The sequence below is a fragment of the Lottia gigantea genome, assembly GCF_000327385.1.
Source record: "Lottia gigantea unplaced genomic scaffold LOTGIsca_35, whole genome shotgun sequence".
NCBI lineage: Eukaryota > Metazoa > Mollusca > Gastropoda > Lottiidae > Lottia > Lottia gigantea.
Window position 1 is genome coordinate 2,443,902 of NW_008709190.1, and position 56,565 is coordinate 2,500,466.

Here is a 56,565-nt window from a genome sequence, read left to right on the forward strand (position 1 = left end):
GTTTCCCTATACCCACGCACCACCTTTTTTGTAGTCAATATTGTAACAGAAATTATGTAGCTGATAGGATGGGGAGGATGTTGGTCAGATCATGAATTGGTCACAAAGTAAATAAGCCATATGATAATTTGGTCACAAAAACTGCTCGCTTAGTCAATTTGTCACACGATAAAATGGTCAAAGCAAATTGGTCACAAAGTAAATTAGCCACAGAATAAATTGGTCACAATGCAAATTCCTCACACTAAGGGTTATCGCACCCCTTGAAAAACAGGATTAAAATCACCAGCTGGACAGCCAGCACTGGTGATGCAACTGGGCTATTCAGCATGGCTGGAAACTATGCTTTAGGATAAAATACTCTTATTTGTTGTAACTGGTACCCGATAAAATCCACTCCATAGGAACACGGATTAAGGCGTATGTTTTTTAGTGGTATAATAACATGTAATTATTCCAATTAGCGTAAAAAGTTTTGATATGCCACTTATCACGCATTATCCCAAAACCGTCAAGTACTTAAGTACATGTTTTGCCAATATGTTGTTTTGAATTTCGGGTTTTGTTTTGTGGTTCGGATCGTTAGTACTAGGTTTATTTAGGCTTTCACATTTGCTGTAGATCAATACAATTTCTAATTATAACATATATAATATACATTTATAAATGAACCACTTTTAATCCATTTTCGAGAGAACAAGTTATTTAATCCATATTCAATTCATAAAAACCATAATCAGGGTTATGGGATAATTGATTAGTGCATAACAATATAATATAATTACATAACAATTTGTTGTGCTGATTCCAGATCAGCAATATACTCTCGTAGATTGCAGGGAATGAATGAATGGAATATCCATGTTGAGGTAGTCTTGGTAAATTTCGGCCTTTTCTTTTGATTCTATCATCTTAAAAAATGCCATTTTTTCTACTGTTGATGAGTCGTCTCCATTCCCTTTGATGGTCGACTTTGACTTATTGACAATTCTTTGTGGATTGTTAATTTGGGGTGTTGTGGGTTTCGTGATGTTGCTAGTAATTTTTACTAGATCGCTGGAATATCGTTGAAAGCTTCTTTAATGTTGTTATCCTGTATTGCATCCAGCTCCGTAATAATTTTCTCTTGGTTTGTTTTGATAGATTCTAGTTGTCCCGACCCGGTTTGTTCCATCTGTTCTGTCTACCGGCCTTGGATCCTTCCTGGGAGTATATATATATCTATATTTGTCTATCTGACAAAGTTAATTATCTAATTTCTCAATCCGAACGTACTAGACTATAAAACATTAATGGTGCAATACGTTATACTATATCTGATGATCTGCATATCAAGATCTGTAAGGTTAATAAACCTGTCTCCATCTCATCAATTATTTTTTATTAGATAGTAACATTAGAACCCATATTGTTAAATCGTTGTCTAGGCGGTTGCTCGTTCATCTATGGGTAAAGTGTACAATACCGGTGTAGGTATAAAAAACAATTTCAGCTAATTCATCCAACCAGATTCTCAAACATCTAGCTCGAACTACCTCGATTACTACATACTCTACTATAACAGCTTCTGCTGGTAGCGGGCGTTAACTTGTTATCTACCATCCAAATAATCTTGTTTACCCTGGCAGCAGTGTTTGTCAAAAGGGTTGGTATTACGCATCAGGAGACCGAAGCTCCATGTACGTAGAACGACTTTAGGTCAATCAGTTGCATAACTAGAATGTTAAAAGTTCCTAGACGTTGTATGTTCTAAACGACTGCTCGATATATTAAGTTATATGGACGGGAATTCTGAATGGAGCGTGGCCGATACACATGCTATTTCTAGAATTTCCAATTGTGAACCCTTTTGACAGTGCTAATGATTATTTGATGGTAAACAGCTAAAGTATCGAATGTAATTGCAAATAATTGGGTATCATCTTCATCGTGACAGATCTTCTTGAGTATGTATAATCTACCATTGATCTCCGTCGTGGTGTCTCTGTCAAGTCAAAACTATTTTAGATTTTTCCATAATTTGTCATGATGTGACCTGCAAGATAAGCAACCATTATTATTTTTTTCTATCATTTGGTCTTCTCGTGCTTGTTTCTTAATCCCAATTGCAAGCATCTCAAACCTTTGAGATCCCAGCACTACCGTGTTGTATCTTTACATCATTTATTTGTGGTTTTTTAAGACAAGAAGGTATTTATTTTAAATTTTAAATAGATTAGTCATTGTTTGGTTTTAATATTTTGTTTGTTTTTAATACCACCATGTGGTGGATTAACTGTGATATTAAGTTAGTGCTTTTTGTGGTCATTAACTGACTTTCCTGTTATATGGTTTTATCGTCTTCTTTTCTTCTTTGATAATGTTTTTTTGTTATATATTGTTTACTGTTTTAGTTTTGTTTTCATGACATGATGTTTAAACCGGGTTCTGGAGCTATATAGCCCGTTTGGTGGTGATGCTCCTAAATGCATCTCATTTCATTTTCATTCAATCCCTATTGCAGAATGGTCGTCTAAATCTCAAATTATTTAATCACCACTGACCATACCTAGTCACAATTGGTTTTGTCCAGTCATCGTTAAATGATTTGAAAGATGCTTTACGTTTTGCTAATCGGGCTAATGAAGCATGCAACATGTTAGATTTTTTAGGACAGTTTTAAATCTATGCATATAAAAAGCTCAAGAGGTTGACGTAATATTTTGAAAGACTGCTCGATATATTTTGTAATATGGGCGGAAGGGAATTGTGGCCGATATATTTAGAAGCCGATTTTTAATCCTTCAGATCTTTGACAGCTCTCATGATTAATGTTCGTGAAAAGCTAATTTTATTGCACTTAATAGTGTATCGTCTTAGCGTGATAGGTCTTCGTGATTACCTATAATCTGCCATTGATATTCGTCATGGCATCTCTGTCAAGTCAATCTATTTTAGATTTCTCCATAATCTGACCTGCAAAATAAGCAACCATTGTTATTTTTTGCTCTTCCCTGTGCTTTCATTACTTTTACAATGGTATACTTTTTCTTGATCTCTGTTGTAGCATGGTCGTCTAAATCTTATAATCTGCAAGCACCATTGACCACAACCTCTCAATTCGTTTTGTCCAGTCCACTTGAAATGAAATGCAAAGCAGCATTGTGTGCCACTTATATGCTCCTAGTCGGACTAAAGAAGCTGGCGACATAAGAGATTTTACGACATTTATTTTCCGGCTTCACATGTGTCATGTTTATTCTGAATGGTACAGATGATTTTTCTCAGCTGTTCTAGAACAATGGCATCATAATCTGAAATTTGTCTTAATTTAGTTAACATAATAGGCGGACCTCTTCCTTTTCCCTTGCTTGTTATTAATCCTTGCGAAGTGTCGTCAACTATACCAGGGTAAAAAAAGCCAAATCAAGTACACCCTGTGAATATCTTCCACGCAAAAATTGTGGAGACGAAATGAAAGTTCTTGGGTACCAGTTAAGATTAAGACTGGCGTTACATATAAAGATATGCATGTGCTACTGCAATCATTTTTTAGGGTATTTCAGCGAAGTAGGACTGATTGGTTTTTGTTTGGTACAACTGTATTATGTAATAATAAATTTACATTCATGTTTACTGTACACCTATTGATATTATAAATATAATATAATATTTACACCATTTCGTCAATATCAAAACCGATTTCACGAATGACTCTATTTTATGTGATATATTTAATACTTTCTACGTGTTGGACAATTAAAAAAATGTATTTACTCAGCACGAATTTCGTTTACTTTGAAATGCTTGGTTTGAATCATGTTCTTGTTTGCTATGTACAGTGTGATAATGGGATAACAATCGTTGGATAAACACTGATTAACAACATGTTTTTTTTTGGTTCTGTTTTAATATTTCTAAACATGATATAAGGTGTCAAAAATCAAGATTTTATCAAATCATGTGAAATTTTTACTTTTGATATCCATTAGGTGAAAAAACAGATTTTTTATTGGATTTAAGAATTTTCACATGCTCGAACCTCAAAAAGAAAATCTCGATCTCCTTTACTAAGAATTTGTACAGTCTAGTACCAGAGGAAAAGAATTAAATCTAAATATCAATTTTTCCAGTGGATACAATTCAGCTCTCGGCCACTTTTCAGATTGAAATCTGACATCCAGTTTCAACTTTTATACAAGAAAAACGTACTGCAACGCTTTAGTTAGTCGACACTTCCTCGACATGAGTTGTTATTTCAACATTAACTGTGATAGGGAATTTAAACCAACAACAGGGATTATTCACGAAAGCATCAACCTTGGTCTTTGTAATACTGTGGTAATCGCCAAACAAAATGCAAACAACCGTGTCATCTCGATGCCATTATGTGAAACAATTTAGGATGAATGGAAAATTCAATAACATTCTACATATTATACTTCGTTTACATTGTCTTTTTTGAAAAGCAATTTCAATTTTTGATTCACACAATTTCTCAATTTTGTTTCCGTTTTGTTTTCAATCCGAACTGACTTAAAATGGGTTTACGACAATGATCCCATCTCTGCTGGTTTTCTGAACACGATTGATATATTGATGTTGACCAAAATTGCAAAAGTAATAACACTGTGTAAATGTCAATCAAAAGTGTTGCTTTTCAGCAATATGTGGTTAGCTATGACATACTTGTAGTGACAGGGCTTAAATCAATGGTGAACATTTCTTTCCTCTATATATTTATCAATGATCAGTGATTAGTTTCGTGCTAATTAATACAATAGAAATGACACTGATGTTAACAAGGGTCAGCGTATGGTGTTATAAACTGTGTCTACACGTTTAACAGTTTAGACATTGAAACTTTCCGGTACTGTGGTTTAAACCACATTTCTTTCATTTGCCTTAGTGATAACCGCACTATTGTTGTGTCTCCGAGGTTTCATTGTTAAAACTTTGAATTCTCAGCTTTGATTTTTCTATCGATTTTCTAGTGTTTATAGTTAGATTATAGGAACTTATTTTGTTTAAAGTTGAGATTTATGTACAAGGTAAGCGATACATTTCTGAACTTCTGTATTTTCATTTAATTCGATTCTGTAGTAACAGTTACAAGAATTTTAAGACTCGTTATTTTCTTTACATAGCAATGATAACCTTTAATACTGGGCCTCATCTTTCAACACATGTTTCTTCCATTTCTTCACCCGTTTAACCAATGAACATACATTCGTCCCATAGATATCACGGTCAAGGTGAAGTGCTCTTGGGCCTAGTGGACCTCTTACCTAAATGCTCGTATACTCTTAAGTTGATTAGCCAAAGTCTTCCATTCATTTCACTTAGAAGGATATAATAATTGAAAACGGGTCAAGTTTTTGCTAAGAAATGGGCTAATCTCTTATCACAATGTATATCTAAACACTATTATTAATATGAAAATATAATCTTAAAGATTTTCCGTCACAGATTTAATATGAATCGATGACTACTATTTTTTTTATATGTAAAACATTATGCTTAGCACATGTTCTCACATTTTTTTGTCTACTTTACAAAGTCATTATTATTATAAAAACGTGTTTATATCACACTTAAGAAAATGTTTATTGAATTGACGTTTCGATTTTAGACGGGAGGTTATGTGATTAAAGCCAACTGTTTTACTCTTTATTTGATTTCTATTTTTTGTCCCTTGCGTCAGTCACATATACATCCAACGATATACTGATCGTCAAATTCGATCGATCGAATCATTGAAATCGGGATTCTGGCTGGGGATTTTTAGGCTTACAATGCTTTTGCAAAGCAGCACCCTGCATCAATTTGTTCCCGATTGTGGTAATAGTTTATGGTTTACATGGCCTCCTCCTATGACTGTCCTGTACTGTAGAGACTAGGTTTTGTGGTCTCATTCTTGTTATATGTAAAGATAGTATTGTTGGAGTTTTCATCCCCGTTCCCCCTGTTGTAGGGGATGGCATGAAAGAAGCATCTAGTCGTGTGGATGGGCATTCAATAAACAATGGTTTTTTTATCGAAATAGAGAAGTAAATGTGGCAGTCTTGGAAAACTTTCCATTAATGCTTGACATTGCCTGTCTCCTTTATCTCAATCAGATGCAAAAAAGTAGAACGTAAAATTTATGTCATGTCAATTCATCCACTTTGGAATATGAACAATTTCCCATTTTTTCATTATTAGTGCTGGGTATCGCCAATCATGCCATCATAGATACGTATCGCGATTCAAGGTTCACGATACGATACATATTGCGTTATTGGGTAATGGGATAGAAATTAATATTTTATCTTCAAAGTTTCTATATATTTCATTTCAGAACTTTATGATATAACTGTGATTTTTGGTAACATAGTGGTTAGCGTCCACTGAGTTATAAAAAGCTTCAGTGAAAAAAAAAAAATGTTATATCATAAACCAACTTAAAAAAAATCACCACATATTTATGGAATAAAAAGTATCTCCAAGTAACGATACGATACATGTATCGTGGCATGTCGTATCACGATACATCGATTCACCGATATATCGTGCCAGGACTTGTTATTATCACTCGAATACATGAACATTTTTCCCGCTTTATCACTCTTTCAGCTTGTTGTATTGCTGAGTACTTTCAGTTGACATGGGCGTACAAAACAAGACTATTCTGATCTTAATAGACTTTGTAGAAACAAACAAAATAGAAACTATAACTTCATATTGAGAAGAAAAACTAAGACAGATACAATGCTCCTGTGTAAGAAAATGACTGTATAATCTATAGAAAAGTCCACCCGCCTTTAGAAAATTTTATCAAATCCAGACTGCGTGGAATTAAAATTGATTATATTTTTTAATATTTATTTTTAAATGATATCTACGTTCTAGATCGAACGTGATTAATTTTGTAGTCTACAATAGGTACGGAACGAGGTCGGTAATATTCTTTTTCAAGAGAAATTAAAATATAAGCTCTATACATACAAAGGGTTAAATCTGCCTGGGAATAATTTAAATGCCGATCTGGAAACTAGAATCTCTTTTCATAATTACCTTGTACAGAAACTGGACGTTGGAATTTATCCTGAAATCTGGTTTGGGTATATGAAATTTAGTTTTACCACTGGTTGAAGGGGGAGAATGCACCAGCTTCACATAATTTAATCTGTTTCCCTTTGTACACAGGGGATGTCTTTGCAATGTCTTGGTAGAATTATTTTAGTTTTCCATAAAATAAAAGTAGTGGTCCTTGTTTTATGAACTGAGCTAAAAAAAAAACATAGCTTTTGAAGAATTCTCCAGAATTTTTCACCATACGATATTTAACCATGCTTTAAGACTATTATAAAAATTTGGAAATATACTTGGTAAAGTAATTTTGAAAATACGTATAAGTCGTACATGTTGGTGACTGTGTAATTCAACCTTTGTATTTTTTTTTTATTTTTATAAATTTCAGATATGACATCAAGATGTGGTATTATCTTGGTTAGGTGAAGGAGAATGTCTTCCATTTTCAAACATGGCGTCGTTAATGAAGAGGGTAAGTCTTGTCCCTTTGAAATTTTTTCTTTTGGAAAATTTTAAAATCAAATGCATAGATTTGAATAAGGACAGTGATCACTGAACGGATGGCAATAGGTTGTCATATATCTTATTTTTGTTACTGATATAGGTGATAGGAAGTATAAAAGGAAGACCATCTCCAAGTAAACCAGTGAAACCAACGCCAACCCCAACACCGGAAGTACCATGTAAAGACACCAAAGGACCACCTTCTCCTGATCTCTCATCTTTACGCCCTGACGAACTTCAGATTCTAAACGAAGTTTTCAGACGACAAACTGAATTCGAACAAAATGAAATTAAAAGAATCGAGTAAGTATGTTATAAAGATGATGGTTTATTTTGTAGTGTAGTTGATTTGAGTTGAAAACAGCAGTCTCGTATGTCCCAATAAGCTTTTCTGACGATGGATCATATATCCGTAACATGTGTCGACCACATCATCAATGGTTCTAAAAAGTGATTGCTTATTTTTATGCTTCTTTTTAGAACCTATTTGTCCTTTCGACCACGTAAAAACTAGCAAATCCGGTAAATTCCAATTGACATCATATTGTAAAGATAAAAATGTCTCCAAAGAACATAGGCCAATTTGTAAACTAACTTTGAAAGCACTAAAAAAGAAACAAAAATAAATATCGTTAAAATATGACAGTTTAAAGGAACCTCAAGAGATTTTGCCTTAAAAGAAGGAAATATGTTAAAAACTGAAGTTCCTGTTTTATTTTAAAACTCAACACAATGACAGGGAGTTGAAATAATGGAAGAATACGAAGAGAAAATAATCAATATTATATATGAAATATTATGACGTACATTGAAAACATCTGTTTCTTCTCAAACTTGATAATTATTTGACTGATTTAAACATATAATTTATTGTGAGTTTAAAATTAATGGTGTATGTTTTTTCTCAATGGATAGATTTTCTTCTACACTCTGTCCCCTCTGTCAAAGTCTTCTGCAGCTCGTTTGTAGCATTGATTTTTGATTTGTATAAGTCAATGTTCATAATGTGCCCATCGCAAAAGAAAAAAAAACTCACTGACATGCCCATAATAATCTCAGTCGACATCTTCAAGCCACTTTCATTGACAGTTTTATAACACCCACTATCACGATGAGCATGTGTTCCACATCATTTTTCAACATAATCTACATATTCTCTAGAGCTCTTTGTTTTATTGACAGTTGACATTTTACTAACGTATACGTGTATCAGATTTGGACAAATCTGGAAATCCCAAGGTATATAATGAAACGACTGGAGTTAACTTATGAACTTACAGTCTATTAGTGGTGTAATATTGTTGTATTAATTATTTATGTACTCATTACTTAAAAGTAATTTCCTTTGACCAATTCCAGTTGAAAAATTCTATTGACTTGACTATATTGACAAGAAATTGGTTTTATTTTAACAAAAACAAAAACAGACTGATTTGACAAAGATTTATATGATATACGTAAAGATTAGGTTAAAATTGTATGATTTAGGTAAAGATTTTTATGTTTATACAAAGATCGACATGATTTCGGTTATGATAGTTTGAACAAAGATTGGTATGATTTAGACCAAGATCGGTATGATTTTGATCAAATTGTTATAATGTACGCAAAGATCGGTATGATTTTGACCAAGATTGTTATGATGTACATAAAGAATGGTATCATTTAGACAAGATCAAGAAATTGGTTTTATTTTAACAAAAACTTAAGGCATTTTTTGACTGATTTGACAAAGATTGATATGATTTACGTAAAGAATGGTTTGATTTAGACCAAGATTGTTATGATGTACATAAAGAATGATATGATTTAGACAAGATCATTATGATTTGGATTAAGATTATTTTTAACAAAGATTTGTGTATTTTGACAAGATCGTCATGATTTGGATTAAGATGTTTTTTAATTAAGATTGATATAGACATAAATTGATATATTTGGACAAAGATGAGTATGATTGAGACAAAGATCAGTATGATTTAGACAAAGATCAGTATGATTGAGACAAAGATCAGTATGATTGAGACAGTATGATTGATCAGTATGATTTAGACAAAGATCGGTATAATTTTGAACCAGATTGGTACAATTTGACATTGAATGGTATGTTTAGACAAAGATCGATATGATTTTAACAAAAATGGTATGATTTAGATCAAGATCTGTATGATTTTATATTTATTCACCAATCACCTTCATTACAGAAGAATCAGAGTAGAACTTGAAAAGTATGAAGATATGATTCGCAATCAATCGGAGATGAAAAAGAAAGTCAAACATGTAGATTTACGGCTATGTAGATTATGTTATAAAACTAAATTTGCTGATGGTATAGGTCGAATTTGTTATGATTGCCATAAGCGAGTTTGTGGTCGATGTGGTTCCTTTACAAGACCACGATGGAACACGAAGAAAAATAAGGTAGGCTTTAGTGGTATGACTTTCCATTTATTACGGAAACGTTCTGAACAGCAACATTGACCACATCCTTTGGTCATATTGGCCATATTCTGATTTTCATTTGACCACATTAGCAACAAGGATTCGGGGATTCCAGAACAAAAATTGTCCAGGTATAGAATCTGAGACAGTTCAATCAAAACTGCGAAATTTCTAAACCGTAAGTTTTGAAATTAGTTTTAAGTGAACGTTTTGTTTCAGAACAAAAAATAGTTAAGTGTAGAATCTGAGACAATTCAATGGAAACTTAATGAGAAATTTCTAAACTCAGCTACTGAACGATATTTGAAATTATTTCAGAGTGTACGGGGCAAATGGAGATGTAATATGTGTCAATTGAAAAGAGAAACATTGTGTAAAACTGGACAATGGTATGGAGGTGCCCATACACCAACTGGACAAGTCATGATGAAGAAAATCAGTTTTTACGGAACAGAAACGGAATCTGATGTTAGTGTAAGTCGGTTGTTGTTCCTATCCTGCATGTCAACCATTACTAACGAATTAACCTCTGAGAATTTTTCCAAATAACCTCTGTTTGCATTTTTGTTGGATTGTGAATGCTTGGCATAATGAAATTCATCGTTTTACGTCCAGGGCGAAGAGTGGCATGATACAAAATTTAAGTTGAGGATTTTGACACGTTTTGACCTCTATTACCATTTTCACCATTGAAATGAAATACTTTCCGAGATTCCTAAAATCTTTTATTCCTCGAGTTATTGTAAATGTCGTTTAAGTGCCTTGGTGGTAATCAGATCACAAATTGTACTACAATTGGCCAATAATGTATCTACTTTAAAGACAATGTAAGCCATCAACATATTCCCAATAGTTCCAATAAAACTTAATCACTTTCTTCGCACGCAAACGGCTAGAGGGGAAATACGAGGTGATTGTATTTATAGTAAATAGCCACATATAACAAAATTTCACCTCTGTGAGACATTTAAAATTGAAGGGTTAGGGAAAAGGTTATGAATATATCAAGGCAAAACTGGCATATTCTTTGATAAGTCTACATCGTTCACATTAATACATATTGGCCATAACTTTGGTTTAAATTTCATCTTCAAAATGACCCAGGATGACTATTAGACTTAACATTGATTTTGACTTGTGATTAAATGTCAGGGTTTTGTCATGTAATGATATAGAATAATAGTCTACAGTGTCACGAATCGGGTATTTGTCACATAGTTTATGGTTATAGAATCGAACTTCTGCTACATGAATATTACCTGTTTTGGCCAAAAAAACAAACCTATTATGTAAAATTGCCAGTACAACGTAAAAATGCTAGCGTAAGTACACCAATGTCGTCTTTTGCAATTGCTTTTTGTTATTAAGTTAAAGTATCAAGATTCGTGACTGTTATTCGACCATTAACTTTCTAATTCGTCTTACTTGCATGTTGAAATTGGTTTAAAGGCGACGTAATTTTAGTGATATTATATGACGCCGACTATATCATTTCAAGTCCATCTTATAATCTACCATTTCAACTAGTCTTTATCTGTCTTTTGGCCCCAGGACACTGGATTAATCAGAAATTTTGAGATAGAATAAAGAAATTAAACCTAGGATAAAAATAAACCTAATCTATATTATCAAGGAGCTGTTCTGAACAGACAATTATTTTATGTCTTTGAAATCTAAATTTAGATATTTTGAGGATAGCTTGTTCCAAATTTGGAAAATGTAAATGACATGTAGCTCATTATAGAACATCTATTGATGGAGTTTTTACTTAATATAAAGCAATTTATTTCATCGTACTCGGTGTGTTCTTTGTGAAGACCTTACAAATGCTGGAATGATCAATTCTCAAAGGCGTAGAGATAAATAGATGTAAGATATATATTGTCAAAATATTAGCCACTTGTATCCCCCCCTCTCCCACCTCAACTACCCCCATCCTCATTTTTCATCAAACTGCCCACCGATGCCAAATATACGACCCCATATGATACAAATAGCAATAATTGGTATAGGGATTCATTGTCCTTTTCAGAAGTAAATTCTAACTCGCGTTTCTTTCCATCAGATATGGAGAAGAATATGAACTCAAATTTTCACAAATTTCTGTCTAGAGCCAAATATGAACGACTGTAACATTTTGTGATATTAATAATGATTTTTGAATTATGAAAAGATTACATGTTAAATATCACGTTATGGCTAGACTATCATAATTGTCATTTACACCTCACATCGTTAATCTTGTCTTTATTTATTAACAGAGTTACAAGCTAGCATCACTGGAAAATGACAATGATAGAATCCCACTAGGCAATCTCACTGATTCGGAATTAATCCGCAGTATGGATAGTTCTCGAAATGCCAATCAGTTGTCTCCTAAAAGAGCACGTCGTTGTAGTCTTCCGGTGTCGTCCACATTGCCGGATGAAGATGAAGATGAGTTTGAAGACAATGAAGTTGAACTTCAAAGAGAAAGGCTATTATTCCGTCAAAAAAGACAACAACGAAAATGGCGGCGACGGTATTTACCGGACGTCTGTCAAAGTGAAGAAAGTACTGTCGAAATGACCTCCGACACAATGTTCTCTTCCGGTTTAAGCTCTGAAGATCGGAAGAGACCGAAATTAAAAAGTCGCTATAGATCATTACCTAAATTACAACTGACAACCAAACAACATTCTAAGTCGAAAGTGTCTTCAGATTCAATGACAGACGACAGCAGTGCCTTGTCATTTGTAGGAAAAGACAGTAGTCTATCTGATTGTGCTAATTCACCGTCGCTGTATTCTAAAATGAAGAGACAAGATGCTGTGTATTGTAGTAGTTCATCAAGTCTAGCAGATGTAAACGGAAATACTTCAAGTCCACTTCCACCCCGCCATTCTGAATCCAAGATGGCCGCCTTTAGAGCTGTTCAAAGTTGTTGTTATAATCTAGCATGTAAAGAAGAATTATTATCCAGACGTGTAACTCTTTCTCAATGTGAAAATATAGAAATATGTCAAAATAGTGCTTTCTCAGGTAGCCTTTAACATTAGTTTTTACTATCACTTTGTCTGTCGCCATAGGCTCTTATCTGTAAATAGATATTTCAGATTGTGTTCTTACTTAATCGTATAGTTACACTGATTTTATAGTAAGGCTGATTACTGTTTCGTGTCACACTGGTTCGCATAGTCGTCTGTTACTTATTGTCTGAACAAAGCAAATTTTTTTTTGAATTTTTTCTATATCTTTTAAGAGAATTGGAATGTCAGACTCAAAATTGTTTTCTGTAAAAAAACAAAAGACATCATTGTGTGCTCATGTTTATATTTTCATCAACGCTAAGACATTCAGTACAGTACTATTTTGAGGCTGCAATTCCGATTCTCATATAAATAATGAACAAAATTCACAAAACTTTTCTTTGCTTAGACAATAGTTAATGGAATTTTCATTAAGATATAGAATCTACGTGATTTATCAGTCAATAAGAACTTTGAAAAAATTCATGACATCCTTCGTCAATTTCAGTGCAGGCAACAACCAAGACATTATGATTGTCCATAATTATTCCCAGTTCTAAATTACGCAGAAATTTAACAATGCCACATACTCACGAAGAAGCACATATATACACACATGTGGATATGCAGGCCTAGTCAGTAACAATGGATCTCTTATCTTCCAGGCGTTGTTTCAACTGCTGCTGGCAATCCCCATGAAGTTATTCTACATAAAGATACCTCAGATCCTAGTCGTAGAAGTAAGTTCTTCTTCCTACATCTAGTGCGAGATTAAGGGAAAATTTTCAAAACGGCTGTTCATTTTAATGTGATTATAAAGTTGAATTCCTGAAGGCTATGAATAACATAGAACATACATGATATGTATTAATGATCAATTGTCTTTGGTATCTTCGACCTTAAATATATCGGCTTCAAACTCTAAAAGTCGGTGTGCGATTGTGTTGTCAACTTAACACCTCTTTGGCATGGTCACGTAGTAGAATTGATTTTGGTACTCTTGTCATCTTATTACTAAATTACTGAAATTGATTTTATTATCCAATCAGATTACTGTATTCCTAAACTTCGGGGATTTTTCAGCGAAAGGTCTGGGAATGAGAATAGTCGGTGGACAAGAAAGTGAGAATGGTGAAATGGGAGCCTATGTTACAATGGTTATTAAAGGTGGACCAGCCGATGTTCAAGGAGGAATCAAAGAAGGTAAACAAATAACCTGATATCAAGATGGGCAAAGCATTTCGGAATCTCATCGGATTCGCAGCTGTATGAACCTCAAGCAGATTGAAAAATATCAAGAGTTTGAATGAGGTCAGCTAAAACATATCCAGCTATTGATCAGTGTCTCCAAGAGGTCGCCATATCCTTACAGTCGTTGACAATCCAGTTGCTGTCAGATTCTGGTAGTCGCAAGGTGCAGCTGATCGCCCTATTGTATCAGGGGTATCGCATCCACTTTGACCTATACAAGTTTGTAAAGATTTTGTTTTTTATGCAATATCATATAATCACACTATTTTGAAATAGTGTATTTCTATTAACTTGATTTTGTCTCTGATATCCGACCTATAACCAGTATCATATTAGTAGTAGGTTAGTTTGAGTAGGGGTTTTTTTGGAATAACACAAACGATGAAAATATCTTTTATTCTTTGTATAACAATTAATATACGGTATCTTGAATTACTTCTTAACAATTGTCGCTATTTCTGCTTGCTTCAGAATACAAATTATCTTTGAAAGAAATAGTTCACAAAAAAGTTATGAATTGGAAAAGAAAAATATTACAAATCTCAACAGAGTCATTCAAAGACAAATGTCTTGCCAATCACGATATTAAATTATGTTCTGAGACACGCATCTAGCCGGGAGCAACATGTGTATCGTTTTCTAATTCCATTCAAATTATGCCTCTAAGATACACGCTTTCATATATTTTGATTATTTTAGGTGATCAGATTTTAGAAGTCGATGGCCAGTCTTTGGTCGGCGTCACCTTTGAAGAGGCACGAGCCATAACTGATAAAACAGGCAATGTTGTGCAACTAGTTGTTATTCATCAAGTTCCAAGGTATACACTAGATTGTATTTTTTAGATATTCATAATGTTTCATATATTTTGGTTGAAGAAGTATCCAATGAAGTCGATTATACTCAGTCCTCTTTGGGGTGATGGCCGTTCGTCGATTCTATTCTTGGAATCCTTACAGCAAGATGCTACCTCTGTAAGCAGAAGGATTTTTTCACTTGTCGTCCTTTATCTGCATTATTGAGTTATATGAGGTGGCATCAGTGTTTGTTCTTCTGTGCCTATATGAACAACAATGGTATGCCTAAAGAAGTCAATATTGAAAAGGGCTAGATATATAATATTGAACTGCGACAATTGTCAATTATATTTTGGTCATTTAAAATCATTTTCTATTGTATAGTATAAACGCAGAAGCTGAACAGACCAGAGTGTTGAAAACAGGTAATTACACATAATCTTCTTACGTTAAGCCTGTTCTTACAGGCACTAATCTGTCCATAAATCAAAGAGTAATCAGTGATCTTTTGATAGCAGATTTCTCAGTACAATTTAACCACAAAGACTGAAAGAAACAGTAATTGTGGATCTCAGCCTTATAATCAAAGACTCTGACAAGGCTAACGATTCTCATTTTTACCCACATAAGAAAGTCATATTATTCTGATCAAGATTCAAGCTAAAAGAAAACCGGTAATTAAAATTAGTATATCAATGGACCAATTAGGCTTTATTAATTCCACAGTTCCAGTGTCTTAAATCTGCTGAGAACTATGGGAAAACACTGAATATAAGATTAAAGAATCAAGCTCGGACTTTTCTTGGTGATCATTAAAAGGCTCCAATTGAATCAATGTAGATTTTTCCACGAAGCTAAACCTAGAAGTGAAATATAAGTTGTGTGATGTTTACATCATTGATACCAAATGTTTTATTTGCGGGATTTGTTGCTATATGATACCGTACAAAATAACACTAGTATTAAAATACGGAACTATCTTATTGCAAAATGACATGATTATAACCTGAAACCGACCTTGCTTGCTTGCTTGCTTGCTACGATAGTACTTTAATATAGTACACATTATTGACTTCTTTTATTCTTGGTTTCCGTGACAACATAAAGGTCCGTTTGATTTATTTCTTTCTCAATTTGTGAAAACAATTCTCATATCATCATCAACTTAGATCATAAAATAACACCGCAAATGTCATTGAAATCTTGTTTAAGTACTCTTTATGTAGTTGGATTCGAAATTTTTGCTCCTAGAAATGTAAATGTCAGATCATTAATATAATGTCTCGTTATTACCAACGGAATTGTTATTTCCTTTCCTAAAAATGAATTTTTATTAATAACGCAAAATGAATCGTTGTTACCAATGTAAATATGAATTGTTATTACCAATGCATGAATCGTTCCTAGCAACGTAAAAATGAATGGTTAATGCTACCGTATTGTTATTTCCTGTGTAAAAATGAATTGTTTTTGCCAACGTAAAGGTAACAACGTTATTGCCACCGTATCGTTATTTCTTACGTAAAAATGAATTGTTATTTCCAACGTAAAGGTAACAACGTTATTGCCACTGTATCATTATTTTCTACGTATATATGAATTGTTATTGCCATCGTCAAAATGAATTGTTATTTATGATTATTGTGAAAAAAGATTATCATATGAATCAAAATTGGTTGCGTTTATTAGATCGTGAACTTGTTAAACTGTCAATATAAAGACTTCCAGAATCTTTACATTAACAATTATGTTTTGTAGGCAATTGTCAGGTATGCCACCCCATCCCGGTGATTATCAACTCCGCATCAATTGAAGTAAAAGTCGAAATGTTTTATGTTTCTGTTTCAGGCGTATCGTTTGCTCTTCCCAACCTTCCTGTCAGCAAACCCAGAAGACGAATGTTACCACCGACACCCGTAAGTCGATATTTCTTTGTTACGTTAAATAATTATGGGATTATTTTCTTTTAGAAACGGAAAACTAGTATTAATCTTGCCAAAAAAGTATTATTATTGTACTTTTCGGAAATTGAATGATAGATATATCATGTCAACTTAAATAAAACACTGTACTTTATATGGCGAGATAAAGTACAATGATTCATATAACTTGACAAAATGATTATTATTGCACTTTAAAGAAATGATCATAAAGTACAACAAATCAATAAATATCGGAAAATCTAATAGCTTTAAGCCACAATTTCTTATAACCTATCGACATATAAAGACAAGCAGGTGCTAATTCTGCTTAGGCTCGTCATTTTATGAAATATAAGAAACAAAATGCTAAGAGGAGATTGCACAGAAGCTGCTTTATACTTGAACTGTGAAAACACAATAATAATCAATGGACATTGTTAAACCAATTTTCACGAGACGAATACGAAGAACTATTGTCTGCCGGTTGACGTTACCTATTCGTGCGAATAGATAACCATAATTATGGTGACGATAAAGCCAAGCTTAAAATGTGGTAAATGATCGGCTAACTTGAAGACAGTTTTAAGTCCTGATTTTCTGTACCTGATTTAGCTACTGAAAGCCTTCCATAAACATACAGGAAAGGGGATAACTGCCAGCAATCGAGAATTTTAATAAGATTCCTGCACATTTTAGAAAGTTTTTTGATTCAGCCCCTTTGAGATAAATTGAATAGATGGGATTAATAAACTAAGGTGAAAGGCATAATAAAGGTTTTACCAAGCATGAAAAGATAAAAAAGATGAGTGATTAATTTTCTATATGATAAAGGATTGAAAATTAAATCTTTCAAAAATCAATAAACTCATTTCCTTCATTAGGTACCAACTGCCTTGCGGGCATTCTATTATCTTAATCACAGTGGCTCTTAATACTATGTCATTTTACAAAGGTCCTTTCGCTTAGAAAATTAGTAAGTGAATTAGATGTGTTGGAAGTTAAAGAACACAATTAAAAAGGTCAGAGAGTCAAAGACAATAATCCGAAACTTGTTATTGGCTTTGATACCACTTCATGACACGTTGGGGATATTCGCACGAATTGGTGTTCATGTTTTCTGCCCCTGGTTAGGCTATTGAAGAATAACGCCAGATTACGTACATTTTGCAATACCTTAATAGTAGTCTAAACTCAAGAAGGACTTGGACAAAAAAATGACGTATCTGTATACTAAAGACTTTTTAACAATTCGTGTTACTTTGAAGCTGATGTATATATCTTCTTTAAAGGTTACAAATTAGTAAAAGATTAAATCTAATGCGCTACTTCAAATTACCTAATCTGAAAACGACTGTTTTTCTGTAATCCCCGAGTCATTCAAGGTTTCAAATTCGTGCTCCATAATATGATAAATGCATTTCCAGCCGCTGGTAGATAACAGACTTCGGGATTCAAACTAGAAACAATATGGTTCGGACTACAATGTAACTTAAGAATTGAAACATGTAAAAAGCTACATCGTTATTTTCCATGCTATTTAAAGAGTTCTTCTATGACAAACAATTATTAGCCATTATCAAACCTTTTTAATCCAAAGAAATACGTTGTGATTTTAAGGTGATCTTAACCTATTAATCTGCAAAACATGGTCGGTATATTTGTATTCAGAAAATCATATCGACACATATACAAGACTAATTGATCTAAAAAAAAAAAAGGTTAATGGCCTTGTTAGTGTTAATGTTATTCAAATTTTAACAGTCCAGTCGTTACTAAGAAACGATGTGAAACTGCGTTTACTTCAAGACAAACTGTTGTTCGAGAACAGTAGCCTACATCTAGGAATATGTCTCCCTATCTATTTATTGAAAATTTGTTTATTCGGCCATATTCAATAATTCACTAGACGATTATGTTGCACCAAGTGGTCAAAGAAGGTTCGTGTGTTAAGATCACGTCTATAAACATTACTAAAACAAATTATTCTTTCTGTTAAATTCAACAGATGCTCAAAACATCACTTGTAGTGCGATATAGAAATATTTAAAACATAAACATTATACAGCTTTATAAACATTACACAGCTTTATAAACATTACACAGTTTTATAAACATTACACAGCTTTATAAACATTACACAGCTTTATAAACATTACACAGTTTTATAAACATTACACAGCTTTATAAACATTACACAGCTTTATAAACATTACACAGTTTTATAAACATTACACAGCTTTATAAACATTACACAGTTTAATAAACACTACACAGTTTTATAAACATTACACAGCTTTATAAACATTACACAGCTTTATAAACATTACACAGCTGTATAAACATTACACAGCTTTATAAACATTACACAGTTTTATAAACATTACACAGCTTTATAAACATTACACAGCTTTATAAACATTACACAGTTTTATAAACATTACACAGCTTTATAAACATTACACAGTTTTATAAACATTACACAGTTTTATAAACATTACACAGCTTTATAAACATTACACAGCTGTATAAACATTACACAGCATTATAAACATTACACAGCTTTATAAACATTACACAGCTTTATAAACATTACACAACTGTATAAAAAGAATATAAATATCAAATATGTCTCGTTCGATTGAAATGAAACATTATCAACAATATATTTTGTAACTGTTTTTTAACTATTTTTGTTTTATAATATGTGATGATTTTTTCAATTGAACGAGACAGATTTGATGCAGATATATAATAAAATGTTGTTTTGCACTCAGCAAAAAATCGATTTTAAAATTACCTCTTGGGGTTTAACAAGATAAGACCGCTATATAGGTTTGATGCCTGGGGATTTATAGAATATATAATATTCTTATATTTCATCATTAAATAAGATCCTATTTGTCTAGTTCGCTATATGTGTATGATCTCAGCATAGCAGTATTAATCTGGAAAATATCATATTCCGTTATCTAATAGAATTTAACCAGAAAGGATTATATATGCCATTCGCAAATCGTCGGCGGCGGTTTAAAGTTGAAGCTGTCGAGCGTTAGATTAGCTTCCATGATAGACCAGTTAAACGATTTGATAATGCTCTTTTGTGTTCTAGTCCCGTTCATAAGTCAGGACGGTAGCCTTTTCATGAACTGGTATTTGAAATTCATTGAACATTTATGGTCCGTCAAAGAACGAAAAAAACACTTTTGTCTCAGTATGGGACGACTTCGAACTGCCTTATGCTACGCCCGTGTCGTAGCACTTTTGGTATTCATTTGCCGGAGGTTAGATTCGAAACTAAAATTCTTCGGTGAGACCAAACATGGCGCTTTGTCATTTGAATTCTGACTGCTTTGTCATCTGAACATGACTGCAGGGTTCAAATGATGAGATATTTGTAAATTGAATTTGAGGACGGAAATTTTTTTTTTTTCAAAGCACACGACAGACTACGAAAGGTTGAAAAACATGCTTGATTGTTAGGTAAATGTCAGATTGCGATTGCTAAATTTGTTAATGGATTATTACTAAGATTACAATCATAGCAAACACAACATACTTTTTTTTTTTATTTTAGATCGAAATCAAGAAGATCATACGTAAAGTAAGTGGTAGAATACAGATTCAGATTAACTATTCAGGCAGTGAACAGTTTTTATCTGTAACTTTATTAAAAGGTGAAGATATTGGTTTACCAGAAGGATCCAAACGACAACCAACTCCTTTTGCCATGGTCCACATCCTTCCACAAAGAACGTAAGTTGTGTTGTCATACATGTCAATGGTAATGGTCATTTGGTAAGCTATGGTCGTTTTGGTTTTAACAAGTGACGGAAGGTGAACTACTGTGGTTCGTTTCTAAACATTTGCAAGCCATTAATGTTAAATACATTTAAAATGAATTTAGAAAAGAGTGAACTTTTATGGCTTCTTGTTTCACAAAACGTATAGGAGCTTTCCAATGAAATACCAAATAATACAAAATGCAAAATTTAAAGTAATTCTTGTTCAAGACAATGATCTGTCGTCTGCCATTTTAATTGAGGAAGAGAATACAAGTAATTGATAGTACAATATTGCTGTTGGTATAACATTTTTGGCGCCGTGATTTAATCCCTATGTCGTTCATTTCATTTCAATTTTTGGGCGCCATTATTGAGTTCTCATCGGATGAGAACTCCTCAATAGTCAGATTAGTGGAACAGAAAAAAATCGGACAATTCATTACAAACAAATCTGACTTTGACACATGCCAGTGAAATGGAATTATCTGGTTTTGTGTTGTAGGGAAATGAAAAGGAAACATTGTCATTATAGTATTAAAGCAGGATTTAGCCTAGACTAGACAGACATCATCCTAGACTAGTAAAATTATATATTGATTCATAACAGGCCTTGATTTTTGTCTCAGTAAAGCTTTTCTCAATAGAATTTTGTCATCTGCTGTAGATAAATGACGTCTGCACAAGATCAAATATGACAACTCTTCCACAACAAATGTTCGCCTGAAGGTCATGGTTTTCTGGAACTAATTCTTATAATCTGATTGAAATGTGGGCGAAGTGCGGTCGGCAAGTAATTGGAGATGAACAGGACGCTTTGTAATCTTAGGAATATCAGCTATTAATAATTTTTTATTTCATTGTCACTTTAGTATTAAATTTTGTTATGCCCATGGTGGTCGAATATTACTGTTGCTTAGAGCTTAAGTGGTTGTAGTGTGTGCTAATATACATTAAAAAACACCATCTTTTTAAGGCAATGTTAACTCTCTGTATAGAAATTATGGGAAAAACCAAATTGAGAAATCAGTCTGCATAGGGATAAATGTTTTTCAACAATTCTTGTTATTTTGAATCCACGCCGACCAGTTACGCTTTGATTTATATTTCGCGTCTAGTGCTATACAGACGTTACATTGATTTTATATTTTATTTTCAGTTTATTTGATTTCTTTGAAACTGAAGACAGGAAAAAAACGAGGAATCCTGAATGGAATTCAACTTTCCAATATGTTGATATAGACGAGATTGAAGTAAGAATGGTTAAGGTTTATGTGCTTACAATGATGTGTTAAGAAAATTAATGCATTAAAAATTGTACAAGATTAAAAAAAAACGATATGCTTCTTAAAATTGTTAATGACTTTTTGTCGTTTGTGGTACTTTTAGTAAGACATGTGTCTATGACATGTTCCTCAATTCTGCAATGGCATATCAATCGTTACTAAATTAAGTTTTCTGGTTCGATTATATCAATTCTCAAAGGCGATTCAGTAGCGGAGACCGATTTTGTTAACTGTCCCACTCTTTACACGATCTTTATGCGGTCAAATTTACCTGATCTTTGTAGATCTTTGTTTAACGATGATCGGATAACGACAATAAGTCCGCTCTGTATTTATTTAGGTTCGCAGATTGTCAGTCGAGGTGACTATTTGGAGTCAACAATTGAACGGTGATGTATTTGTTGGTGAAGTTCTACTGGATTTAAAGGATAGGATACCACCAGAACCTATCTGGTATGATCTTCAGGATCATGATGACAACAGTTCACCACTGCCAGACCGGAAGTCATCTATTGGTGATATATCTGAAGCTGATATATTAATTGGATCACAGGATAAAAATGAAAATCAACTGTCTGTTCATCGTTCATTGCCCTCCACACCTTCATATGAACATACCCATAATAAGATGTTTGTGAAAATGCAAACTGGTAAGTAATGGGATGGTTCTGAAAAGACCATTAAAGGTGATAAGTAGATTATTAAAGTTATTGGTTACCAAGCATCATTAACATGTTTGTGACCAACGTCCTTATTTTTGTCTTTAAATCGATTTTTTTTAGCGAACTCGAATTTATTTTGATAATAAGACAATTGAGCATGTTTTCTCTCGATACATAAATTCCAACCGAAAATGTTCTGTCTATAAAACAATTTTTCAAAATGAAGTAAAGTTAATCGATAACATCCGTTGCAGCAACTACAAGTCAATAAAATATTTAAGTTTCGAATAAAAAAAAGCATACATGTACACGTCATGAATAATGTAAAAGAAGAATATAAATAATTATTCTGATTTGCATTTTTAACAGTTGGTGGTATTGAAGATCACGAGTCACCTTGTAGCACTCCCCCACCTGGCAATCACCCAGATGCTACTTTCAATCCAGGTAATCACCAGAAGAACAATTACTGTAGACAATGAAAGTATATTAGAATATTTGACAGTGCAAATATGTCTGAAAATAAAACAAAATTACACCGTTCTGTAAAGCAAAATTACCAAAGAACAACAATGTATTCACTAACAGATATCAGATACAACTAATGATAAAAACCGGCTACGTGCCATCAGAAAACCACTAGAATGGAAACAGAAATACTCTCTGGTGACAATAACATAGCTCCTTATTATTTTCAGATAAAAGGCAAAGTTTGAGCAAGAAAATGAAACAAAGGATGTCTATAGCAGTATCTAAAGTATCTCTAACTTTATCAACCAATGATCATAAACAACGGGACACCGACAGTGATAGTGGTACCAGTAGAAAATTAAGTCGTGGTATTAGCTTAGATCAACCAGAACCTGTAGTTAGTCCCAGATCAAGAAGACTTTCAAGTGGTAAGAAGTCTTATTAAATAGGTCGAGATCAGAGCGATTAAGCGTATGCTTTATTATATATCTTTCTGGTAGGAATCTATAATAGGCTTAATGTTAGTATTATCCGCCTGGTATTAAACACCTGGTTTTGTAATTCCTTTACACAATGATACACGGTGTTTATTGAATTCAATTCATATCTACCTCATTTGTTTTATCGGCTCGTGGACAGGTATCGGATTGGTATATGTACGTTATTGGTATTTATGGTGGTAAATACGTTGGTAAAAGTCTTTCTTAGCTTACTAGAACCACAGACATCGGACGACAAAGGTTCAAATGAAATCTGTTACCCTAACCTACTGAGCAATAAGTCAAATTTATTCCTCTTTTACAAGATTTGTGTTCCCTGTGTTTAGCTTAAGAAAAATGTTTTCTCTGCTTCAGTCAATTTAGACATGTTAGCACCACCACTACCATTAAGTAGCAGAAGAAGTAGTAACTCTAGTCACAAGTCAGAAAATCCATCCGAAAACGATGATGAATATTTAAGGTCAGTGAAATTTTTGTATGATATCAAAGCTTTGATCAAATATAATAAGAACTAAAATATTGCTGGTTAATCATCAACAAGTTTGGCTGTATTGTTACCATGTATATGAATTATGACCACGAATAGCCATCTCTTGGCGGGAAGAGGTAACACCATCGAAAAAATCTTCAAATTTAGTTATGATTTAGCTACAGATGGCATTTATATACATCAGTTTTATTTACGTCGGTCATAAGAATTAAATGTCTTTTTCGATGAAAAACCAGATTGCTGCTCTTGAAATTGATCATTGTTTCATTTTGTGCTTATAATGGAAAACAATGATTTACAGAACAAGAAGAAGTATATGAACTATTATGAAGTAGGATAATACCATTCATTACCCATTAGACGGATTATTTCTCGTGGACTTAAATGTAACCCAAGGCCAAATAGTCTTACATGAATAGCTTGAGTTCTTGGGTCCAAAAGTTTATTTCTTATTCAATGCTATTCTTTCATCCTTTACAGCAATCTTCCTGAAAGTCCTGAAGATGACGAGGAGAATGGTGAAGAACAAATATCATCATCAGGTCCTGGTCAACTAACTCCAAACCAGTCTTTAGGTAACTAATATGTTGTACAGCACTTAATGTAACACTGTAATCCATTTTTTATTAGACGCAGTTCTGGCCATGTATTCTCGGAACGATCTTTGCGCTTGTACGTCCTAGTGTCTTACTTTCTAACACTGCTTTTAGGACGTCCTAGCGCTAAGATTGTTTCGAGAATACCCGGTCTGGATTTTTTGTTAATTTTTATTCTGCCGGTTACATGACGGATTCTACATTTGACAACGTGCTTATTTGTATCAAGTTTCCCGTGGTAATGTGTTAATGTCATAATCCATGATATAGCTACGATACAAAACCCGCAAATAGAATTCTACGGAATGCTACATCCCTCCAGAATACTTACTGAAAATAATATTTGATTGGTTAAATGATGAACATACTTACCTCCCAAATGTGGTAAGATGATTAATGAGAAAATCAAATCATTAAGAATATTTATGACTAAATATTTTCAACTGTATTTTGATTCGATTCATTGCCTATACCGGGCAATAGATCCTATATTTAGTTTGTAGAATACTGCCGTACGTATCATAGATTAATATGGAAATGAAGACAGTTTTGAATCCTATCAGACAGATAGACCTTGGCATATATTCCTTATATTTCATAGAAATATAGGACAATTTGTGCCTTTTATCCTTACTGGCGCCACCAGAGCCTGCAGCTTTATTTCATTTTTCAATGTTGCAGTCTTGTTTTAGCGAGAATCTGTTATCAGACTGTTCGCTATTTTGTACTCAACCATCGGCGCCAAGATAGAAAAACCTCAAGCTTTATTAAGAAAAAAAAATACCAATTAAAATTTCATTATGGTTTCTTATTCCAAATGTTTTTTAATGAAAACGTGGCGAGGGATTTATATATATTTTAGATTATATCAATTAATATGATTACTTTAAATATGTCAATGAAAACACAAGCCAATCTACATACAGTCAGAATATAGACCTTTCTGGAACGAAATTTTCAATTTTAGATCGGGCGATGAGATAATGTTTAAGACATAACAATGTATATATTTGAAAATTGCTAATGTCTCTTATCACCCAATAGTATTATAGGTTTTTAAATGCGATTATATGTGATTTATTATATGATATGTGGTTCAGTTTATGTCGTATCATTATGTAAGATAAGATTATTTTTTAAATCAGAAATATAAGCGGTTTCAGATTTATAAAGATTAGCTTTAAAGCAGAGTGTGTGCTATCTTCATAAAGACCGGAATTGTTCTTCTTCTTAATAAAAAAAAATTGTTTTTAGAAACAGATGAGGGTTTAAAAATTAGCTTCAAAAGGGAATTGTCACTTAATCTTTTCTCCCAGTGTTCAAACAATGGTTTTTTAATAGCTTTCCATTTTAAATACTCGCCAAATATGTCAAATATAAAAAAACCGGGAATACCAAGCCTAAATTTCTACCAAGATCGTCATGTATTTGACTGCAACACATAAACATAGTTAGTTTTGCTTTGAATTTTCAATAAAGTTTAAATTTCTTTTAGTCTAAAAAAAATAATTACAAGCCAAAGCATCAGTCTGGATACAAGATACAAGATATAACACATAATTTGATTTGAAAGTTTTACGGGTCGTTATGTCTGTGAAAACAAGATTTGAAATAAAGTTTAAAATTTAATGGATAGATAATCTAATATTGTATTTTCTAATTATAGAGAATGACGAACTGGGAGATGTTAAATTAGGTTTTATTATCAAGAGAGGACAGTTGGAAGTTGATATTTATTGTGCCAGAAAACTCCAGAGTTCTTCTCAAGTATCCCTTGGTAGGTAGCTTTTAATACCATTAGAAATCCGTTGCAGATTCGGTTGTTTTTTGTATCTTGTGCTTACGTTTGAACTTCATTTACATCAAATGAGAGAACCCCATAAAAATGTAGTGCAATAGAGTTTTCCGTCCTTCGGCTCTTCTCCAGACAGATAACGCAATGGCGTATTGCGGAAATTTTCACCAGGACAATGGCATAAAGCGCTTTGGATTTCCACCCGTCAAAAGATTTTATACGTGCCAAGCCTTCTGCACATAAAACCTCGGTGTACTGAACAAAGGAATATCCAAAAGCATTATTTGAACCTATGCCGGGATCAAACCCCATGTCTAGGTTAACGAGCAAGCGTCATTGATTCACATACTGAAAATGATAAGTTTTCAGAGACGTGACTGCCCAAAGGGTCTTTTGTTACTTGATAATGTGTTTCTATTATTATCGTTATTTGATTATTTAGAAACCTATGTTAAAACATACTTGGTAGAAGGTAAAAAGATCATTCAGAAAAAGAAGACGTCGTTAATCAAAGGTACCAAAGATCCTCAATATCGCAGTAAAATCAAATATTCAGCAGCTAATGTCCATGGTCGACATATGAGGGTAAGTACATTGAAATTTTAAACCAAAAGGGTTCTCCTCGAGCTGATGATTGATCCGAGCTCGTGCGTCATATGGATAACTGAAGAGGACAGGTTAAACGCTACGTAACGCTTCTGTGTATGAGAGCTTACATTATTTTACTAATTAGCAACCAATTTAATTAACAACTTAGTAATTTCAAATCTCTGTTTCCAGATAACAATATGGGAGAAATGTAAAGGATTTGAAAAGAAGATATGTATTGGTGAAGCGGTAGTGAAATTGGACAATTTAGACCTATCACAGCATAACATGGCGTGGTACAAACTTTACAGACAAAATGCTACCAATTTGGGATCAAATGATTCTTTACATTGGTGAACATCATCATGAATCGTGAAACAAAGCTATGGATGTGCCAAATACTGAAGATATTGTGTTTCGAATCATTCGATTAATGAACGGAGAACAATGGGCAGGCCCCAAAAACAAGATATTTGTTTCGTTTCGAAATGCTGTAATCCTATGCATTACTTTGGAAGGTTCCTTACATGGAGAACACAAAATCTGCAAAAACAATGAAGTGGACATGATTTGAGTCCAATAGCCATGCAAGTTCTTTAATAATAAAAGCCGGGGCTTTGAATGTGCTGCATCCATCAAGATAATATTTCAGCATTAAAGCATACGACAAAGTGGATTCAAAATAAATGTTGCACGTTGCAAGTTTTACTTACATTGTTCTTACATTAAATAAGTTAAGAATATTTGGATCTGGAAACAACATATCAAAACATGAGTAGTTGAATATCATAGTGAAATTAATTCATTTAACTTTGATAATCGCATACAATTGGGCAGTAATCGTCTTTCATATCTCCGTAGTTTGTCCAATGTTAGAAATTTTGCTCTTTAGATGGAATTATTGATGCAGAAAATTGGTTTTAGGTGTGTTTTCGATGTGTTTTCGGCAACGCTGTATAGCAAAGGACATATAGATGAATTGCAGATTAATCGTGACGGTATTATTTGATCGCCATGGGTAGTTTGAAAATGTCTCTTGTATAGATCAGTTTTACAGAATATTATGTAAGTTGATAAAAGAACGCTTGAAACCTGTTTCGAATCAGTTGCCGACAGTTCAGTTAAATATAGACATGATAATAATTTTAACTCCGCTCTCTTATGTCAAGTTGCCAGGCATAGCAATTAAAGTGAAATCCAGGATAGAAAAGTAGAGCAAGTACGTCAATATCTGACGACTGTCATTATCAGGTAGGCTTTGATGAGCTGATAATCAATATATTTCATAAGGTATTATTGGACTGGCTGCTTTTAATATCCTGTCATATAGAGTGGTATATCATTTCAACATATCTCTTCAATTTTAATTATTGAAATAAAATTATTTATCTTTTTAAGCATCTCTCATTATTCTGAGTACGAGTTTACCACAAATAGGTTCGCGATATTCTCTTATTCTGTAGAGCACAAAAATGGTTTGCATCTAAGGAAGACAACTCTGTGCTTTACGATTTTATTTCCAACAGCTTATGGGCTCAAAGTTTATATAAATTGTGGAAAGTCAAGGTTTTATTTGAGTCCAACGGAACAATCATAGTTTCATTTCTTCTTCATCATTCGTTTGATTATATTTGTCGTTTGAATGGTCCGCTCACGACATGTCCTAGCACTCTGAAATTAAAAGATTGGCATCAGGTCAAGGAAGGTAGAGCTTGTCCTAAAGTCGTAACAACAGCAGTCAAGATAATTGAGACCCCCAAAACACTCTTGCCTATAGTTTATGACAATATTTCAAACAATATATCATATAAAAGATATTAAAGCTGGTATGGCGATGTTATACTTTGACAATGAATGTTATATCCCATATAAATATCAAAGATAAAAAAAGTGAAAAATATCCTAAATTATGTTACATCAGGTCCAACCTTATATTGTATAATGAAATGCACCACAAATAAAATATCGGAATTAAGGAACAATTAACCACTAAAAATCATGATAATACATAAGAAGTATTGATGAGGAATCACAATAATAGATTAATCTTGAGATAAATATATCGATAGCGTTAAAAAATAATATTTCTTTTTAAACTTCATGCCAGCTTTAAGTTTGCTGAGTTATCATTAAAATAATGAATATCATTAACGATTGAGGTTTCCTTTTTGAGGACATAAAAATTCAAGCACTGGTTAGTGTCCTAAGTGAGTAAATTGGGTATATTCTATCTATGTGTTAGTGTACGTAAAATATTAAATTACCACTTCAAATTTGTTAAATGCGTCAACAAGCCATGTCTTGTGAACACTCTCGTGGGACAATTAGTATTTGCAGACTTACGACCTTGAAATGATAAAGATGGTCTAATTTGGTAACTATTGAAAAATAAACAAGGGCAATAAATCAAACTTAAGCAATGTTAAAATTATAAAGAGCAACTATTAGACTATCAGAATCATGTTCTAGACTAAGTACTATCTTACAAGATGGCGTGGAGTGGTTCTTCTAGCCTCTGCTGATTTGATTGTGCTCGATCCAAAGAGACACAACTTAACACGGGCTGGCCTAAAATATTTATAAGATTCAATACAGATCTCAATATTGTTTTCTCATGATAGCTTTAAGTACCTTTTTGGGCTCAAGGAGAAATCGGTCGTTATATGGAGCCTTAGATGGTTAGGTGTTTTTGAACTATGGAATAGTTTACATATTGTTAAGGACAAAATACATGTATTAATATGATAAAACATCAAAACTTGTACAGTGTTTCCCATTAATAATGACCAAAAGGAATGCCTATTAAAATATAATTTGGAAAGTCCTTTTTTTCTTCAAAATACAACGTCACCAAATCGAAAATTGTTATGTCAATTCCCCGATACCTAACTTGGGCTTGGGTGTGCCTTTGGGATCTATATGGCTTCAATTATGGTCATCTAACAGCCCCTACCATAGAGTCAACCTAGTCCAGTTGGGAACCTGGGGAGTAATATGATTAGATGAATAAAGCAGTGGCGTTTCTTGGAAAGATTAGTGGAAGGGGCCGAGCAGGGGCCAGAAAATTTTTCAGGGGGGTCCAGGCCAGTCTTACGATTGGACATTATGATTATATAAATGGAACCATTTTCATAGAAACACCGTCACTGATATGGTAGGATATGGTAGGATATGGTAGGATATGGAAGTTAGTGGGTCATTTGGATACTTACCTATCAGCAGATCCAGCTCGTGATTTGACTGTTTTTTCTATATAATATCTTGGCGTACAGACCCTATAGGTCTCAGAACCGTCCTGCAAAAAAACGTAACATGTTATATGTTTGAAACCATATTGAGATCACTAGGACCTTTGGAACTTTGACCTTTTGACCTTAGACATGAAGCAAATGGAGTTAAAAAAATGGTACTAAAACTATATTTATTTTGCACCTGTCCCATCAGCAAAACGATTTATGCCTCTCCGGTCTGATGAATTTAAATGATATTGCAAAAAAATGACGTTTCAGATCTTCATTAACCTATGCATTAGAAAATCTGTTATTTGGTTTTCTTTTCATTTCGAGACATTAAATTTTGCAAGTTTAGCCATTCAAAATATAATCTCTTCAGATGACTTTTAAGAAAATCTCAAGAATTCTAATAGAAAAGGAATCAGTCAATTCTGAAGTTAAATTGTGCACTGAATTAGTGATTAGCTTAAAGGTCAGACAGGAATGAGATGATAAAATAAATGAAGCTGGAATGAATGGGTGGATGAATGAAAGATAGATGATACCTATACCTTACCGGCAGTTGTATTATTTTGCCATTCACTTTTTTATTACTTTGCTCCCGAGCCCTCTGTAGTGGAGATCTTAAATAATGTGGTCGAAATGGTGGTGGACCGATATGCTAAAATGAGACCATTGTTATTTGATTACAATTACAACGTACAATGCAGAAAACAAGTCTTGGAAAGTGTAAAGATTCCTGCTGGTCCTCCAAAATCATGTGCCTATGGAGTGACAAAGGATTGCTACGAAGCTTATAAATGACGGAAGGACCATGCATATACTTGAAACCATATTCTTTAAACATAAGTTGTTTTTTTGTCATCACCGTGTCAGGGCGATTGCTGAAGGCAACTGTGCATAAAGTGGCAATAATGGGTTGGGGTGGATTAAACTTTACCTTATCAAGTGATCTAGAGATTGCTTCAATAGATGATATTTGTTTGTCACCACAGCCAATCTTCCCATAATATTCCTCTACACTATGTTTAGTATACCTTTCTAGCTGCTTATCTTGTATATTCTGATCCACAGCCGGTAGCAGATCTTTCATAGGGAAATATTGTCCATCAGAATCTACAGATTTAACGCTCTTATAACTTCCTACTCGGTTACGACTAGATGGTCGACCAGCGCTTCTATTAACAACGGTCCGTGTCACAAGATTAGATACGTTTAGATCCGGTGAGGTATTGTGAATTTTAGCCACAGTTTGTGGTGTTTCCACCTCATTGGAATCCTGAATACCCACTCGACTCAGAACTAAGCTGCTCGGTCGATCTCCAGTAGACAATTGAGATTTGTTTGTTTTAGGGTAGTATCGTTTGATATAGTTGGTAACAAAGGCTCGAGAACTATTTATAATATTATGACGATACACTGAAGAAGTTAATTCATTATTTTGAGCGTACGTTACTTTCACAACCTTTTTATTGACGGAATCGTCCTGTTCGCGAAGCCAACGGAAGCTTGATGACTTTCTGGCAGTTTCATTATCACCTACATTGTCGCCCACATGGTTACCTTCACGGTCAGCTGTCTTGTCTGCGAGATCAAGGAGGGGTACTGGACGAATTTCGCCACTATTTGTTTCGTCATTGCAAGATGTCTTTGATTCATAACCATCATCTTGAAGCTCTTCAGCTTCTTCGCCATCTTTAGAAGCGTTTGGTTTCACAGTATCCTGACTCTCTGTTGGTTTTTGAGGAATCTCTTCAGCGGGTTGCGTTTTAATTTCTATGGCACTTATTTCTGTTTTTTTAGACGCAATGTTCGCACCAGCACTCTTGACTATACGATGAGATTTCTTTTCAATCTTTGGAGAAATGATATGCTTCTCTTCCGCGGAATTTCTTCGGATGTTTTCGGAAATGTTCTCCGAATTGAATTGTTTAAAATGCTGCGGATTCTTCTGAAATCTATCTGCCAAGCTAGCGTATTCAAAATTACCAACATCATCTATAGAAGAACATTTATCTAGGCTTAAATTCCGATATAAATCTAGCTCTGTTGGTTTTCCTAGAAAATAGATAAAATGGATAAGGATGGTTCTTGACCTCAGGCCTGTAGAAGATTTTCATTGCGAAAGCAGTGCTGATGTGCGAGTTACTCGAACTATTTATGGTTTTACTTATATACAATACAATGAGCAATTCTATGAGTAAGGTTCAGACTAGATAAACTGTCAATGTTTTTTGGACACGATGCTTTGAGGACTGTTGTTGGAGGAGGAGTGTCGTAGTCTCGGACTTTTAACATTCTAGTAAGATTTCATGGTTTCAGCGTCAAAAAAGTCAGTAACACTCAAAAGCTATAAAACTTACTTTTGACGAAACATCGATCTCTTTGCCATTGCATCCATGTTGATATATCTGAAAGGTACAATTATAAGAATATGGCCGTTTCAAAAATGGAACAATTGACCTATGGGGTTTTCCGAGATAGAACTAGTGGAAATTTACTTTTTAGGCTGTTGTCTTCCAGCTCCAGTTTGTCACATCCCTTGGGTCTTTGTTGTCCAATCTGACAGACCAGATCCATTCTCCGTGTTACCTCTCCAAACATTCATCATTGACAATGGGAAACAATGTAGAACTGATTTACTTTCAATGTTAAAGTAGGATATTTCATATAAACCGAAGTCATAAAGAAGATCTTTGCTCAGGCAATGCGTGTCTCGTTGCTTGACTGAAATATGTTCACTTCTCACGGAATAAGGTTTTTAAATCATCTTGATGTTGACAAACTGAGCAAAGCGAAGAGTCTCGGTAAGAAATATTCCTACGTATGCATAACTTACCACAGTCATCTTCTAGTTGAATTGGATCCCAACCACATATTGGCACAATTTTTTCTGTCTTTTTCCTGAAAAATAATTCCAGCAAATCGTACAAATGGAACACAATATGTATTTATAGTAACTGTCCGAGATTAAGAAAAAGAAACAAATAAATGGTAATCCTAAGCATTGTATTGAATTTTATATAGAGTACATCATAATAAATTTTAAACCTAAGCTTTTTCAGTGTCAATATGTCAATACGTCCCATTTCTAACTTATCTAATTCTAATCTGAAAACGTCACTTAGGTCTGATACGTCATTGCCATAGATGTAAAATAACTCAATGGTCATTGATTGCCCAATTAGCACTGCGTCATGATCTAAGATTGAGCAACTTTAAAGAAGCAGTATGCACAATTTCTTAATTAATCTTTTATAATATTTTTGTATACCCGCTTATAATGATTCGAATTTCTTTTTTATCAAGTTATTCTTAAAATTAAATTTCTCGACTCTTTTGTTGAAAAGCATTTTTAATTAAGGAACTCCATGACTCTCTTCCGCATGGATATGACTTCAGCTACGAATTGAGTCTGTACATGGCCATTGCCCTCACTAAGTGTAGTGTTGTATTTCAATCACTCCATTTCTAATATAATTATATTTATCTAGGAAGTCAAGTTTATAGAAATCAATCTCGTTATCTAGGAAATCATTTTAGACTTTGTATGTCTTTATTGACAGTAGAATTAACTCTTTTTAACCGTTAACCATAGCTCTACATGACTACCATAATATTACTAGGATTCATTTACATTACTTCAAGTACAGCAAGTCGAGTAGATAACGCTTCTGTTAACGATTAAGACGAAGGGGTTGACGGAGGGTTTGAGGGGGAGAGGGGTAGGTAAATAACAGATTCCGATGTGACATGTAGTGTTGGGCTAGTTCAGATCCTAATTTCCCCATTCATTTAAATGGAATCGGAATTTGGGGTCTGTGGCGCCAGAAGTAAAGACCTTAATGCGCACAAACTCACGAAGTAATCCAATCATTGCACATTCTGTAATGATCTTTCATTGTTTGAGCTGAGTAGATTTATGAGACGTATAGGGGGTTTCATCATAGATTTTTATACCCTAGACTTTAAAAATTGTAGTTAATTTTTCAACAGCAAGACAAGTCTCGATAAATTCTTTAAAATCGTATCATAATGGTACTCCTAAAATTTTGTAAAATTAAACTTCCAGTTTCTAAACAAGTCCTTCTGTTGATAGTTGAGTTTTAGAAACACATCTCGGCAGTATCAGATGAACTCTAATTAGTAATGAACTCTTCTGAAAGCAGTCTTTTATTGAATTTTTAGTGTTATATGAGTCTTCGGACTTCCGAAATATTTTTTAATCATTCGACATTTTGCATTGCTTCAAATACACAAGCAATTGTCAAATTGTTCCATATTTCTTAAATATCTTAGAAATTACCTTGAAGGTTCTTTTTTCTCCCTTTTGCCTCCTGAAAATTGTTTCTCTCCAAATTTTGCCATGTCTTACTACAGAATTATTGTTGGCTGTTTTATTGTTCCTTTGTTGACTATACGATTTCCATAATCCACTTTATATTAAAAATCCAATAGTATACTAGTACATATATATACCTATTGTTGTCCCTTACTATACGGAATGTTATTGTTGAAAACTACTTTTCAATAGCGTAGAAATTACTGCTTAAGACTATAGCATTTGATATATGTTTGGACACAAATATCCAGATCCAAACCAATTTCCTTGCGTCACATAGAACTTTTAATAATTAGACCAGTTCTTATCAATTCAAACGTTAAAATCCAATGCAACTTCCATTTTACTACATAAAGGGTTTACCAGTCCAAAACCGTTAACTTGTTATTGTCAACACTCCATAATGACAACTTTTGAAGAATAAGAATGCATTGATCTCACATTTAGACTGTAGCATGTCAAGACCCATAAAAAGGGCATAGTAATGTTGTTAAACATTCTAAACGATTTGTATATAAGTATAATTGCTAGACCTATATACTGTATAAAGATTAATATGATTAGAGATTTGTTCTGCTCTGTTTAATATATGTATGATATATTTAATACGTATATTGTATAATATCCAATAGAACTTATTTATTATGTGATAAACAACGATTGGTGGATTAGTATACTAATCCGATGTAGGAAATTAAAGTGCAGTTTATCGGTGAACGCCCAGTCCTAAATCTAACTTTAAATGAATAGTTTATCCAGTTGTTATCTGTATTATGTAATTTCATGTGACTTATTGCTGAACAACACGAAATGGTATATTTAACCGTTATACGTATCAGATAAAGAGCCAACTCCTTCTCTCTTAAGCTCCTTCTCTCGTAACCTTCTCCTCCCACATTTTGTTGTTGATGTTTTCAGGATTTCGTTGACGATGGGGCGAGTGGCGTTGAATCTGAGCACCTCGGCCCCGGCCCCTCACCCCGTTTTGGATTTGAGAGAGTATTAGTCGCGGGGGGGTGGGGTGTTAGGGGCATAACTCTCTCTCTCTCTCTCTCTCTCTCTCTCCATTCTATTTATCTTCCAACCTCTTTTATCTCTCTTTCCCTCTCTGCCCGCCTGGCCACTTTCTCTCATCTCGCCCCTTTATCTCCCGACCAACCCCCATTTTTGCAGATGTAACAATTTCCTAAGTAAACATTATCCGACAACGGACGTCTAGGCCTAGGCCTACCTAGTGAGGTTAATAATTTTAGTAGTGATCAGGTGATTTTTTATGATTTTTTTAATCGGCTGATGATGACAATAGAGATTGCAATTATTTGCTGATTTGTTTCAATTCATAGTAATTTTCAATGGAGGTTTGTGAAATGGATATACGCATAGAAAATAATGTCCGATTTGGCACCTGTACGATTTTGATAAATATTTCGATTAATAGGTCTTTTCCAGAACTTTGGACTGGTTTTTGTCTTGACAATCGCGACTAAAGTACACAGGTCAACAACAAATATGGCTGCTCCCACTAAACCTTGGGAGCAACCTGGTGTTAATCGTCAAAATGACAGTTTACCCCCATGTTGTCAAACTGGTACTAACTTTATGTCAAGGTAATAATGTCTTGGGTATCCATTAGCGTGTTTAAGGCCAAATATCTTCTCATCACTAACGGAGTTGCCTACGACTACGACCACTGGACTGTTTCACAAAAAATAAAACTATTATAGGCCTACTGTGTGTTATTATTTTTATGTCTTCGTAACAATATTACGTTTGGTAATTTAACCATTGACATAAGCTCACTTAGATATGAAGAACTTTACAAAACTATGAATTATAATAAGCGGGCACTCGAGGTCTTTTGAAGCTGATATCTTTTTGAAAGTACCGTAGTTCACTTATTTTCCACTTATTATCCCATTCATCAATATTCATATGGGGAAGTTTGTGCTCCCTTAAGCATGGATTTTAACACTTTTATAATTTGGACAGTTAAGTAGCCCAATTTGTGATTTTGTGTCTTTATACTGTCATTTTCAGCAGTCCAGCAACTTTACCTATGATGACAGGTGGTACAGCACAACCATCAATTTCAACACAACCTCCTCCCCTACCAGTTAGACCATCAACACAGCTCAATTCCTCAATGATGAATAGATATGGTTACAGTGGAATGGGAAATGTTTATGGTGGTATGGGGTATGGTCCAGGATATGGTCTATATAATAATGGCTACAGTTCATATGGTAGCTATGGTATGAACAGATATGGTTCTGGTGCTGAACCAATGGGAACATTTGCTCGGCAAGCAGAAGAAAATTCTCGGCCAGCATTTGAATCAATACAAAGTATTGTTGGTGCCTTCACTTCAGTCAGTATGATGTTAGATTCCACATTCCAAGCAGTGTATAGTTCATTCAATGCAGTGATTGGTGTGGCTGATAATTTTTCCAGATTAAAGATACAGTTAATGCAGTTTGTTTCAGCTCTTGCCTTTATACGGACATTAAAGTATATGTATCGGAGGTTGTTAGAATTATTGGGTCTTCGAGCTCCAGGAACTGCTTCTGAGGAATGGAACAAAGCTTTTACTGCAGCGGCTCAATCGGCTTCAAATGATCCAAATGGAAAGAAATCATCCTGGCCAATCCTTATGTTTTTTGGAATAATATTGGGAGGACCTTGGTTAATTTGGAAGTTGATTTCATCCTTTACCCCTACAAGCACAGGTAAAAACCTTTGATTCTTATTAAGCTTTCAATAGAAATAGTGAAAATACACCATTTTTAGATACCAAGAAAAATTAATTCGATACCATGTTAGTTAGTCATGTACTTAATTCCTCGCTGTTTTTGATTGGTTGAATAATTCAATGACCTAGAACACTTGTTGCAAAAAATGTCCAGAGATTATAGATGTTAAGTGGAATTGATAGGAAACAAACAATTCAATTTTTTTAATATGCATTTTAATCAAAAATATGTTAGATTATTATGACAGCAATGAACCTATTTTAGAGATACCAGCTTGGGCCAGTGGTGAAGAAGATCATTTTGTAGCTGATGTTGTATATGATTTTACTGGTGAGACCAGAGAAGAAATAGCTATCAAATCAGGACAAAGGATAAATATTGCACCCAAAGGTAGGCATAGAAATTGTTTCATCTGGTTTTATAACATTAGCTTTAATTCTTTCTCTCAGTGTTCAACTAAATTATGAGTTTTTTGTCGATGTCGTAAAATTTTGTCAGTAAACGGCTAAAGTTTCATTGCTTGTAATGATTTTAGACTTTAAAAAATAAAAAATAAATCACACTCCACCTTTATTAATATCATACATGTATTATGTCTTCTTTCAGAGAAGCAACCAAAAGTGAGGGGATGGCTATTAGGCTGTAGTGAAGGTAAAATAGGACTAGTGCCCGCTAATTATGTTAAAGTAATAGGTAAGAAAAGGGGCCAGAAATCAATGGAGGTAGTTGGTGCACCTAGCCAACTGGCTGAAACCCAGGGTCAACTAAATACAACAGGGAATAGTACATTAGCAACTACTAATGAAGAAGAAATGGATGCTATATTTAATGTGCCTGATAATGTGGACAATGCTAATGTTGAAAAGGTGGATGTACAGACTGAATGTGAGACTAGCCGACCTAAACAGTGTTGCAGTAAAAAGACATAAAATTATGATTTCAAGACTCAATTTTATCTGTGATTATGAATACTATGATTTTTAATTACAATTTTCTACAGGTTTGTGATTATTCCAGTGCTTATTTCCATTAATAACAATATTCATGTGTATCTTAATCAGTGACTTTAATTTGTGAAATCATGAGAAGTTGTCAGTGGTGAAATTGTGGAATCATGCTGAATGATGAAATTTAACTAGATATTATTTGGAATCATAATAACTGAAGGATAATACAGCAATGCAGTTTTATCTGGGTGTTGTGCAGAAAAGATGCATATTGTGTTTTCAAATTTCCTTGAAACTCTTCCTTTCACAGAGAATATAGACACAAGTTGAAGAAAATATAACATGAATGTAATTATGTAAGTCTATATTACAGTCAGAGTTATTTTCATTATTTTAGCGTTATCTATTCAAATATTTAATAAGATATTTCATACTCAGTGAGTTTCTAGTGTACCCATCATGATCTAGGATATGTGTTTAGAAAGTAATACTTTCATTTACTTTTCAAGCCTCCTGTATCACTTTTCAGAATTGATATCAACCATCTCTACCTAGCTAATTCTTGTAATCAAAGTCTTTTAAATGGCGATTAAGGTATCAGTTGTGCATCTCATATGAGAAGTAATACAGGTATTTTAAGCTCTTGATCAAATGAGCAATCACAATGTTAAACCCTTCCTTCTGTGCACAAGTGACATAATTTCAACCAGCTTTTGGGGCAATCTACTCAATAGCGAAGATGAATTGGGCAATATAAATGAAAGAAAAGAGACTTGTTCTTGAATATCCCTTTATTTATTATCACGTTTAGAGCATATTTTCAGGGAATTCAAATTTAACATCCTTTCCAGTTAAAGTTTTATAAACAGCTGAAAATGTGTCCACCTGAAAAAGAAAATCAAAATATTGTACAAAGACTGTTTCATGTCACTCACTGCACATTTACTAAGTTTCAATCTTCTTGAGATGTTGCCACAAACAATAGATATCCCAGATCACTAAAGAGGATGTTAAACTAAGCCGCTTCCAAATAGTGAATAAGGAGTTTCTGAAAAGATCCAGACAAGTTCCATATAAAAACTAGAGAAAATATATCAATAAAAGCATTCAAATTGAAATTTTTAAACTTATGTTTAGGGTTACTTACTTTGTGCTCAATATTAGTTTGTTGTGTTTTATCAAGATGTACTTTAATGAGTCGAGAACCATCTAACTTTATTCTGATCCTTTTACCAACAATTTCAGCAGGGTAACATATATCATCTAATAAATCTTCATGTACCTTGGTTAAAGTTCGGCTGAAAAAAAAATATTTGGAATGAAAAATTATGACATTCTAAGTGTGCCATATGGGAAATTTTGTCTGGACAGCTTTTAATAACAATTCTCTGACCTGCATCTCTAAAAGGGTACAAATTGAAAAATCTAAAGCTATTATCTAAAAGCCATGCCTGTATCGAACCCTAGATCATCAGGTTAAAGAGCAGAATCTAGCTGAACCATCCTTCGCTTGAATAATTTTGTTAAATGTTTACTGTGGTCAAGCTGATTTTCTTGTATATATACACAGGACTGAATCAGGGATATATTTTCCTCATGACTTCTTCCTATAATGACATACTTACAGTCTGGATCTCTGTAACTTTTGTTTCTTTCCTCTGTTTTTTTGTTTACAGTTTCTTTTAGGTTGGGCTAGAATTTTTCTCTGCAAATAAACAGATGCAGAAGTCAGTCAACATAAAATACTGAACATTGTATAACTTACAGCATAAATTTTTCACAGTGACAAGCAGAAAAAAAATCTAAAATCTAGGATTAAAAAAAAGCATACCTGGGCAACAAAGACCACATGTTTACCACTGTATTTCTTTTCCAATTCTCTCACCAATCTGGTTTGAATTTTCTGGAAATTCCTTAGGAGGATATATGGTACAAAGATCACTATGGCTTTCTTACCAGCAATTTCTACTTCCTAAAAAGAAATTTTGTGAATAAATCATACATGAAAGAAATATATAACCTACACTGAATAAAGGAAAGTAGGAATGTACAAGACATTGGATGTCAACCTTCAAATCAACACATACCCTTAATAGTCTTCAATAACAGTGAAATCAGAATTCAATTTTTCTCCCATTTCACAAATACTCAATATATAGTTTTCAACTACATGCCATTCGTCAAGAATGTCTTTCAGTCCATAAGGTTACACAATTTTACCTTTGAATAAATATACGTCCCTCCCAGAAATTTCCAGTGACAATACTCACCCTAGCTGAAACAATGTGCAATTCTCGGAGTTGCAATTTCAGGTCACTGTTGGTCTCCAATTCAAACAAGGCCTACAAAATAAACAGACACGAATGAATACTGATTTTAAAACAAACTTATTGGTCATAAATGGATGAAATCAATTTGGCGAATTTGTACAACCCAAAGACTATACTATGTTTGTGACATTTTACATTGGCTGCATGATTACTATAAGAATCAGAATCTAATGGTTTGGTAAAAAAAAATGTGTACTGACCTGAATCAGACTGTATTCAATGTCGCTTGGTCTTTCGCCATTTGGCTTACGGATTTTCGATCTGAAGTTATACATCTACAATATAAATCAACAATCATTAATAAGTTTAAAAGCTTTTCCAGCATGATCATCCCACTGCTCACTTCTTAAAGCCTTATCATCATATTTGTTAAGACAATGATTGTCTGCAACAGAGCATTCAATTATCAGTTGTATGGAACCAAAATGGTGCAAACAAGGCATCTTGGAATTGGGACATTCCTATTTCAGAGCTATGTCAGAGTAGTAAGTACTGATTAATATAATCATGCATTGCAAATTAAGATTAGTCAATTCCACCCTGTCATGGCAGTTTAATCTAACATTACTACATGGATCATCAGATCAGTCATTTAATCACAGCAATGAATGTCTGTAAATCAATATGGAGATCGATACATCACTCGATTCCTGTGATTATGGTGCCAATACTTCTATAGGGGCCTTCGAAATGAGAAGGGGTTCGAATCAGATCCACCGAAACATGTGAAAAAGAAGGCTGTTTACATCATAAATCTATCCCAAATCGGCGCTGTTACGGGTCATCAGTATCGTAATATGGCTCAAATAGATAGATGAAATGATATATAAGCTAGTGCCAAGGATTTAAGTTCAATCAATTTCGAATTAATGCAGTATTTCTTATATTAAGGGATGCATAATAATCAGTAAGTCGCACCTCGACAATGTCCGTAGCGGAAAAGGACCACGAGAGGTTCAAGGAAATTGACGAGAGTTTGCGAGACCGGAGAAGTCAAAACGACCTCTTGTCAAATCGCACTTATACATGTATCATGTATTTTAAAGGGAAACTACTCCACATAACACAGAATGCCAGCGAGTCCTACGATTCTTACTAAACTAACAACACTGTTTACACGAACATAATTCAAGGTACCTAGATATTATTGCCAGGAACAAGTTGACTTGATCAGTCAATGATACATGTTGATCAATATTCAATCAATGCGATTTTGGCAATACTCATAATCATTGATTTGCCACTGGCACTAATACATTATATTTTCTTCTTAGATAAGAGCCAAGAGGGCTCTTTTCAAATTTCTGATCGGAGAAAGAATGATGGTTATTAATGTTCTGTAGTAAGTTCCTGTTGACACCATATAGAATAATGTATTACGCTGTAAGAAAAGGGAAGAAATCAGGAATTTATCCTACTTGGTAGGTATTTTGGTTTTTAATGATAGTTCATGCTACGACACTATAAATAGATTTACTTCGACAAGTTTAATTCTTACACGTGTAAAACATGGAGGTTGTGGGTTCTAAGTCATCTTTCCTCATTATTTAATTTGACTCAGCTGAAAAATTGGTATGGTATGAATAATCTGGGAAAGATCAGTGACATTTACCCTGATTCAGAACATGTGACTTGCACTTGACTTTTAAGTTCGGTATATAATTAAAGGCTAGTTAGAATAGATAATATTATATCGCCAGGAAAGAATGTGAAAATCAAGTAAAGGGATTTAAAGGCCCGGTATTTAGAAAGTTTTCAACACATTTGGAAGCTGAAGAGTTTATGAATAGTAAAGGAAGTAGCAGTAAATCATGTAAACCAGGTAGTGTAAGACTATCAATTCTTTATTGGTGTTTGTTTACTGTTGATTACTGGCACAAAACGGTCAACAATTTGTGTTTTTGGTAACATTGTAAAGTCAATTTTGGTTTTTCCGTTAAAGGATGAATGAATGAACATACATGTAGTCTCAAAAGAATAGACCTACTTAGTGTCATAACTATACAATAGAATCCCTGTATATGACAATAAATTAAACAAGGTAAAAAAAACCCTTCAAAATATTAAGCATTTTTCAATGATTTCCTGTAGTTTTATGGACACTTAGCTTTTACCGATTGCTATATGATTTTTCTGTTATTTGCAGTTTTAGTTGATGATATGTTTATTTTTCATAAGAATGTGCTGGCTCCAGTAGCAGTAATGGTAAGGTACATAAAAGTTTTGATATGGAGGATTGTGATGTTGGAAATAACAGTAATTCAATAGATACTGGATTAATTTTTAAATCTCTGAGTGAAATGAAGACATCTATTATACAATTACATCAACATACTGGACTAATAACACAAACTTTAACTGGTTTATCTAATACCTTATCTACTATTGAAAATTCCATTTTTGGTAAGACACTTTCTTTGTGTAGTTGGTCATGCTTTAGTCCCCGGCTCAGGGTCGCAACCTCATTTAGAATCGAGAAGAACTTTTTTAGGCCCCCGATAATGGTTTATGAAACGATTTTAATCATAACATTACAAATAGAGAAAGACATGATTGTCCAGTGTTGAGCCATACATTGCAATACTTATCACTGAGAAATAGACACAACCATCTCATTGATCATTAATTTGTGATCAATGTGGAGGTTTGAGGTCGCGATTTGATGTTGGTTTCTGGAATTAGGTTGCTACCGGAAAAAATGTTGGGAACCTCAGCTTTAGTTTTTGACTAGTAAGTGATCTAAAAGCAGGGACTAATATTGGGTGGTCACAGATTTAGATCTCTTGTACTTTATTAATATGTATCATTCATAATCACCAGTCATTTTGAATAATAACTCAGTATAGTTAACTTAGGAACAGTTGCGCAATTATTTTGAACAATAAAACTTTGGTCTAATTAGGAATATGTTTGTATATTATTAGCATCATCCTCAAGTTTATTTGGCACCTCTTCCAAGAATACACCATTGAAACGAGCCCATTCAACAGAGGAAGGACAAACACCTAAGAAACAGAAACCTAATAGTGATGATTCAAACGGTAATTTTTCAGGTAAGAATGACTTTAGTTCAAACATCAACACTTAATGTCAGCTCTAGGCCAATAAGAGGATATATTCATCAGTGCACTTACTTGGTGTTATAACTATATAACAGAATCCCTGTATGATCCACTTTTAAAATATTAGTTTAACCCTTTGAACGCTGAGTGTAAATGAAATATAACATCATATACCCTGAACTCCAAGTAATAAAAGTAAAAGTGTATGACATTGACATTGTATGATGTCACTTAGTAATGGCCGGTATACTGGCTGCTAGTGTATATATTGTGTTAGTGTGTGGCTGGTAAACCGGCTTCTAGGGTTGAAAGGGTTAAGAATTAAAATTTTATGTTTATTCTAGGAGTTAGATTTTAAATTTTAGTTGTGAGACATTATCTGCTGCAGTCATAGATATATGTTGTTCAATACCAGAATTTTGATTGCAGGTATTCCATTTGCTGAAAGTGAAGGTACTATAGTGTATACTGATGGTGCTTGTTTTAATAATGGTCAGAAAGGAGCTACTGCTGGTGTAGGAGTATATTGGGGTCCACATCATAAAGAGTGAGTTATGTACAAGTTCAAAATACTGATTTAACACATGATACCTTTGATTAAATGTTTTGATAGAGGTCACTAAAATGTAGGGTGTTATTAAGCTATGTTTCAGTGTACGTCTAATTGTTCTTATGATCGGAGCCGCGGTGGCTCAGTGAGTTAACCAGAAGGCCTAGGGTTGAATCCCAACATAGGTCAAGATAATAACTTCAGATTTTTCACCTCGGTTTCCCCCTGTCAATGAAGCAGGTAAGAGGGACTGACAGGGAAAAAGTGGTTAGTCGTTCAAATGGGACAATTAACCGAGACAGCGTGTGCTGCAGGCTGTGCATGTTAAAGATCCCACGACAGTTGGAAATTGAAAAAGAGCAGGCTAATCCCGTCGTCCTTGTAAAACTATTATTCAAATGTTAGTAAAGTGCTGAATTGTATATTTTGCTGTTGTAGTAATGTAAGTAGAAGTTTAGATGGTAGACAGACCAACAATAGAGCTGAAATACATGTAAGTAAATTTATATAAACTTTTTTGTTTTTTTCATTTTAAACAGGGACATATTTTGGAATTGAAATGAAAAATTTATTTTACTTCCACTTTCAAACTCTATTCTCTGACTTCCCATATTAGCAAATTATCAATTGGGAGGCCACTTGACACCCCCGCAACCCCTCAGCTCACCCTGACAGATGCCCTCTAAAACTCACAAAGGGATGCCAGGGCTGTCATATGAGTAGCTGCTGATCCTTGACTAAATGAAAATAGTGGATAGAGAATAGACAGTGTTAGACTATAATGGAATTAAACTGTATTATTTCAGGCTGCTATAATAGCTATAGAACAAGCCAAGTCAAAAAATATAGATAAACTTGTGTTATATACAGATAGTGAATTTCTTATCAATAGTAAGTACTAATAATCATCACCATCATCTATAATCCATATTAATTAACATCAATCCAACCTTAGTCAATCATGTTATAAGTTATTATATCATGTGTTATGCTGTAAATACTACTTAAAGGAATAAGTTCACTATCTGTTTGATGGTACCTTAGTTTCAGAAACAGGTTTTTTTTGGCTGAGCCAATCAGCAATAGTGTCAATTTGATCCTTCAATTCCATGTGTGTCCAGAAAAACTCTCTTTCCTTGAGACTCCACCATATATAAAAAAGATATATTAAAAAAAAAAAGGCAAAATTTCTAGTTTGAAGTATAATTGAAGGAATTTTTGTGCAGTTTTAGTACTTCTTAAGTTATATTCAATACCCAAATTAACTCCTGGAAATAGAGAACCATTGCATTAATGATATAATACTTATATTAACATTGGAGATCATTAACCATGACGACAAATAATATGACATATTTCAACTATATTGCAGGTATAACTAAATGGATAGATGGTTGGAAACGAAGAGATTGGAAACTAAGTACTGGTAAACCTGTTATAAATAAAGAGGATTTTGAGGAATTAGACAAAGCATTAGAAGGCATTAATGTAAAATGGGTTAGTATCTAGAATTTTATTTATCATGTACATAGCAAGTGCTCAATACATCAAGTGTACTATATACAATACTCAATGTTAATACATCAAAATAGAACAGAACCTGAAACATGTTGTTACACTTTGCGATCTTCGGACAACTGAACTATTTCAGCCTGTGTCCTTACTGAAGTTTGAGTACATCTCATGTCTGCACTTGTATTTTGTATATATTTAAGGTTTATGTCAGAGGTCATTGTGGAAATCCAGGCAATGAGGCTGCAGATAGATTAGCTAATGAAGGTGCTAGATCTAACGTGAATGGAAAATGAATTATTGGCCTTAACATCACATCACCTGTCCAATTCCTCAGGTGTGATATTTGGATGTGATGTGATGCTGTCACTGTTAATTTCATTCAATCTGACCCATTTTTGGGTGACAATATCACAACCATATTTCCATTGGAACTAGGTAGGGCAAGAGTTGTCAGGCTTAGATTCTCTGAGCCTGATTCTTCCTACTGCCTTTAAGGTACCGTATTCACCTCACTGATTGACTTAATTAGAACTCAGCTTAAATGCAAATGATTGGAGATGTATAGTAGATAGACAGGATGTGATCCAGAACCAAAACTGTCCTGTCCTTGGGTTTTGTAGTTGATTGTGTGATTAAAACGTTACAGGTATTCATAAGTAATTTTCTGACTTTTAGCTAAGTTGGTGGAAAGGTTGATTGTGGTCTGTGGGTTCAAATCCCTCAAAAGGTTAGAACAATTCTGATTCTTCAGTCCATGCTTTCATGTGTTTATCTTTGTGTCAGAATAAAAATCAACAAGCAAAAACATACTTTCATTTATTAATGCATAACAAAACAATTTGAGTTACATAGGCTTGTTATTGACATGAACTTGACACTTGGTATATAAATATTTTCTCCAATTTCTAGTTCATCACTTACATAATTATATAAGTATATTTTATACATTTTGGTAGCCTATCAACTGAGTGAGAAAGATAGTCATTTAATAGTTCTTTATTTTTTACTGTTAAAATTTATCTCACCACAGCGACCGAAAAAATATCAGGCAACAATAGAAAACAAAGGTAAAATGCAGGTAAAATTTGTGGGCCTGTCCCCAAAAGACCTCTGTATGCTTAGATATTATGTATAAAATATGATTATGTTCACATTGAATCAGAGGATCTATTTTAAAAGTCACAATTATGCTAAGGAACCAGGCTGTGTTGCTACAGTGATTTTGGCAAAGGATATATTCCACCTAATTTTAGGACACTTTTCTATTTCAATGTGAACATTGTTTAGAAGGCAAGGTAATAAAGGCAGAGAATCAACAATCTTAAATTGATAAATATTACATCGTAATAAAGGAAGTATTAAGCCTATTTTTAAAATTTGATACAGTCCCAGTTTCAGAGAAAAATTTGAATGTGTGAGGTAACCCACAGAAAATGTTAAATTTTTTGTAGTTGAAATTTGGCTTTTGTGCTGAAAAGAGGTCAAATCTGTAGTAAAATTAAATATAGGCTTAACAATCCCTTGGATTTTGTATATACAAATAAATACATTTCTTTTCTTATGAAAATATAAAGAGATATACAATTATTATACATATATTTATGTAATATAATGTATAATAAATATTTAAATAAATAAATTCTATAAAATCAAATGTAATAGAGACAGCTTTCTGTCAGGTGGGTGTTTGTGTTGATTTACTTAGTATATTATAAAATATCAAAATCAGCTCTCAACCCCTAATACACTATCCAGGATCAGTGAAGCATTATCCTAGATCAGTAAATCTGTTTGTAAGGTAAGTGATACACTATCCTAGATTAGTGATATACTATCCTAGATTAGAGATAAACTATCCTAGATTAGTGATAAATTATCCTAGATTAGTGATACACTATCCTAGATTAGTGATACACTATCAACCTATCCAGATTCAGTGATGCACTATCCTTGATATTCTAAATCAGTGAAAGGCCATCTTAGATCAGTGATTTTACTATCCTAGATTAGTGACACACTATCCTGAATCACCAAAACACTATTCTTGGTCAGTGACACAATATCCTGAATCATGAAACACTATCTTAGATCAGTGATACACTATCATGGATCATGAAACACTATCTTATGTCACTGATACACTATCCTAGATCATGAAACACTATCTTAGGTCAATGATACATTGTCCTGGATCAGTGGGACACTATATCAAATTAATATCAGTTAATATCAGTTATCTAAATCATCATCACTATAATAATCTCTCCTTTCATCGTTGATCTCTTGTGCTGAAAATTTTTGGCGTAATAAATCCAGTTCAGCTAATTCAACCTTAAATATGAAATATTAAAATTTTTAGTTATATATTGTACATATATACAATTATATATGATGCAAAGTGGAATGTTATTGATCCCTGACTTCCCAAATGCGGGGTGGTATTACAGTTTAAAAATAAAGATCGACCAATCCGCATACTCACTCTTATTTGTTGTAGATGATAGTGTCTTCTAGAGGCTACTGATTTCATTGGAAATGGATTTAGTTCATGGAATGCTATCTGGAAATATATTAAATATAAAATATATTGACATATCAATACCTTCAAAACAAATAGTAAAAAAGTAAAAATTAGACTGTTTCAGACAGCAATGATTTAGAACATTAGTTCATGAAGTTCTTACATTTCTGAAAAAGTTTGAGCTAATGAAGACAAGCTGCATGGCAATAATCTACTTGGCTTTACCTGAATGATGCGTTTAGAATTTGTAAGTTTTTCTCCAATAACTCTCATATATCTGTTAATGGCTAAGGCACCATCTTGTAATAATATGTCATCTTCCACTAGTTTCAGAAAGGCAATTGCAAACCTAAACATAACCTGAAATTCAAAACCAAAGCTCTGTTTTTTTCCCCTAGTTTACTGTTATCATTCCAGATCTGAATAAGTTCTTCAAAACTATAAACAACCTCTACAGCATGCAGATTGCAAGCTGACTGAGATTAGAACCCATGACCGCAAAATTGTTTGAGATAACCAAGCAAATGATGTCAAATTCCAATGCCAAAGCCTGTCCTTAAATAGTCCAAAAGAATCAAATGAAACTTTTAATAGCCTACCTTACTGCCCTCGTATAAGAAGGAATCCCAAACTTTAAGAAATGTTTCTGGTGGTACATTATCAACAAATACAGTAAGAAACCATGTAAAGGTAAACAATGATAAGTCGACTTCGTGGTTTTCGAAATGATTGTATAATTTTGGTAGTTTCTCTTGAACCAAATCTTTTAAAACTCTCTGAAATAATCAGATTTTTTATAATTGAAATAACTACCTTAAAAAATATTAAAGGCGCCCTCATACCATAGAGATTACCAGTTGATGTAAGAATATTAGTCATAGGGTTGGAACGCAATTCTCATGCAACTGAGTTGTGTTTGTACTCATGATCACTTTTTATACGCCCACATCTCTCTCGGCACCCCCGTCGGTCCGTCAACATTTGCTTGTAAACGCTTTTTTTGATGGAATCAAATGAAATTCGGTATTTGTATACATATTCATTTTCAACTGTTAGAAGCAGAGTTATTACCCAGCATATATGACTGTGGTCCACTATCTTATTATTCGCAGCCACATGCAACTGGTGATACTCTGATGTCAGAGTACCTTTAAGAGCGAGTATGCACCATTTTATTACATCATGTACTATTTTATCATATATTATAGTCCAGGCCATGTATTCTCGAAAACGATCTTAGGGCTAGGATATCCTTGGTTCTTATCTTCTAACATTGATTCTAGGATATCCTTGGTTCTTATCTTCTAACATTGATTCTAGGATATCCTTGGTTCTTATCTTCTAACATTGATTCTAGGATATCCTTGGTTCTTGGTTGAAATCCTACCTGATCTGCCTGTGCAGCAGCTAATGTTTTAGTGTAATAATCTTCAGGCATTATGTGGTCCACAATAGCCACTAAACACCAGAATGACTCTTCTTCTGTTAAAAATAATAAAGCTATAGCTACTAGACGATTTAAACCCTGCAATTGATACAAATAGTATGAAGATGCAATGAAAATGGTGTTTTTGAAATCTTCGAGGTCTCAATTTTGTAAATACTTATAAAAAAACCTGCGTTAAACATCCAAATTTTATTTAAAAAAATAAACAAACACAAAATTCTTTAGAAAACTTATTAGGCCTATAAGAACTGTATCTTTGATAACATTTTGAAGCATTACTTTATAAGAGTTTAAATAAAATTTAAAGGATTGAAAAGAGGTTTTCTAGACTTCTAATACAGCTTCTAATTGCATTTTCACCCATTTAGAATGACTTTCGTCTTGTCGATATAAATTTCTGCACTATACACAATGGCTAATGGTAATCAAATGGCCAGTATGGTTCTTTAACAGGTGTTGCTTAACAGATTACTTGACATAATATTACATTCAATACACAGCAGGTCATTAGTTTAAATCCATATCATTTAACTAGTGTGAACCTCATGACCTAGTCTACAGATTGATATTGTTAGCTGGTCATTAATTATGTCCGTAGGTTGGGATTACAAAACACATTGTTGGATCAAACGCGTAGGCCATAACTTGTACGTATTAATATATGATACAGACTCTCTAGTATTCTAGCTAATATAACACAAGAATTTCATAATTTTTCACTTTGATAGTTTTTGTAAGCGTCTAGATGACCAAGACAACATTCGAATTAATTTAAAGGCAAAAATAGACTTGAACAATTAGACTCTTTTCATGGATTGATCATGATTGTCTTCTGTTTTGAAGTTGTTTATGTGCTTTTTTTGCTGCTCGTTCCTTGCTCAAGTTTAGTTGGTAATGATTGGGAAATAGACAAGAATCAATAAGTTTTTTTACCTGACAATAACCAATTATTGGATTGTGCATACTGTAAGCTAATAGCACTTGGCGTAGTTTTTTAATACCATCTGAGTCCAAGCTTTCAAAATGTAGATTGGTTGGTAAGGTACGAAGTAAATCTAACTCTATCTGAAATTCAATTGAAAATAATAACAGTTGAATTCTGAATCTGGATGATTTTAAAGATGGTAGAAATTACCATCCTTTTTTTCTGCCAAAAATAATGAAAATAGACAAACCACTTGTGCCATGAAAGTAACTTTTTCCAGCTTCTTCAGAAGTTCACTGACCTGTTTGGCTGCAGGATTATATTTACTAGTTTTGGCTCGTTTGACTAAATCTGTATAGTAAGAATGTCCCAATTTATGTTTCGTTTCACCAACATGAAGATGGATGCATCTATAAAATAGAAAAAAAACCTTGAATCTATAAAACCAAATCTTAACTTATAACAATAAAGGAGTGATCTAATATAATTAAAATATGAATCTAGACGTTTTCTTTCTTTCTGTGGTTGACTCCACTTGCCATCCATGATCTGTCTTAATTTTTGCATCACTTTAGTTCAAAAATACCGCTCGTGTTAATGTTCTGATTTTCCTAACAAGATAAAGATATTTGCTCTACTAGGAATATTTATAGCATACCCTTGCCATATCTTTTCTCTATGATCATGTGGTATTCCCGATCTAATCAAAGTCTTTAATTCATGACTTCTGACTAGATATTTACCACTCTGTCCAACCATAAAATTCTCCCATTTTACATGATGTGATGTGACTTCTTCGGCTTCCTGATAAACAGAAGAAATTTATACATTTTATATTAAGATCCTTAATATGAAGGTGCAGAGTTAACACAAGATGACACAAAGCAAAGGAACCAAAAATCACCAAGAGAAACAAACTAAAGACCACCAAAAAAGAAAGGAACCATATTCCAGCAGAGAGAAAGTTAAAAAATTTCACCAAACAGAAACAGAAAGGAATCAAAGACACAAGAGAAGGTAACAAGAGACAATCCAACAGAAAGGAATCAAACACCACCCAGCAGAAAGGAATAAAACTAGACCTCCCAGCAGAAAGGTACTCTAGATAACACTGCAGAGATGAACAAAGAACATCCAACAGGTAGAAACCACAGACCACCCAAAGAAATGAACTAAAGATTGCCCCAAGGAAAGATTCACAAACCATCCAGCAGAAATAAAACCAAACACCAACAGAATAAAAAGCAACATTACCTAGCATCAAGAACCAAGGACCATCTAACAGAAAGTAACCAAGGATCATCCACAAAAAAATCTAAAGGATATTTCTAAAAATACAGTAGAAATCCACTAAACATCACCCAAAAGAAAAGAATCAAAGAACTCCCAGCAGGAAGGAACTAAAGCTCACAAGGCAGACATGAAACAAAAATCATCCAACAGGAAGGAACCACAAACCAGCTAGCAGAGAGAAACCAAACCAACTAGAAGATGACCTGGCAAACAGAAGCCATAAACTCCCCATGGACAAAGAACCAAAGACCACCAAATGGCAAAATGGAACCCAAGATCACAAGGATCACATAGGAAAAATGAACTACAAAACCCAAAAAGTTGTATGATTTTATTTCACATACACATACATACCTTGACTCTACCATTCAGTATATCTGATTGTTGTTGTAACTGACCAGCTCGTGATAATATAAGATCTTCATCATCATCAACCATTAACTTCTGAAATCCATATCTATCATATTCCTGACAACTAGAAATAATTACTATATTCATTATCCTTCTCATGAATTGTTTATATATATGTATTTACTATAAATATATACTTATTGTGTAATTTCAGTATAATTAAGCGTGTAGTTCTTTTATAAATGTACTTTATTATGAGTCGTTATTCTCTTGTTTATGTGTTATTTACAATACCAAATTTTAGTCATGGGTATTTCATCATAAAGACTGAAAGTATCCACAATAAAATTGATAAAGTGATAGCTGTTGAACAAAAACATAACTATGTAGGCTTAATGAATGGGGACAAAGACCATCAGCTAGTTATATCTCCGGTAGTAACCTACCTTTGTGATGACATAAACAACCGATGTCTGTCAGCTTCTTTTTGTGATTTTTCTGATTCAATAGCATCATCTAGTAGTTGTTTAATAATTTCTTGTCTCTTACTATCCTCTTTTTCACCACCTAAAAAGTTGCAAGCAGAAACATTTGTTTGACCAATCATACTTTAGTCTCATTAACTGAAATTATTTAGCTGAGCTAATCAGTAATATAGTGTTCACAGCTCACCATTGAAATTTGAGCCTTCAAATCCATGTGTGTCCAGAATTATCTGCGATTGAATGTTAAAATGACGACTCGCTAATTTAAGATACCCTGTGATATATAGAAAAGACTATATATAGAAATAATGAGTAAAATTTCTAGTTTGAAGTATTTTAAAGGAATTATGTGATTTTGGTATATTTCTAGTACATGTACTTCTGAAGATTATTTACATATATTTAAGACTTAAATCAACCGTCCCAAAATGGCACATCTTTAGATAACATTGCAAGATTCAATTACCTCTTCTTCTAAAAGGAGATTTAGATCTACTCCTTCTTTTTTGACCTTGAAGTCTGACTCTACGTCTATATCTTTGATTGTCCAACATTATAGCTGGAATAGTGTTCAATCCATCATCTAAATCCACACATAATAACCGAAATAATGTTCGCGACATTTTCTTAATGGAAATCTGTATAGATCTGATAAATATTTACTAAATTTCTGTTAACCAGTTTGTGTTATATCTGTTAAATTACATAGGTAACATCCATTATGTTCATTACCCCCCTAAAGAAATCCACACCTGTTATTTCAGTAGTTTTGCCATTGTATACTTCTATTTTATATTTTCAGCCAATCAATTCCTGTTCAGAAAGCCCACTCCTGTCCAGAATCTCACTCCTGTTAAGAAATTTAAAGCACTTTTGCCTCTTTATACTCTTTATATTTCTATTTCTATATTCAAATAATAAAATCCTGTTTAGTAATCTCACTCCTGTTAAGCAATTTAAAGCACTTTTGCCTCCTTATACTCTTTATATTTCTATATTCAAATAATAAAATCCTGTTAAGTAATCTCACTCCTTTTTGGTAATATCAAGCACTTTCGCCTCCTTATACTCTTCTTATTCAAATAATCAAATCTAGTAACATATACTACTACTATACTAATACCATCTACTAATCAATAATATTACTATTGACCATTTGATATGCAGTTCTACTTAAATAAGCTTATATTTACTATACTTTAAAAATATCTCCACATAGCCATTAATATTTGTTAATATGAAAATGAAAGGTAAAATTCATGTAACAAGAAATATACAGAAAGTGTATGCATTGGGTTGAGTTGTAGTCATTTACATAATGTCTTAATAAATTTCTAAGGAAATATTGATTATATCAATTGTTACCTACTTGCTCTAAATTGAAATATAATTAAGACTGCTGACTTGCCATTGATAATATTATAAACACACAGAGGGCCTACACATATGTAACCTTCAGCACGTATTTTATATTCTTGATGACATTACAGTTATTTCATTGAGAAATATCCAAAAACAATTCAAGAGAGAAAGAAATAACCACATATTACAAGGATAACTACTAAGATTCACAAGGAATCCTTGGCCATAAATCTTTCCCTGATTATCCATACTCATTACAGGGAAAGATGCGCCATTTTTGGGAGTTGGTTTGAGTGTTGAATATATGTAAATAGTCTTCAGAAGTACTAGAAATGTTAGAAAATCACATAATTCCTTTAAAAATGCTTCAAACTAGGAATTTTACTTCCTTTTTCTATATATGTCTTTTCTATATATCACAGATCATTCCAAAACTAAGAGTGCTCAAGCATTCTTAAGGGACAAGATAAGGGCAATAACTCTATTTCTAACTGCCAGAAAGCTCTCAAATTTGAACCTGAATTTTATTCATGATTTTTTTGTAGATTCTATGGAAATGTGAACTAATGGACAGAATGAAGGAGGGACTGACATCAAGAGTGCAGACAAAATAAGTCCACTTGAAGATTCAGGCATATACAAAGGTAATAAGTAACAATTATTATTATTATTTACTTAGAAACGGATAACAACCCAGCTGTGTTTATAAAGGGCGGATATTTTTCTGCATTTACATAACCTAGTTTCAACTAACTAATCATATTTTGTTCAATATATATTGTAATTCTTAAAGGGGGTATACCATGTACCAGCTTCATTAAAGCAGGAATCCTTACCTAATCTTTTCTACAAATATGCAACATGTATGTATATGTAAGGATTTTGTTAATATTGTGAACCCAAAACAAAATCCAATAACTCACCTAATACAGGCGTTTCCACTTTCTTTAGTAAATATAAATATTTACTTCTTGTTTGTAAATAATCACCTTCTAATTCAGCTCTGTTCCTAAAATCAAAGACAAAAACAACAGTCTAGATAGATCACGCAATACTTACATTAACAACAATATATACAAATATCACACAACATATTAACAACAGTCTAGTAAGATCACAAATTAACAACAGTCTAGTAAGATCACAAATTAACAACAGTCTAGTCAGATCACAAATTAACAACAGTCTAATCAGATCACAAATTAACAACAGTCTAGTAAGATTACAAATTAACAACAGTCTAGTCAGATTACAAATTAACAACAGTCTAGTCAGATCACAAATTAACAACAGTCTAGTAAGATCACAAATTAACAACAGTCTAGTAAGATCACGCAATACTTACAATAACAACAATCTAAAAAGATCACACAAAACTTACATTAACAACAGTTTTTCTCTATCTACATCATGTTGTCTTAATTCATTTAATTCCAATATTTCTTTGGTTAGAAATTTATTCTGCATTTCATAAGCTGTACATGCAGCCTGAAATAGATTTCATAGAAGAAATTTGCAAATTTTTTTAGACTCATTTCTTCAAAAATCTTAAAACCTACTACTGAATTGAGTTGTAAGTTAACAATCAAGTCAGTTTCTTAGACAATATGAAAATTATCAGTATCAGTTTGATCCAATTTAAAAATTAATTCAATCAATCAAATTGTAAATTGGTCCTGAGAGAGTTCCTTCAAAAACATTCACAAACCTTTAGATTATCAATTTCTCTAGACATTTCCAGGAATGAAGCCATACTTGGTTCTTCTGTACTTTCTAAAGTTAGTATACGTTGATCAGGTAGAATAACTTCATTTAAATTTGGCATATTGGTAGGGTTTATTGATTTGGTTGGCGCTGAGGTAGTGGGAAGATTTTGATTTAGTTTGCTTTCAAGTTCATAAATTTGCGTAGTCAACTGTTCAACTATTTCATTTTTAGCCAGTAACATTTCTTGTAAGACACTCGAGTGTTCTTTGATTGCAGCATTTTCACTTTCATATTGTCTGCAAAATAACAAAGTTAAGGTTGGAGTAAGTCAAAAAACATCTGTCTCTGCTCCACACTAAGATAGCTATTTTGACAGTTATGGGCTGAAGTAGGGTCAGAAAAACTTGGCTTAGCCCTGTTTAACGGTAATTTTCTGCACCTTAGAAGGTGTAACAGTTTCCAACACATTCATTTACAGTTTCTCCAAACCCTGATAAATTTGTAGTTAATTATGTTATGTCTGGAGAGTATGTTGTAGAAAATGTAAGGGTATACTATAGATCTAATAATGCTGAGTGCAGCACTAATCCAACATGGTAGA

General features: G+C 33.4%; 8 protein-coding genes across 8 annotated transcripts; 5 read left to right on the plus strand and 3 right to left on the minus strand.

Moving 5' to 3' along the window:
* Positions 1-7,702: 7,702 nt before the first annotated feature.
* Positions 7,703-10,392, plus strand: LOTGIDRAFT_87888 (hypothetical protein; the record flags this gene model as incomplete). Its single annotated transcript, XM_009058614.1, has 3 exons — positions 7,703-7,860; positions 9,762-9,978; positions 10,318-10,392. Coding segments are annotated over 3 exons (450 nt in total), but the record flags the coding sequence as incomplete, so codon positions are not given.
* A 3,703-nt stretch (positions 10,393-14,095) lies between these two features.
* On the plus strand, positions 14,096-15,103 carry LOTGIDRAFT_121024 (hypothetical protein; the record flags this gene model as incomplete). Its single annotated transcript, XM_009058753.1, has 2 exons — positions 14,096-14,210; positions 14,958-15,103. Coding segments are annotated over 2 exons (261 nt in total), but the record flags the coding sequence as incomplete, so codon positions are not given.
* Positions 15,104-26,444: 11,341 nt separating this feature from the next.
* LOTGIDRAFT_120905 (hypothetical protein) lies at positions 26,445-27,501 on the plus strand (the record flags this gene model as incomplete). Its single annotated transcript, XM_009058754.1, has 3 exons — positions 26,445-26,538; positions 26,999-27,141; positions 27,337-27,501. Coding segments are annotated over 3 exons (402 nt in total), but the record flags the coding sequence as incomplete, so codon positions are not given.
* A 1,142-nt stretch (positions 27,502-28,643) lies between these two features.
* LOTGIDRAFT_233191 (hypothetical protein) lies at positions 28,644-35,214 on the minus strand. The gene is made up of 8 exons (XM_009058755.1): positions 34,684-35,214; positions 33,217-33,281; positions 32,741-32,788; positions 31,318-32,435; positions 30,934-31,038; positions 30,357-30,439; positions 29,631-29,712; positions 28,644-28,815 (listed from the first exon to the last, which is right to left on the minus strand). Exons 1-8 carry the CDS (start codon positions 34,743-34,745, stop codon positions 28,744-28,746), a joined length of 1,635 nt encoding a protein of 544 aa, XP_009057003.1. The 5' UTR covers positions 34,746-35,214; the 3' UTR covers positions 28,644-28,743.
* A 1,564-nt stretch (positions 35,215-36,778) lies between these two features.
* On the plus strand, positions 36,779-38,398 carry LOTGIDRAFT_120815 (hypothetical protein; the record flags this gene model as incomplete). Its single annotated transcript, XM_009058756.1, has 3 exons — positions 36,779-37,445; positions 37,734-37,859; positions 38,076-38,398. 3 exons carry the CDS (start codon positions 36,779-36,781, stop codon positions 38,396-38,398), a joined length of 1,116 nt encoding a protein of 371 aa, XP_009057004.1.
* Positions 38,399-39,191: 793 nt separating this feature from the next.
* On the minus strand, positions 39,192-41,676 carry LOTGIDRAFT_190901 (hypothetical protein). The gene is made up of 7 exons (XM_009058757.1): positions 41,493-41,676; positions 40,947-41,021; positions 40,687-40,758; positions 40,248-40,388; positions 40,042-40,121; positions 39,564-39,714; positions 39,192-39,301 (listed from the first exon to the last, which is right to left on the minus strand). The coding sequence occupies exons 2-7, from the start codon at positions 41,019-41,021 to the stop codon at positions 39,224-39,226; spliced, it is 597 nt and encodes a 198-aa protein (XP_009057005.1). The 5' UTR covers positions 41,493-41,676; the 3' UTR covers positions 39,192-39,223.
* A 2,530-nt stretch (positions 41,677-44,206) lies between these two features.
* LOTGIDRAFT_120973 (hypothetical protein) lies at positions 44,207-46,166 on the plus strand (the record flags this gene model as incomplete). The annotated part of the gene is made up of 5 exons (XM_009058758.1): positions 44,207-44,355; positions 44,797-44,851; positions 45,165-45,249; positions 45,731-45,855; positions 46,074-46,166. 5 exons carry the CDS (start codon positions 44,207-44,209, stop codon positions 46,164-46,166), a joined length of 507 nt encoding a protein of 168 aa, XP_009057006.1.
* A 1,936-nt stretch (positions 46,167-48,102) lies between these two features.
* Positions 48,103-55,730, minus strand: LOTGIDRAFT_120741 (hypothetical protein; the record flags this gene model as incomplete). The annotated part of the gene is made up of 12 exons (XM_009058759.1): positions 48,103-48,204; positions 48,356-48,433; positions 48,620-48,754; positions 48,994-49,170; positions 49,782-49,919; positions 50,775-50,906; positions 51,068-51,176; positions 51,425-51,566; positions 52,425-52,534; positions 52,857-52,977; positions 55,181-55,266; positions 55,639-55,730. Coding segments are annotated over 12 exons (1,422 nt in total), but the record flags the coding sequence as incomplete, so codon positions are not given.
* Between the last annotated feature and the right edge of the window lie 835 nt (positions 55,731-56,565).

Coding starts and splice junctions, on each gene's coding strand:
- LOTGIDRAFT_233191 (XM_009058755.1), bottom strand. CDS start 34,745: ATGGCAAAATTTGGAGAGAAACAATTTTCAGGAGGCAAAAGGGAGAAA. Junction 33,282..34,683: donor GAGAAAAAAGAACCTTCAAG/GTAATTTCTAAG, acceptor ATTATTTTTCAG/GAAAAAGACAGAAAAAATTG. Junction 30,440..30,933: donor GCAAAATAATACAACTGCCG/GTAAGGTATAGG, acceptor GTTTTTTTGCAG/GACGGTTCTGAGACCTATAG.
- LOTGIDRAFT_190901 (XM_009058757.1), bottom strand. CDS start 41,021: ATGTATAACTTCAGATCGAAAATCCGTAAGCCAAATGGCGAAAGACCA. Junction 40,122..40,247: donor ATGTGGTCTTTGTTGCCCAG/GTATGCTTTTTT, acceptor GTTTATTTGCAG/AGAAAAATTCTAGCCCAACC. Junction 39,715..40,041: donor AAGTTACAGAGATCCAGACT/GTAAGTATGTCA, acceptor TTTTTTTTTCAG/CCGAACTTTAACCAAGGTAC.